Here is a 72089-nt window from a genome sequence, read left to right on the forward strand (position 1 = left end):
TGAGATCAACACAAGCTTGTAATTTTTCTATGAATTCTGTCCCAGGATTTGGGTGTCCTTGAGTAAATCTGAAAATATCGAGCCCATTAACATAAGTGTCAGTTTGAGTTATATGAAATTTGCAAGGTTTCAGTTAGGTGATCGGTGTAAAGAACTTTTAATCTCTTAACTTGTCATAATCTCATATCGAACAAAATAAACAAATAACTTGAGGATGCATTTTCATGCATAAAACCTTTAAATCATTTTATTTAAAAGAAATGATTATTAATTTGGACACCATGACAGCAACTATTTATAACAAATTTAATAATTTGGACACCAATCAAATGAAAAGATTACTATTAACACAATATAATTATTGCAATCATATTAGACACAACTTTGTTTCTACCTATAGCAGAAAAAATACCTTTTTAACTAATATAATTAATCATATTAGACAAAACTTTGTTTCTATATAGCAGAATAATACCTTTTAACCAATATAATTAATCATATTAGACACAACTTTGTTTCTACCTATAGCAAAAACGGACGCACGCACTGTTAAAATAGCAAAAACATAGCCATATAGAAAATCGGTCAAACATGTAGAAAGTCACCTAAAGTGTATCCAAACGTTTACAGCCTCGTGCATCGTTTTATTTGAATTTTTTTTTTAATTATTTTAACACTATATTTTTGTATTAAGACTTAAAATATATGATTATGCAGGAAGTGTACCTGAATAAAGCTCTTATCTTTTGCTCCAGAAACAAGGGCAAAAGTGTCATAATCAGTATCAAGCACATCATACGGTTCTTTAGGAATGAAGGGCAATGTTGGAAACCTGAGGTAACACTTTTCTTTAATCATCTCTTTTCTTTCTAAATCAGTTTCAGTTTTATCTGTTTTCTTCCTCTGATAGGCACTGAACTCTACCCCTTATGCCTGTAATATACCCGTCAGGCCCGCCATGAACACAAAATGTATCCACCTGTATTGCTGGTGTTGCCGTATCAACTGTATACACTCCCTGCAATAACAATCTATACACTCGTAAAACACATAAAACTCTTTGGTTTCCAAAATTGCCCTCAGAATCTACCTGTGTGCAGTGGCAATCTTCTTGACCTTGACCAGCAAATCCACGTTTAAGCGAAGCAACTTCATACCATCTTCCTGAATATCTTACAGGATCAAAGTTTCTCGCTGTCATGCCTTGCATCGTCATCAAATTTGAATCCTCATCAAGAATAAGAGATGGAATATTGTTGGCGGTGTTTGCAATTTGGCATACATTATTATATTTATGTGATAATTCTGTTGCCAAAACCTACGAAAGAGGAAATGTTATTCTATTAAACTCAGAGAGAGATAATATTATATTACAGCTAGCATATACTTTAAAGTCTGAAGTAAGTAATCTACCAACCTGGTCTGATGGGGACAAAAGTATGAAGCACGCAGCAAGCCCAGAAACCACATGCTTAGCTGCATCCTTGGTTGAAATTAATAATGATGACTCGATAGAACATTTGAAGCTTATATTTGTTGGCAGTTTTCTGAACATGAAAACAAAAATTTTAAACTTTAACAGCAATTGTAACCGGTGTCGATGTGTGATGGCTTACATTCATAGTTAAGATGACCAGTTTGTTTTATCGAAGCTTATAACGGATGCACTTTAGATTCCAATTTTCTATGTTTTAACAAAAATATTAATTGCATCTCCTACTATTTTCCATATGTAAATGCTATAAAATCAGACACCGATATGAATTGCATCTCCTAAAACCCAAAGCTTCGATTTTAGTGGGATCGGGTTTGCTATTCAAAAGGAGATTGCACATTTGGCAATTTCAGTAACATGACATTGAATTTATGAAAACAATAACCTAATGTCCCCAATTGAAGTACTACAAACCCTAAAATGAAAAAAGATATGCGGATACCTAGAATTAATTGGGGGAGAATTAGATGGAATGAGCAAAATCGGAGATTTTCCGGTGGCGATAGTAGAGTGGTGGTACGCCATTTTACTCCGACAAGTGTCCACCGCCGTTGACACTGACTGTACAACTGTTGCGAGTGTGACAGATAACCCGTCATATTTTGCGCCAAATAATAATATTTACCCACTTCTCGACGGTTGGTACAACCACTGATGCGTAAGGTACAGTTGGTGTTTCACTCGCAAAATGCACACCACGACTCCAATAGTCCAATCATGATCGAGACGACTACTTATCAAGTTAATATCAAATTTATTATGGACAATGACATGACATCTTTTATAATCTAGTTAAGGTTAAGACTATAGTAAATGAGTTTGTACGTATGTTTTGAGATGGGTACTCTGGTCATGGATAAAAGTTCGTTTAGTTAAAACATTTACTAACAGTTTTTTCATAAATATGTGAGTGTTTTCTTTATATTTTATGAAGTATTTGTGAGTGAACGAGAAAGAAAAAATTACTATTCATGTGTAATTTTGAATAAACCTTGTTTTTATAATTTTTTAATACTTTTTAAAAATGATTGTGAGTGACGAAGAAATACAAATATAATGATAAATGAGATAAACTATAAAAGCTCGTTTAGTTAATGAACCCAAGCTTGAGTCTTGTGCGTTTTTAATTTTCATCTCTTTTGGACATTTAAGTATTAAGTTAAGATTTCACATGTGAGCTTGAGCCGAGTTTGGCTCTTTTAAGGTACCAAACAAGCTCGAGTCAAACTTAGACTCGTTTAAGGTTTTTTTTTCATAATATATAAAAATAACTAGGTTAGGTACCAGTGTAGAACACAGATTAAATTAAAATATATAAATTTATTTAAATTATAATACAAATTGAAATATAAAAAATATGTTTAAAAGATATAATATATGCTAGAATAAATTACACATTACACATTATGGAAATAAAAAGTGGTTGAAAATTCGTAAGTCTCTAAATAATATTTTCTTGTATACAATATTTGTAATTTTATTTATAATTTTAAACTATATATCAAAATTAGTAGTTTCACTTTGTTTATTATTTCAACTTTAGATAATGAAACACGTAACTTGCCATGCGTTAAAACAGGTTGTCTAAAAAACAAATCAACCATCTATAGTGATTGACTTTAGCTTTTATTAACATTCATTGCAAAACAAATATAAGGTGAAAATTTCATTCTTTGAAATTAGAAATTAACTATTTTTTAAATCAACGTGAAAATTCATTGCTTATAAAAGCTTAATATTTATAACTAATAAAATATATTTATATAAAAGAAAATAATATATTTATGTTGGGATTAAATTTTTTAATCCGGCACATAATTATTAAAAAGAGAAAGTTATAGATTAAAAAGAATAAAATATAAAACTATTAATAAGAAAAAGAAATATATACTTAATATGAAAGAGAGGTGGGAAAATTTAGTAAGAATGTATCATGTGTGATGCCATATAAACTTTTATTTATTATATAGTACTCACCCCGTTCCATTATAAGTTTCCACATTTCCTTTTTTGTTTGTCCCACTACAAGTGTCCACTTTCAAAATTTATTAGCTAATATTCAAGTTTACCCTTAAACACACAACTAACATTAATAAATAATATTGATTGACCCACTTTTCAAGGGTATTATTGTCATTTGGTAAGAAAAAAAAAAGTAATCATTCAATCCCCCTTAAACTTTTTATTTTTCAAACCTGAACACTTATAATGGGACGGAATGAGTATAAATTTAAAAAACTATATGCAAATCAACTAATAAAATAATAACCGAACTTGAAAAAAACAACTCACTAGGCATGCTCTAGCTTTTAAAAAAAGAGCCCGAAACGAACCAAACCCGAACTTAATGGGTGTTTGGGATTCCTTATTTTTACCTCCTTGTAGCTTATAAGGATAAATCATAAGTTACAAATGCGTAACTTATCAATATCTTCTCTCATATAATAAGGAAACCCACACATTTTTTTTAACTTATCATAAGTTATAAGTGACAAGGAGGTAAAAATAAGAAATCCCAAACACCCCATTAGCCTTAAAATAAAAAAGCTTGAAATGAGACGAGCCAAGCTCAAGCGCTTGTAAGTAAAAATGAGCCGAGTGGGACTCGGTTCGTTTAGAACCAAAACTTTCCCACCACAATTTTCACCCACGCCCGCCAATCTCACCATAACTCTGTACCACGTCAAAAACGGTTTCACTTGAATATTCCATATATTTTTTACACCAACTGCTGCGGTGATCTCTTCCATTGTCTCGGCTTCTTTGAACCGCTGCCAAGTCCGATCAGCTTCTAGAGGTGACTATAATTTCAAAAGCTTAGAACCTAGGGTTTCTTCTATTGAGTAATTGTTAAATCCCACCACTTATAATCTTACTTAATCCAGGGTATGAATTTATATCACAATATTGAATAGGTTTGACCAGTTAATTTTTATTTCTTCAAAGTATTCACGATTGTTTGACCAATTCTGATTGGTCAACTCAAAGACAGCTGCTGATGCATTCAAATATGTTTTTACAATCCACCTATAGCTGATTAGCAGTAGATTCAGGGGGGTTTTCGTCATTTTCTCAACTATAATGTGACAATGCTATAAAATTGGGGGCATTTTTGTCGTTTTACGAAGCGTCGCCGCGTCGGCTTGTTTTGATCCGTGCAAAAGTATATGTTTTGACCTGTTACTTAGCTCACTCAATTTGCATATTTAGCCACTTTTATGTATTTGTAATGTGCTTCAGAAGGTGAGGATTCTGAATCACCAATGTTAGGCAAGAGAAAACCCGAGGTCCCACTAAGTAGTAATGAACCCGAGAAAGCAGTTAGAATCATGGAAAAGAAAGCACCGGCTTTACGCGATAAAGAATTAAACCATAAGTTAGCGGTTGTCCCTCGTAGATTTGTAAAGTCATCAAATGAGACAGATGTCGGGTCAAAGTCAAAAGAGGGCTTCCAGATGGTGGATAGAGGAACCGGTGGATCTTCTATAAGGCGGGAGTTTGCAGATATTAACGATGGAAGTCAAAGAGAGATTGTTAGGGGTAATAAAGGAAATTTATTGACTATTCAAAGGCAGTTATTACAGTTAGAGAGACAACAAGCTCAACTCATGAACATGTTGCAGGTATGTCGGAAATGTTGTGTATATACAATTTATATCGTTTAGTTGTGACGGGTCAATTTGGGTTATATTTTATCTTGAACATGTATAATTAGGCCAAACATACTGGCCGAATAAATGGGGCGATTTCGGGCGATATGGGGCGCAAACACCGCCCCCCCTGGCGATTTGTGGGGCGATAGGGGGGGGGGGGGGGGGGTTGTCGCCTGATTGTTTGGGATTTATTATTATTATTATAATATGGTGTGTGTGTGATATATATTTGTGTATATATATAGGGCTACAACACCATTACACCCCAAAAACAAAATCCAATCATTTGCTGACTGGGCGTCACATGACGCAAATCGCCCCATTTTGTAGCCCCTCCACTACACATAGCCTTAGAGGTGGCAAGATGAGTGGGTCAAAATGGGTCATTTAATAGTATAGATTGAAATCCCACAAACACTTGTCCATTTCTTTGTTTCTTTATAAGTTATAACATTTGATGCATTTAGTTTGATTACAAAAACTCTAGTGCTTTTTTATAAGTAAAACTAATAACCAATTGATGCATTTTATAAGAGGTTGACCCAACAAACCTCTCATTTACATGTTTTATTGTTAAAAGGTTTCTTGATATTACAGGATTTCATGGATGGATCTCATGATGGCATGATAACTCTAGAGAAACGAGTGTGTGGCGTTGAACGGGCTTTTGAAGACATGGCCCGTGATCTCTCAATATTGGCTAACAATAAAAGAGGCGGTAATAACATGTTGGAATCCAGTGGACCATTAGGGAACGACAATTCTATTAAAAACGATGACCCAATGACGGGCAGGGAAGACAATGGGCCTGCCCGAGCGGCGGTAACAGAAGAGGAGGATGAGGAGCCGGGTTGGATGAAATGGGGTAATGCGCTGGATGCACTTCACGCGGATGATGTTGATATGGCTTTTGCTATAGTTTTGGCGGCTGAGGATGATGTGATGCTTGCGGAATTAATGGACCGAATGGGCCCGGTTATTTATCGACTGTCAAGTGATATTGGGGCTGAAGTTTTGGAGGCTGTTGGTTGACTTGTTGTAGATGAAAAGGTGTTTGATATCTGCTTGCCTTGGCTTCAAGAGGTATGTTGATTTTTATTATTCTTATTATTCTTAAAAGACACTAATCTTATTAACTGGTACTAAATTCATAAGGATTACGTGATTCATCGTAATGAATATAAGATATTTGAATAATATATTGTAACAATAACAAAAGGTGTTCTCTTGAAAAAAAAATTGTGAGCGGCTTGGTTCGATTTCGGCTCTGTTTGGTTTTGTATACGAGCCGTGCACGAGTAAAGGAAGGCTCACTCGTTTATTTTAACACTGGTTATATTTATATGTGTATAATTAAAGTTACAATTTTTATATTAATAGTGATAATATTAATAAGAATAAGAAAATAGTGGTTAAATTGTATTTATTAAAAGAGTAAAAAATAGTAAGGGTCAATAGTACTCTAATCTGGCCTAAGGACCATTTAGGCCAAGTATAGTGGGCGAGGAATAGGGGCGAAATGGAGCGGGAACACCGCCTCCCCAGGCGATGTTTGGGGCGAGAAGGAGGAGGGGGAGGGGGGGGGGGCGAGGAATATTACCCGCCTATTTGTGTGTGTGTGTGTGTGTTTATTAATATTATATGTGTGTGTGATATATATATATATATATATATATATATATATGGCTACAACACTATTACACCCCAAAAACAAAAACTCACCATTTGCTGACTGGGCGCCACATGACGCAAATCGCCCCATTTTGTAGCCCCTCCACTACACATAGCCTTATGAAAGCAAACTAGGTTGTTGACTTGTTGGGACTAAATCTGTAACTTTTAAAACTTCAAGGATGAAATATAAATTTTGGAACAAACCACACTGACCATCCGTGTAATTTAATCTTTTAAAAATTAGTGATGTTGTTGTGTGTTTTACATATAGTTGGTGGAAACGGTTAAGGGTGGAATAGAGCATGTGGAAATGTCAATGGAAGTGAAAAGGGAGATTTTGGTTAATCTTTCAAGTATTGAGCCCTCTAAAGTAGGACGGAGTGGTCACGGGGAGGGCTCCGGAAGGGCTCGGCCCCGCCGGAAACGCCACCTTGGGTGGGAAAGTATGGTGCCAGTGTTGAAAGCAGCTTGGGATATTGATCTGCAAGAGCTACAAAAATAAAAAAAATTAACTCAAATTTTGATTGATTGAAGGTGGGTATTTGCTTTAACATTAGGAGATGACGCTGGCTTATGATGTTTTCTTTTTTCTTTTTTCTTTTTCAGTAACATATAAAACATTATATTATGGTTTCAGTAGCTAGAATCTTTGAGTTCTTGATTCACTGTTAATGATTATCAGAGCTGAATTTTTTCTACTGCTGAAGAAAGTCATAGATATTTAATTTGTTTTGAATATAAGAAGATAAAAAATATATAACTAAAACAAATAAAGATAAATATACCATAAATTCATGTTGCAACTGTCTATAACCGATGTCCTTATGGTCTTTTACACGGCGGTATTTTGCTACAGAACAAATCACCATTACAACTCCGTACATTTAATGACACTGGGCAGATTAACAAAGATAATTTATGAAGCATCACTAACCATCCGAAGCAAAATTTGAAATTCACCTTGACAACGGACTTCAAGTATTCAATCTACTTATGCTATTAAAGCAAAATTATTTTTTCACGTGTCATTTAACTAGAGTAGCCAACTAGGATGTCAAGTAATACTATTACTATTTATAGAATTACTAACAAAGTTACAAGTATAATTTTTCATGTTGTACTAAATTAGATATTTATGAATTATAAAATTTTATTTATCATCATTTATATCTTATGAACCCGTAAGTATTTTATTACGTATATTATTATATTTAATTTTGTTGTTGTACTTTTTTAACCACCCGTGTATTACACGGGCTATATCCTAGTACACAAATATTTTAATGATTCTATGATTTTATTAAGGGTCATGACATATTTCCTATTCAAACCTCTTTAATTGTATATTTAACCAGTTTGTAATTTCAATGACATGATGGAACAATTTGCAACTTATGTGCAAATTCAATTTTTGAATTGTAAATTGACTATAATTTATGAGAGTGATTCATCCGATGGTTCATTTGTTGGCTGCAAAGTTATCGATGCTATGCTCATGCAAGAATTAATTGCTCCCCACTGACCATGGGATGATAGTTTCCTAGGCTACTGCTATTCAGCTATTGTTACAAATGCACTTCTGGATGGAAGTTCCAACTTCCAACCAACCAAGAGTTACGACTTTTCCAAGATTAAAAAAATAGATGAATAAAAATCACTAATAAATTCATATATAGATCGGTAAGGGCATCTATAGTTGATATAGCAATAACAACTAGCTTGTTCTAGTGGTAAATGAGTTTGTATGTCTACAAATCAAAAAGATTGTGAGCTCTAATCTGATTTGAGACATGTTTTTAGAGGTGAATAGGGATAGATGGTATTCTTTTTTAATTAATTGTTTTATTTTAAGGTGTGCTGGTAATCAGGTGTTATAGTTATCTATGGTCTAGCTTCTTACTAGTTACTAGTATAGACTTATTATTATTTTTAATAAAATCTGTCATTCAAAAAAAGTTCATACATGACAAAATAAAGAAATTTGTAATTTTATTTTATGACTACTCATGTTTGATGTGAAATGATTATTGTTTTGCTATTAACTATATTCTACATTATGCTTAGACCACCCGTAGTGGCAAGTTTTGGGAGGCGTTATGGCCTAAAACGCCGGGGGCACCCCCCCACTCTCCCCCCGGCATTATAGCTTTTTTTGGGCGTTTTATACACAACGCGGCTGTAAGGCAAAAAAATAATAATAAAATAATGGAGTTTGAGGCATTATGGAGGCTTTATGACTACACTCTATTTTTGTATAAAACCATAACTCTGACTAGACGCCACATGTCGCATAATGCCTGGAGGTGAGGCTTTATGACTACTCATGATCTTACTACGATAATTTGCTCCGGTAAATTACTTTTCTACACTCATAATATTGCATTATCAACCTTTCTAACTAATTCAAGTATTATCATAATAAAAATTTCCGTTCGATAAATGTTTTAAAATATTCCTCGTTTTTCTTTTTATAACAGAAGATGTGGTTTTCAAAAAATCAACTTTTTAGAAAAGAGGATGTTTTAAAACCATAATACTTTGCTTAGGGTGTTATATTGAAGATTAAGGTTTGCTCCATGGTGTATAAATATTTAGTCGTTAAAAAAACCATAATTCCTTAACTATTTATCGCATTAGTGATTAAACCATAATCTCTAAGGCTATGTGTAGTGGAGGGACTACAAAATTGGACGAGTTGCGTCATGTGGCGCCCAGTATGTATATATATATATATATATATATATATATATATTACACACACAGCCTATTATAATAATATTATAGCAACAACAACAACAATAACAACAGGCGACACAAACTAGTCCCCCTCCTCCCAAAAAAATAAAAATCGCCCGAATATTACTAGGGGATGGTGGTCCACCTTTTTGTCGCCCATTCTCGCACCCATTACACATACCCTAACAGAGCGCCCGTGAGGGCAAAAGTGGAGGAGAGGCGTTCGTGAGACACTTTTAATACTGTCTTATTAGTGGTCAACTTGTGTAAGCTTTTTATCGGTTGTGATGTTAAAGTAAATTAGACAATTTTCAGAATAGAAAATATTCCCACTAGATACCTTATACCATGGAATCCTTTTCATGCATCAAAGATATCATCATACCACCAATCATACCTTCTAATTCTAGGCACAAACACGGAACAACAGAACACAACACAAACGATTCACAATCACATAAAAACACAATGTCTCTCAACAACAAACTAACAACGAAAGGACATCGATTTTTTCATTTATTCAAACCCGAACTTCATCCTAAATATTTACTCCATTTAGGCGTCCACGGTCTCACCCGAATCCGCAGCTGCAAGGATCAGCTCAGGGTGAAGACTTCCCACACTCGTCCCGTCCAATGCGTTCGGGAGTCCAAGTGCCTTCAATGCCAAATGAGCCGCTTTTTGTCCCGATATCATCATAGCCCCAAATGTTGGCCCCTGTAAATATCAATTGTTACCAATTTACTATCGATTTCACTAATTTAATAGTCTATACCTAATAAAAAGTAACTGTTGCTTCATGTATAAGATTTTTTTTAGACTTTAACTTATTTCACTTTTTTGTATTTAATATATTAAACTAAATATAATAGCTTATATTGTGAGATGTTTGACTTCAAATATATTAAATGGCTAGTTAGTATTTATACGTAATTTCAATACAATTATTCATAAATTTTCATTACTAGATATTTAATGTTTTCTTTTACTCAACCCGTGTAATACTCGGGTTTCTAATCTTAAATAACAGATGATTGAAAACGTACCATTCTGGGAGATCCATCGATCTCTGCAACTTCCATCCCAGTAACGATCATACCAGGAACAATCTCTCTCGTGAGCTTAACAATCGCGTCTTCAGCAGTGTTCATGTCAAGAGCTTTCATTCCAGGAACACTTTCAATCATCCCAACACTCCTGAGCCTCTTGACACCAGTGGCACCCATGGGACCATCATGACCACAAGAGCTCACAACCACCTTAGCCTCCATAACATTAGGGTCCATGCACGACTGTGTGTCGTGGTTCATGGACACCAAAGCCCAGTTGGTCACAACACCGCCTACTCTCCCTTCTTTAATGATCAAATCCTCCGCTGCAACCGCGTTGAAGAGCTTCACGTTTGGTCTCGCCAAAAGCTTGCTCATGATAGTTGATGTGAATAGAGCTGCGTGCTTGATGACGACGTAGTCTTCTTGCTCGTCGTACTCGATCTCTAGCTCGTCCAGGAAGTGGTGCGCAGGCTTGCGGACAACCATGGCGGAAAATAGTTGTCCGCCGAGCCACGCACCACCTCCAGGGCTCACCGATTGCTCGATGATGGCGACCTATAATAATTTAATCATAGATTAATAATAATTACTCTAGTTCAGTTTAATTTATTTTAGCAACTAACTAAAAGTTAGTACTACTATGCTACAGTTTTAAAGTTGCATAATAATAATAATAATAAGTTATGTTTAATTTATTTTAGCTACTAACTAATAGCTAGTATTATTACGCTACAGTTTTAAAGTAGCTTAATAATAATAATTACTCTAGTTCATTTTGTTGTGACCAGTAAATACCTGAATATTAGGGTTTTTGCTAAGCTCGTAAGCGCAGTAAAGTCCTGCGGATCCGGCACCGACTATAACAACGTCGGTGTCGGCATAGGTGATCATGTCGGTCATGTACCTCCGGGTCATTTCACGCGACACGATCGCTTCCTTGATCGGTTGAAACGTGAAGGACCCGAGATCGTACGGTGCGACCGACATGGTGATCAGCGAGCTCTTGTTCCGGTTCGAGTTAACCGATTGGACACGGACCGGAGACGAGATAGGGACACCATGGAAGGATGATTGGTCCAAGAAACATGTCTTGGTCTTGTTAGAAAGAGATGAAGCAAAGGTTGTAGTCATGGAAGCCATTGAAGTAGTTGAAAGTTAATTTAAGATGGTTTATGTTTTTGTGTTGTGTTGTGTTGTGTTGTGTTGTGTTGTTTTGAGTGAGTAGTGAGTAAATTGTTGTGTGTTATATAGCGGTGGAATAGGTGTAAATATCATCGTGTAGTGGAGGGTTAGGGTGTGGAGGGTGTACGATAAACCAATGGTGGGGTGTCTTTTCTTGCATTGTTTTACAAGTCGGACCACAACTTTAAATTTTTAGCACTAAAGATGTCCATAATTTCTATTGGGCCAATTTTTGTTGTATCATTTTCACATACTTATTTGGGAGATGTGATGTTATAATTAATTGAAAATATCTAAACAACATTATTGTAATTGTTAATTATGTTATTGACCCAACTTCAAATGTTATGATTATGGGCAACAATTAAGATTTTTATTTGATTATAATTCAGAGATAAGTTGAAATTGAAGGTGTCTATAAAGTTGATTACTCTTTGTGCATAGAAGTTACGTCTATAAGTTTGATCATTCATCTAATACGTGGGCATAAAAATGTTTACGATTAGTGCACGAAGATATGCGCTATATCTAGAGTCTAGGAAGATATACCGGGGGTTATCAAATACACTTATAGGGGAGGTTTATAGGAAGCAATAGTTATGTTACTACACATACTTATACAACATGTAATGGGGTGTTTTGGAAGGTGAAAGTGCTCCATAGCGTCTGAAACACCGCCTTTGGGCTTCAAAAATGTCCCCGGGCGTTTTCTGCAAAGTGCCAGGTTGGAGAAGAAGGTGGAGACACTATGGGGAACCACCACTACATATAACCTTAAAAACTTCATGAAACATTCACTTATGTAGCAAAGTTTGTTGAGTATTTAAGCATCTCTATGTGCTTCAAGATCCTTTTGATACCTTTTTTTTCTTCTCTTCTACTACCAGTATGTACTTTAATTAAGAATATGTATCTTAACTATAAAGGGGCATGTTGAGTGAAGATCTCACTAGGAGTAATCTCTCTATCTCATAAAAAGATATACGATTTATCCTTATCTCGTCAATTCAGTTCCTTGTCTGTAGGTGAGATATTATTGAGTAGGTTTGTTTCTTGTACAAAGTTTAACTCTTTCCTCTTTAGTCCTTAAGCCTTATAATCTCTTGAATGTCAAAAAAAAGAAAATGTAATGAACATACCCACACATATATGATAAAACCATATTGTATTGATTGCATTTAATCTATAGCAACTTAAAAATGTGTTTAACATATTAAGTTTGCTCATTTTGTAATCTCAACTTCGTTACATGCATATGTTGTCAAATTCATTTTGATATACTTAATTATTTTTTATCAGTTGTTATATTTACATTATTTTACTCACAACATTCTACTAAAACAAGGATTGCAATCTACTGTAATGCTTAGGATTTCCTATAATTGTATTATACTATTATTTGATGATATACCGGAGTGAAATGAGGTTGTCTAAGACCCCTAGCTGGGACCACGTCTGTTTGGTGTGGGTAGTTAGTGCGTATCTGATTCAACTTTATTTGGATTTAGTTGGTTAAAAAGCTTCACATTATTGTCGTTTTATAACCACTACTAGTGACTAGGACTGTACTTCGAAATAAATATCTTTTATTTCTATTTTAATAATATATAACTATTTAGGCCATGATGTATAGATAAAGATTAAAATGGCATTTTTGATGCTATCAATATTTTTTTTTATGTTAAATAATTTTAAAAAAGTTAACCAAGAGGCTGTATACCATGGTCAAGTAACCTCATTGTTTTTCGATTTTGTAGATCGAGTACCATACAAACTTAAATTGACCAAATTTCTTTACGAAAATTAACCTTATATAAATTATAGTTCATTCTATTTAAAAATAAAATTAAGCTTAAATAATATTTTTATTTCAACCAATAAGATTTTTACTTCAACCGGATAAAAGCTAAAACCAAACTAATCTTGGCCCAATTACTCCTGATGCCTAAATAAGCCCAATTATTCCATCTAACTTTATGTTTGGCAAAACTAGCTGCTAGCTGGAAGACGAGGGCTTGAAGCTGAAAGCTGATAGCTGTAGCTTTTTAAATATATTTAGATGATTGGCAGAGTATTTGGAGCTTTTAATAAAATGTATAAAATAACTAAAATAGGCATAACTAAAATCAATAATAGTAAATGTATTTATTTTGAAATGTTATTTAAGTAAATTAAAATATTAAAAGTTTGTAGCTCTTTCTAAACGCTACCGGTAGAAATATGAGTTTTTTCTTAAAATCTTTAAGCATAAAGCTCCTAAAACCTTCCTGCCAAACAAACTCTTACGCCATATTCTTGAGTTTTTTTAAAGGAGTGAAAGGAAAAGAAAACTAAGGATAGTTAATAATTGGTGTTCTTGAGTTTTTTTTTAGAATGGAAAGGAAAGGAGTAGGAGCCAGGAGGAGTTAGGAGAGATTAAATTAATGTATTTTCCCAATAAGTTAACCTCCCAAAAATAGGATGATTACTATGGATAACTATTTTTAACATAGTTATCCTTTTCTTTCCTCTAATTTCCTTCCAACTCAAGAACACACTTAATTAAAAAAAAATTCTTCCCTTCCCTTCCCTTTCTTATCCTTCCCTCTCCTTTTCTTTTCTTTCTTTGGTTAAAAAACTCAAGAACAAGGCGTTAGGGTATGTTTGGCAAAACTAGCTGGTAGCTGTAGCTGGAAATTGTTGGCTGGTAGCTAGAAGGTGTAGCTTTTTATATAAATTTAGATGTTTGGCAGAGTAGCTGGAGCTTCTAATGAAACCTATAAAATTACTAAAATGGACATAATTAAAAACAATAATGGTAAATGCATTTATTTTGGAAGGTTATTTAAGTAAATTAACATAATAAAAGCTTGTAGTTTTTTCTAAACGCTACTATTAGAAGCTTTAAGCTTTTTCTCCTAACCTAAAAGCTTCAAGCTCCTTGAACCAAACATAACTTTTAATTGAGTAGGAGCTTTTTCTTAAAAGCTTGAAGCTCCTAAAAGCTTCTTGTCAAACATACCCTTTACCTATTTATACAATGGGTATGTTTGGCATGAAGCTTTTAGGAGCTACAAGCCTCAAGCTTTTAAGAAAAAGCTCCTACTCATTTAAAAGCCTTGTTTGGTTCAAGGAGCTTGAAGCTTTTAGGTCAGGAGAAAAAGCTTAAAGCTTAAAGCTTCTACTAGTATCGTTTAGAAAGAGCTACAAGCTTTTAGTATATTAATTTACTGAAATAACCTTTCAAAATAAATACATTTACTATTTTTGTTTATAGTTATGCCCATTTAGTAATTTTATACATTTTATTAAAAGCTCCAGCTACTGTGCCAAACATCTAAATATATCTAAAAAGCTACAGCTACCAGCTACAGCTTCCAGCCATCAGCTTCCAGCCACCAGCTAGCAGCCACCAGCTACAGCTACCAGCTAGTTTTGCCAAACATACCCAATATCCCTCTAATTGTAACCACTGAAATATGCCAAGTCGAGAACCAATTAATTATTAACCATCATCACCATACAAGACCTATAAGACTAGATGACCAGACTCAACTCTCTTTACCCGTCCCTTGGCTAATAATGACCAGAACCGCACAACATGATTCTGCTTTCAATTTTCGCACTTGATTACTTCAATAATAAGGTTGAGCTTGAAAGTTGAAACTATATATATTACACTAGTTTGAGGCCCGTGTATTACACGGATAATAGTTAAAAATTTTAAACTTTGACCATTAGGTGAAATACAGTCAACAAATTGATCATATATTGTTAATACAATTACATTTAAATTAAAATTACATAAATTACATAACTAAGATTACACAAATATGTTACAAGTAGGTAAAAACTTCCTTTTACACTACATTTGTGATTGTATTACCAGGTATACATTGTTTATAAAAAATCAAAATTTTTAGTCCATGTCTGCTTGTAACTCTTAATAAATAAACATATAGGCATGCTTATAACTCTTGATATAGCTATATATAGTTGTCCGTGTCACAAAAAAAGTTCTCCAAGTACATACCAACTCTAGATAAATGATAATATATATCCATGATACTAATATAAAAATATTCATACACATAAAATATCATAGATTTTAATCAATTAATATAATGTCATATGAGAACATCTTCTCATGTTTATAAAAAAAAACATGATTATCCCAAGAACCATATACCTAAACTTTGATGATATGATTATCCTTAGAATCTTTACAATTCGAAATTGATTGATCATGATAAATTTGTTGTCATTACTATTCTATGTATGACAAATTTTTAATTGACTTTATATTTTACAATTAAAAATTGTATAATCAAACAACATAAAAACCGAAAATTTAGATATAACAAAATGATTTGTTTATTTCATATGAATGTGATTGCCAGGAATACGCCCTGCTTGCGGTGCGCGCATATAATGTATATATGTGTGAACCCTAGGGTGGGCAAAAGTAAAATTGCACTAATTTTGACATTATTTTACTAATCTCGTGAAAATAACGTTAAAAGTGGCGGAAGGTTAATCAGGCATCATGTGGTGGCGTTGATAGCCGAAAGACAAGGGCACATGCACCAATCAGCCGGTGTCCCGATGATTGAGTGCTATGTGCCTTATGTCCCAGGCTTGATGCAAAACTACTATCGAGTCAGGGGTCTCACCGGAAGCAGCCTCTCTATCCCTATGGGATAGAGGTAAGGCTGTCTACATCTTACCCTCCTCAGACCCTACCATAGCATTGCTATTGGTGGGATATACTGAGTACGATGATGATGATGATGATGATGATGATGAATGTAATTGCCAGGAAATTGAAAAGTACATACTAACATTAAAACCATGTTCAAATCATAGTGATTATTTTGAGTTAAAAGAATATTAGAAGATTTAAAGTTGCATAAAATGAATGTAGTGATTCTTATTTATAATCGTTGCAAGTAGGGCTGCCACTTTTACCCGTAACATGAAACCCAACCCAAGAAAACCCGTACCTGAACCCAAACTAACCTGACCCAGAAACTCGAACCCAAGAAAATACTAGCCCGAACCTGAACCGAAGTAATTCGGGTTGGTTCTTGGGTCCGAATTCTAGGTTTCGGGACAACCTAAAAAGTTTTAGTTTTAAAATCATATGTATTTTTAGGTATTAAAGGCTAAGCTTTAGCCGCTGACGTTATCAGAATTTAGTCCAAGTCGATTGTTCTCATTCCACATATTATGAATCGAATGTTTATTGTTTATTATTTTGAATATAAACCATAATAAACACTTTAATTAACACTTCAAAATTCACTAATCGTCTCGTCAATTCATATGGAGAATACTTATTATATGTAATAATGGATTTAGTTGAAATAAACCTATAATTTTAATGCCATATATTGAAATGACTTAAAAGATAAGGATCATATATGAAAATTGGTTGAAAAAAGGAGAGGAGAGCTATGGTATTGACAAGTGACAAAAATAGTAGGCTTTTATTAGACTAGATAGATTTGATACTGAGTAAAACTTGAGCTGTTTATATAAACTTGATTAAAATCCTTCTTAAAACTTGAAATTTTATTAAAAGTTGATTCTTCAATGAAATTGGATTTAGTACGTGATTTTAGGTGTTATTGGCCAATACTTTAGTTATTTTAGTTGGTCTTGAATTCGGCTCTGAAAACCGTTGAGAACTCCATTCAAACATAACCCAACACTCAGTCCATAAAAAACATGTGAACTAAGATCCGATTTGGTACATTTATACATCAATCACACAACTTATAAAAAATCAAAACTATCCCCTAACACAACCAATTGATTAAATGATCTATTGACGGGTCAAGTTTAATCGGTACCAGCTTGGGCAACACATAAACTAAAGCAAAATCCAATGTCACAAATATCAAATACAGCATAAAGAGAAGACATAGATGTTCAGTGATTATTGTATATGTTTATTGCTGTTCACAATTCATAATCCTGCCATTACTAAACTGGTACTAGTACTAATAGAAGTTTCAAACAAACCTTAATCACAAACCAACATAACCAGCAGATTTGCACATCTTGCGTGCCAGCACCTCAGAAACCATGAATCTTGATATGATCCTTCTTCACAATACCCGCCTGCAGAATATTACCAAACCAAATAACTCAACTATAACTAATACTTTGAGATCATAAAGCAATTCATAGAATTAGAAACCACATACTAGTAACCCCAAACACATTTAGAATCAAACATTTATTTACAAAAGAGTTAAATGTTGCAAGTGTCCTATAATCATTTTTTATTAACTAATTACTCATTAAAACCTTTAAATCTTAAAACAAAAAGTGTATCGGATCGTCCTGCCCATTTTGAATCCACATAATCCCAAATCAATAAAACAATACATACTCTGTAATCATTTTTACACTAATTATTCTATTAAAAATTAAAATAACAGAAAAATATTGAACAAAAACAGTTCCAGATCAACCCAACACCAGCTGTTTCAACAAATTAGAAAGCAATAGGTTTTGAACAGAAACCGTTAAAAAACAAATAGTTTTGAAGTTTTGACACGTTAATTTATGTTTGTTGGCTAAAACAAAGTATCAAAATAATAACCTGAGTAAGAAAGGTAGAGACGTTCTTTCTCTGATCACCTTGAAGCTGAATGACCTTTAAACCAGCATTAAAAATCAAACATGTTAATAACAAATTTAGATCTAACAACAATCATGCAAGATTAATAATAACCTGGCCTAGTTCAGAGTCCTGAACAACAGTGCCATTACAGCAGAACTCCTTTTTGAGATCCTTCAAAATCTTATTGTAACTGAAATCTTTTTTTAAACCCTGCACAGTTGTCAAGCTTTTCCTACCATTACGTTGCTGAATGCGAATATGAACGTATTCTTTTGACCCAGCACCAGAATCCTCAGCATTAGCTTCAGCAAACGGGTCTATAAAAACAAATACAGTTAATAAAAAACCAGTTTGAGAATAAATTTTTAAAAATAAATTACAGCAGAAAGTGCCTACCAAAAGCAGAGGGAATCTGGAGGTCGAGTTCAGACATGAAAATTAGCTGGTAAAGTGAAACTGTGACCGAAACTTTTCTTGACAAATATCTTGCTCGGATCTGACAAAAAACATAATACCAAAATAAATAAGTAAGCGCTAACACTAACTTCAAAATCTTCATAAACATAAGTATTAAAAAGGTTTAAGATGTAGATTCCATAACATATTTGCATTGTATGCAAGAAATGCATATAACACCAACTTTACACTACCATTAGTAACCTTCTATAGCATGTTAAATGGTACCACATCACCATTTTACCAGCTTACAAAAAAAACTTAAAACTGATACAAGAAAAATATTAGAAGTACGTAACATACAAGACTCAAAAAGTGAAGGCAAGTTACATTTTAATGCAAAAACTTACTAAAAAATATACACTTTTCCTCAGGTGAAGTGAAGTATAATGAAAAACAAAATCCACATAACAATTGACGCTATCATTCTCAAAGACACCAACACATATGATTACATGCCATATAACCACAACTGTCAACTGTATTCCATGATATCTATATAACAGCATTTTTTATTATAATACTCAAATAACTCTATATGCAAGCTTTTAATTGCAAGTATCATAGAAAACATGATCAAATAATACTTAAAGAGCTTCGATTGCGAGATCAAAAGAACACAGGCATATCAATAATATTATTCTATTATAAACATCTTTAATAATTTCAATTTGCCTAATTAATATCCCATTTCTGCTTCATGTAATTAAAAAAACAATGAATTAATGATAATCACAGAAAGCCCTAAATTAGTATCCAATAATGAGCATAATCAGTAATAGCAGTCGATACATCAAACAATAACCACAAATTAAAGAGATCAGCCATCAAATTAGAAGAATATGAAAACAAAAACCTAATTCATAAGCTAATCAAACACACAATCATAAGCTAGACGAAAGATAATAAATAGAAAGATGTTGAATTAGATCCCAAATAGTACCGGACCGACGATTAGGGTTTTGAACGAAGGACGCACGAGTGAGTAAGATGGATAGAGCAAACCCTAAAAAGAACGGACGATTCCAAGCAGACGTCGGTTTGATCACAAACAAGTGAACAAAGCCAAAAGAGGCGACTTTATCTTTATAGCATAATAAAAGCCCCTGGGCTATCTTCTTATGTTCAATTTTAACCATCTCGTTTTAAAATTTGTCATATTTTGCACAATAACAAAGGACGTGAAAGTTGATTAATTAACCATAAAGTTCAACATAGGACTTCATCATCCATTTGGTAAGTGTTTAAATTTGATAAATTTAGTTATATGTTTAGATTTTTCAAAACTCGTATCGTTAAAAGTTTTCTAATTACATGCTTACCTATTGAAGAAACACTAAGTGACCCCGGGCAGATTACGGATAATCTGGGGGTTAAGTAGATGTTTCCCACGAGGGTTAGGTCCGGCAAAGATGGTTATTCTTCTGATGACCTGCAAAACAGACACCGTGAGCTCGTCACTGAGAAGGAAGGGGGGGGGTTCCTCCTTGTGACCACCCTCCGGCGTGAGAATCAGACTAGATTGCTCTAAATATAAGTGTATATTAAGAGAAATAGCTAGAGAAGATAATGTGATGATACCATTCCAAGGTGTTGGAGTATTTATAGCCGAAGGTAGGTTTCCAAGAAGGTACAGTCAGCTGTATAATATTCCTTTTCTACCAACTGTGGCTACGCACGTGACATGCTGGTGGCTGGTGGATAGGCAGCGGCTGATAGTGACATGGCCGGCTGTGTACTATTCCTTTTCCGCCGGCTACGTACTATTCCTTTTCCGCCGGCTGTGTACTATTCCTTTTCCACCAACTGCAAGCTATGTACGTGCCACGACAAGGGTTGGTGAGTAGGCAGCGGCTGATAGTGACATTTTGTACTAGAGCGTGCTCCTCCTCGTACTGTTGTCGGTGAGCTGCCACCCTGTGATTGGTTCATGGGCTGCTTTGGTCAGATCTTGTCTATTCTGTCCATACCTTGGCAGGTATAGTACAAAAGATCTTCCAGAAGCGTACGGACTGGCTCATTTGGGCGGGAGTATTCCCGCCTTGCTCATTCCTTCAGGTGACTACTGAATTATTTAGTGCCTTGTGCGTGTAGCCTTGCTATTAGTGCGGGTAGCCTTCCCTGATGGCTTGTATCTGAAACTGCGGGAACAGGCGGGGTACTTCACCATTGGGAGGCTTTTCCTGCGGGAACAGCTGGCGTACTGCGCGTAAGGTCTTCTCTGACCATGGTTGGTCCTGCGGAACCAGTTGGTCCTTGCGCAGACGTCCCTCTTCAAGGTGAGTCTTGCGGGTCCAACTAGGCTCTGCTGGGAGGAATGATAACTGATACAAAGGCAACGGACGAAAGCCCGTTGACATCAGCATCCACATGGTTTATAGTAACATCAGAGGAAGAAAAAGACGAACGACAGAACCATGCGCGTGGAAGGAAGCTGAGGTGCGCTTCCCGCGAGTGCCAGGATGACCCAGCAAAGAAGGCCCTATCGTCATCAAAAGCCAGCTCGGGCACTACATCACCTCCCGCACTCTTGCTGACAATGGCGCCTCGTCAACGGTTATGTACAGGCAGTTCTTCGACAAGCTAGACGACGAAGACAAGGAACGCCTGGAAACGGTCTACGCCTCGATGGAAGGGTTTGACGGCAGCACAAACACCCCCCTGGGTATCCTCTCTTTCCCCGTCATTCTCACGGACGGGAAACACTCCCGCACAGAAGACGTGGACTTTGTCGTGATGAGGAAGCCACACCACACATACGACATTCTCTTCGGGAGAGACGGGATGGCAAGATTCAATGCCGTGGTATCTTCAGTCCACGGCATGATGGGATGGCCAACAGCTGAGGGTGTAGCGATGATCACCGGTATTCCTCAGGTATGCATCGCATCTGTCTCATCTAAACCCAATCCAAAGATGGCTAAACCAACCATCACCGAACCAGAAAAATGGGCCCTCAATGGCAAATACCCCGACCAGGCTGTTACCATTGGCCCAACAATCACTGATCCTACGCGCACCTTACTCAAACGCTTACTACAGAAAAACGCTGACATCTTCGCGTGGACACCTGCTGACATGACTGGTGTACCTCGAAGTAAGGCAGAGCATAAGCTCAAGTGTGACCCGGCTTTTACGCCAGTCATACAAAAGCGCAGAGTAATGGGGGCGGAACAAGCTAACGCGTGTAGAACCCAAGTCAAGGAACTCCTTGACGCGGGCATCGTACGCGTTAGCAGATATCAAACATGGGTTGCAAATCCCGTCATGGTACCGAAATCTAACAAACAATGGCGCATGTACATAGATTTCAAAGATTTAAACAAAGCATGCCCCAAAGATTGTTACCCGTTACCCGAAATTGACCTCAAAGTGGATTCATTAGCACCGTTTCGCCTTAAATGCTTCCTTGACGCATATAAGGGGTACCATCAAATCCACATGGCCGTTGACGATCAGGACAAAACCGCATTTCGGACGCCCGATGGCACATTTTGTTATCAAATGATGCCATTCGGACTTAAGAATGCCGGGTCCACATACCAACGCTTGATGGACAAAGAGTTTCATGCCCAAATTGGGAGGAACTTGGAAGTCTACATGGATGACTTGGTCATCAAAAGCCCTGAGCCAGAAGCGATGTTGAAAGACATCGAAGAAACTTTCAACACGCTCAGAAAGATAAACATGAAGCTCAACCCGAACAAGTGTTCCTTTGGGATGGAAGAAGGGAAGTTCTTAGGAGTCATTGTTACTAAAGATGGCTTCAGAGCGAACCCTAAAAAGGTCGAAGCCATTATCAAAATGGAATCACCTACTACCATCAAGCAAGCTCAGACACTGAATGGACGCCTAGTCGCACTTAACCGCTTTTTGTCAAACCATGCGGATAGGTCGTTCCCATTCGTGTCAACATTGAGAAACTGTTTAAAGAAAACGCACTTCCGCTGGACACCAGAAGCGAAAACAGCTTTTCAGGAAATTCGGTCACGCTTGATCGAACTCCCAACGCTCACAGCACCAGAAGCGGGGGAGGAATTAATCCTATACCTTTCCGCCACAGATAGAGCAACCGGGGCAGTCCTGCTAGTAGAGCGAAAAGGCATCCAGATGCCTATTTACTATGTTAGCCGTGTCCTAACAGACGTAGAAACCCGGTACTCTACCCTGGAAAAATTAGTCTTAGCACTTGTACAGGCTTCACGCAGGCTAAGACGATATTTCCAAGGTCACCCAATCACCGTTCTCACCAACTTCAAACTTGCACACGTTCTAGGCAAACCCGAGTTGTCGGGACGCCTAGCCAAATGGGCAACAGAATTTGGAGAATACGCGATAAAGTACAAGCCGAGACCAGCCATAAAAGGCCAGGTCTTGGCCGACTTTATTGCAGAAGTCCCCGCTTCGCGGGAGAAAGAGTGCCAGGAGGAGGCTCAACCCTCCCTAGCACAGGACATCAATGATGTCTGGCGACTCTACACTGATGGAGCAGCCAGCAACGAGGGTTCAGGCGCAGGGTTGAAACTAACCAACCCAGCAGGCCAAGAATACACTTACGCTATTCGACTGGATTTTCCAAGTACGAATAACGAAGCGGAGTATGAAGCATTCTTGGCCGGGCTGAGAATTGCGCGTAAGATGGGAGTGAAGAACTTGGAAGCCCACGTGGATTCCATGTTAGTAGCCAACCAAATAAACGGGACGTACACGGCCGTGAACGACACAATGGCCCTGTACCTCGCACAAGCAAAAACCCTTATGCGCGATTTTAACGATTGTAGAGTCATACACGTCAAGCGTAGCGAAAACAAATCTGCGGATGCGTTAAGCAAGCTTGCATCGTTAGCCTTCACCCCCTTGGGAAAGGATATCCGCATTGAACTCCTTGGAGCACCATCAGTCCCGCACAAGGAAATCTGTGTCATCCAAACCGGCACAGAAACGTGGATGACACCAATAATAAATTACCTTGCAGCGGGTATACTACCAGAGTCAAAAACACAGGCAAGAAAAATACGCTGTAAAGCACTGAACTATCAACTCATCGATGACATCCTTTACAGACGTAACTTTCTTGGCCCACTCCTAAGATGCGTGGACAACTAAGATGCTGGCTACCTCCTAAGGGAAGTAAACGAGGGCATCTGTGGAGTACACGTAGGTCCACACGCTGTTGTAGCTAAGCTAAACAACGCGGGATACTTTTGGCCGGGGATGCATACGGATGCGCTGGCATACATCAGAAAGTGTAGATCTTGCCAGCTCTACGCACCTAACACGCATCGCCCGAAGAATGAACTTGTTCCAGTCACCTCTTCATGGCCATTTCAGAAGTGGGCCATCGATGTGACAGGCCCATTTCCCACAGCAGCAGGGAACGTTTAGTTTCTAGTGGTAGCCATCGACTACTTCACCAAGTGGATAGAAGCAAAACCCTTAGCCCAAACAACCGCAAAACATATCAAAAAAATTATTTGGGAATTTATTATTTGTCGTTTTGGACTTCCACAGACTTTGGTGAGCGATAACGGCACCAACTTTGCTGACAAGAAGCTACAAAAGTGGCTGGAAGAACTTCAAATCACCCACACATTTACCTCAGTGGCACACCCGCAGGGTAACAGTGAGGTGGAAAGAGCAAATAAAAGCATCGTCGACGGCATAAAGAAAAGACTCCTGGAACACAGATCCGGCTGGGTGGACGAAGTTCCACACGTCATTTGGGCAAACAGAACGTTGAAAAAGGCAAGTACGGGAGAAACCCCATTCAGCCTCACTTATGGCACTGAAGCCATGGTCCCGGTCGAAATTGGTTTACCCTCACCAAGAGTCTTGATTCAGCCAGAAGACAATGATGAGGAAAGACGGTTAGACCTTATGTTAACCGAGGAACGCAGAGACTTAGCCGCAGCGCGTGAAGAAAACTACAAGCGACAAATGCAAAAGTACTACAACACGCGGGTAAAACTCTGCAACTTCAATGTCGGAGACTACATACTGCGTAACAACGAGGCTTCGAACCAAAAACGCCCAGGAAAGCTGGCCCCGGTCTGGGAAGGACCATACATTATCAAAGAAGTTTTGGGAAAGGGCGCATACCGGCTCGAAAGGCTCGATGGCACCCTCATCCCAAGAACATGGAATGGATCTCAAATACACAAATGTTACATGTAGATCAATTCCAAACTTGTAAAGGCCTAGAGCCACTTCTAATGGAAATGATTCTCCTTTCACATTGTGTTGATAGCCTTACCTTTATACTTATGAACTTCCCACACTGATATGCCGGTATTCACCGCATAAATATGGGAAGAAGTAAGTCGTTGCGTGTGGAAGGCGGCAAAACCCGCATAAACACAAAAAACGGAAAAATTTTCTACGGAAAAGATGAGGAAAACCTTCACGCAGGTCAGTTATAGGTGAAGTTTGGTCATCCCACTAAATGAAAGTGACGGTCTTACCCGCACAATCATGATAGAGGAAACTGAACATTAACCTATTGACAACCGCGCGTCGAAAGGTTAACTCATTCAAAACACTTAGAAAATTTCTAAGGAAAAGATGAGGAAACCTCCACGCAGGTCAGATATGGGTAAAGTTTAGCCATCCTACTAAGTGAAAGTGACGGTCTTACCAGCACAATCACGAAAGAGGAAGCAAAACTTTAACCTATCGTCTGCCACGTTGAAAGGTTAACTTATCCAAAGTACTTGGGAAATTGCTAAGTTAAACTAGAATATGGATGAGCAAAACATATAAGGTTTACAAGGCAAGGCATTAACAAAAGATTTATATTCCATAAAAATACAAGTATTACAAGAATTGCTGGGCATATACCCGCATACAAAAATATAAATCTATTCTAACAGTGGGAAGGGATCTAAAGGGTCAAGCTTCATGACCACTCCCACTTGAACCCGCACCATCAGTAGAGTGTGGTGGTTCAAGGAAAGCCTTGAGAATGGCTAGCCCATCATCATCAGCAGCAGTAATCTCGTTCACCTTCTCCACCACCGGATGCGGGAAGGCAGTATACTGGTTCACTGCTTGGTCATAAGCAGCTTCAGTATCCACGTCATATAAAGGGAAGTTGGAAGGCGGGATGCCCTTCTCAACAAACCCTAGACCAAGCAGGAAGCCAGCCTTTTCCCCATCCTCATGAGAAGCGTTGAGGGCTGCGCTCATGGCATCGTCATAAGATGTGTTCGTAAGAACCCGGTGCACAACCTAGAAAACAGAAATATATCAAAAACTCATCTAAGGAAAAGCGTAAAGAAATTGTGAAACTGCGCATACCTGAGACAACGCTTCTCGAAGAAGCCATTCCTTGGTAACCAGAGCCTCCTGGAGGGCAGCTTGAGCTTCATCACGGGCGCGTTCGGCTTCGTTTTTAGTAAGGTTGGCAAGCAACACATCTTTAGCTGCAGCCTCTTCGACGCCCTTCAGCTTACGCTCAGTGTGGTCAAGCATGCCCCTCTGGTCCAAGATCTCTTGGAGCTTCTTCGCGTCTTCCATGGTGAAGGCATCATGAGCCTGTTGGAGCCTCTCTAATTTGGCTTTAAGCTCCTCATTCTCGGTGCGTAGAGGCTCAGCAACAGCTTCAGCCTTGGTGGCCCTCTCAGTTGCATTCCGTGCAGTTTCCTTAGCCAACTGAAGCTGTTCGTTAACAGCTTGGGTAGCCTTGGAACGGGCCTCGAGCCGGGCCTGAACTTCAACCTCGAGGGCCTTGAAGGCCTTCTCCTTTTCTGCAGCAACGGCGGCAAGCCTCTTATTCTCCTCCCGGATAGCCCGCGCCTGAGCCACTTCCAGGCTACGCGCCGTCTTTAACTTGTCGTTTTCACGACAAAGCAACTCGACGCGCGGCTGCATCCGGGCAAGGAGAATTCTAAGCTCATTGGTTAGCCTACCCTCCTGGTAGCTAGCCATTGCCTCCCCCAACGCACCGCTTGGGGCGGCGTGGCGCGCCCATTCAACGCAATCCGCAGCAGTCCGGAGGGTTGTTCCCCGGCGGATACTCCACCGAGGAGCGTACACCTCGTTGGAATCACGAACTGCAATAAAACAAAAAACAGTTAGAAAAAAATAGGGGGATAAAAAGGATATAAGGCCAAGATAACCCCACGCACCTGTAGGGTCGACAACAGGCCGATAGCCACCAAACCCATCACCTGAACCTAAGGGATATCCATCCAAAAGGTCAAGGAGACGGGAAGGAGGCAAAGATTGGCTAGACGCCCCAACCCTGAACATACCTGAAGGACCGGCCGTAGTCGCCGGCGCCGGAGGAGGCATGGTGGAGGCCGCCGCGGTAGAAACCAACGGAGGTGAACTCACCGGAGGTGAACTCACAACCGTGGCCGTCGCTGCGGAAGAACCCGCAGGAGAAACCACCGCCGGCTCAGTGAAGGATTCCGTGAAGATGGCACTGACAGCCGGCGGGGATGATGTTACAGTTGGAACAGTTGCCTCAACGGGATGAGCAACTGAACCAATACTGCAAACAGGCGTAGCCGCCTGGGTCATCGCCTCAGGTAGGTTGACTAAACCTACAGTCATGGGTCCAGAGCTGCTCCTTCCCGTTCCACTCTGGAATGCGGTTGTATCCATGCCTGCATGAAGACAACATATTTAAATATAATGGCAGAAAGATATGAAGTTAAAGTAAATGAAGTTTATACTTACGAGTCCTCTTGAGCTTGAAGGTGCGAACAGGCGGGGACGAACCCGATGGAGCCGGCCTCTTCATACCGGTCACCGTCGTCGTCCTGGGCTGCTCGGAGGTGACAGCTATCTCAATCTCCGGAACAGTGGTCTCACCACCACCAGGGTTCCCCGCCGCCTCGTCACTTTCGGTCTCCGAGTCAAACCGGTTGCCCTGATCGGCAGTGGAGGCAACCTTAGCCTTGCCCTTCCCGCCAGCAGCCTTCTTCTTCCTCGCGAAGAAAGGACCATCTGCGGATTCCTCATCAGAAGATGACAAAATTAGAGGAATTCCAGCAGAGGTTTGAGCATTGAGAGGGCGAGGGTTAAATAATCCCTTACCTGGCCGCGTGGCGCTCAGAATTTCGTGGCCTGGCGGGTAGGCCTCCACAAACCGATCCGCCGTTTGCTCAAGGATGGGCAACTCGTTCTCAAGAGCACGAGTACCCAACCGAGCGGGACCACCACTCTCCCGCGGCTGCAGAAGAGACTGCAAGTTGTTTCCCTCTGAAAATAAAAAGAAAGAGATGGTTAGAACAAAAACCCTAAATTAGCAAATAATATGAAGCATACCGTAAGGGATAGAGTTCAAACCGTATTCGAGGACGATGGGAATTTGTGGCGCCTCCGCCCCAGCATCTTTCCACACCCGGCTCATACCGAGCATCACCATCCCAGACTCCGCAAAGCGGTAAACCGGAGTCTAGATCCGGGAGATCTTGGCAAACCATTCCGCCTCCTGGTAGTTGGAAGCGTGAAGGTTGGGGAGTGCTCTCCCGTTCTTGAATGTCATCGCGATAGGGACGACACGGGCAGAGATGTAGAAGAACTCCCGCTTCCAAGACCGAAGACTGCGCTCGGTAGCACAGATCTTCAAACCCTTGATCCGGGTGACCAAGGTGTACCAGCCTTGGATGCACCTCCAGGAGTAGAAGGTCATCAGGCGGTCGACATGGGGCTCCACACCCAGAATGAGGCACACCCATTCAAAATGGCGGATCTTGGCGATCGCCATTGGGTGTACCTCCGTCAGGTGCACACCGTGTCTCTCCAAAACACGGTATACAAACTTCGTCAATGGGAACCTGAGATTCCCATAGACGAAGAATGCAGCATATACCCCTATTTTGCCCTTGGGGGCATCGTACACCGTCTGGTGAGGCTCAGGAAACTCAGGCTCGAACGGCTCGAGCATGAACTTCCTGACGATGTACTGATAAAGGTCGATGGGAAGAGCACACTGGCATTCGTCAGCAGTGCTCTTATCGTCCTTATCAGACGTGGACGTTGGGATCTAGACGTACACATCAGACTCCTCGGCGGTAGCCTCAAGATCATGAGTAGAAGACATGTTTTAGATGTAAAGAAGGAACGATTTCAGGAGAATGCTCGACGGAAAAGTTAGAGTATTTGCCGGAAATCGTTTAGAAGAAGAGAGAAGTGAAAGTGTGGATTAAGATGCACCCTCTCCCCCTTTATATACTCATCGCAATGAATGCGATGAATTTAATGTGGGGGAGAGAGAAAAGCGCAGGTGCAATGAAACTATGACACGTGGAAAGAGCAAGCTGGCAACAGCTGTCGACAGGACGCGTGCCGTAAATCTCGCGCCCACGCGCCCGAAAACTCGCGCCCACGCGCCTGAAAAAGCGTCTGGAATGACCATATACTGTCACGTCGCCATAACTTCCTGCACGTCCTGAAACTGTCAGAAGAAACCGTCGGACGACACTAACGTCCCTTCAACAGTTTGGACTGTTCTTATCCTTTCACCAACTCTTCGAATTTCAAAAAGATTCAAAGATTCAAAAATAAGAGGGAATATACTCCCTTACCTTGGTACCCAAGAAACCGTAAGACAAGTGCGGGTACAGTGTCAAGGCGAAACCCTTCACATACGTAGCACTTGCAGGGAATTGAAACCAAGAAGGATCTTCTGGACCGTGCTTGCGGAAAGAGAAATAGCACCTCCACATAGCGGGAACGTTAAGAACTAGCCTGTTTGAAACTTCAAGGCGGAATTGGTGGTTTAACATAACTGATCACTATGTCCGAAACTACCAAAACCTCGTGAAGAATCTATACAAGTGAAACTCAACGCTCCCGATGTGCGAAGGGGTTAAACACCTACCCGCATCACAACCAAAGATCAGGCAGAAAAGTCAGGAATTTCTGCGAGTGACATTAGGAAAACCGCGGGAAGAATCCCCACGGAAAACCTTTAAAACTAAAAAGCCTTTCCAAAACCCCTTGCTTAAGTCCAAAAGTTCACCTCATTTATTAACAATTCATGAGAAGAACATTGGACTGGGGGGACTTCCCAGCAGAGCCCAGTTGGACCCGCAAGACTCACCTTGAAGAGGGACGTCTGCGCAAGGACCAACTGGTTCCGCAGGACCAACCATGCTCAGAGAAGACCTTACGCGCAGTACGCCAGCTGTTCCCGCAGGAAAAGCCTCCCAATGGTGAAGTACCCCGCCTGTTCCCGCAGTTGCGGATACAAGCCATCAGAGAAGGCTACCTGCACTAATAGCAAGGCTACACGCACAAGGCACTAAATAATTCAGTAGTCACCTGAAGGAATGAGCAAGGCGGGAATACTCCCGCCCAAATGAGCCAGTCCGTACGCTTCTGGAAGATCTTTTGTACTATACCTGCCAAGGTATGGACAAAATAGACAAGATCTGACCAAAGCAGCCCATGAACCAATCACAGGGTGACGCTCACCGACAACAGTACGAGGAGGAGCACGCTCTAGTACAAAATGTCACTATCAGCCGCTGCCTACTCACCAACCCTTGTCGTGGCACGTACATAGCCTGCAGTTGGTGGAAAAGGAATAGTACACAGCCGGCGAAAAAGGAATAGTACGTAGCCGGCGGAAAAGGAATAGTACACAGCCGGCCATGTCACTATCAGCCGCTGCCTACCCTCCAGCCACCAGCATGGCACGTGCGTAGCCACAGTTGGTAGAAAAGGAATATTATACAGCTGACTGTACCTGCTTGGAAACCTACCTTCGGCTATAAATACTCCAACACCTTGGAATGGTATCATCACATTATCTTCTCTAGCTATTTCTCTTAATATACACTTATATTCAGAGCAATCTAGTCTGATTCTCACGCCGGAGGGTGGTCACAAGGAGGAACCCCCCCTTCTCAGTGACGAGCTCACGGTGTCTGTTTTGCAGGTCATCAGAAGAATAACCATCTTTGCCGGACCTAACCCTCGTGGGAAACATCTACTTAACCCCCAGATTATCCGTAATCTGCCCGGGGTCACTTAGTGTTTCTTCACCTATCATGTCACAACAATTGAACAACAGAACATTTTGATGTGTCCACTAGCTCATTGAACTACTCATAAATAACATGAATTCACATAAAGAGAAACAAGCAAAGTTAATAGTTTTGGTGTCAACATATGACTTTTATTCAAGTCTGTTGTGAGTTCAATACTCAGGATCTACCATGGCTTCAATACGATGAGAGGGCCAAGCCTTGGCGGGTCTAATCAGTGACCTTGGCAAGGTCAAGTGGCTGACCCCCTTGTGAGGTATAAGGGGTAACGTCGTGTCTAAAGCCATGTTGCAAGGTTAAAAAAGTTGCATTGAAAAGATCTACTAAAGTTAATGAAACAAATAACCAATTGCTATCGTTTGATATAAACTTGGTTACTAAATGTTAGTAGTTATTGAAGATTGATAGTGGAGGTGTACAAACCGACTTAAAACTCAAAACCGGCTTTGGTTGAAACCAGTTTGGTCAACAAAAGTCAAAACAGGTTTATGATCGATTTCGATTCGGGTTGAAACCAGTTTCTTGACCAGGTTACGATTAATTTCAATTCGGGTTTTGTTTTGGGTTTGGGCCGGCTTTTGCCCAATTTTGGTTGGTTTCAGTTCGGGTTGAAATCGGTTTTCTGATCAGGTTACAATCAATTTCGGTTCGGGTTTTGACTGGTTTTTGATTTGTTTCGGTTCGGTTTCGGTTCCATTTTCAGGTCGATTCGGTTAACCAGTTTATTTGTCCACCTCTAGTCGGTAGCGACTTTGAATTTTTGAAAATATCCTAAACTAAATATCAGTAACATCTTTTACTTAGCTAAGGAGTAGCAACTTTGTCTATTGTTAACAAATGAACTTATGTAGCAACAAAGATGGTCAAAGAACTTTGGCAGCCATTGAGTGCTCTACCGAAAACATGATATTGATGTAACTGCATCGATTACACTTCAATCGTCATAACAAGCATTGCAACATTTCACCTCAATCAGTGGGTTGGCATCTCTGCTAGGTTTACTTTATTCTCTACTTCTCATTCAAAATTTGAAACCCATATCACACTACCACCAGCCGTCGGTTCCTAGGGCAGAAACGCCGCTGTTGTACCACTAAATCACCGGAAACCCGTCCCTGGCTGCCAACATCCTCCTGCTCTCGAGACAACCAGAGCTCTCTCCTTCACCCACCTAACCGCCGGCCAGCACACAACCACCACCGTTAACGGCTCTTTCCACTTTAGGTTCTAATTTCTTCACCATGTTATTTTTCTGTTCTTGGTTTTGATTATTTTTTCCATTTCAGGTTCCAATTCCACCATTTTGCTAATTAATGACCCATCTAAATCATCATCATATCCATGAATCGGGTGAATACACTTTCGTTTTTCTATTAGGGTTCAGCTTTGCAATTTTTTGGTTAATTGATTAAATTGATATGAATTTAATTCAGGGGCATTTTGGTACACATGGGGTAATTCTCATATAGATAAAATTTGAGTAATGGTGAACTGATGGTTTTGATCATGTTTATATTCGTAGAATGTTTATCTTCATGCTGCTGTTGCTTTTACAAACCTTCTAAATTTTATTTAGTTATGTTTAAGTGAGAAAGGAGTTGTCATTTGATGTATAATATACTTTTATATATATATATATATAATATTTTGTTTCTATGATAATAGAGGTGGAAAAAATTGGGTGATTTGGACCACATCAGTGTGCTCGAATCACTTTTAAGTTTTATTTGGATTTAAAAGATCTTTTGTGAATTATAATGGCATTCATGTTCGTGTTTGGTCATTTAACTTTAACCAAACATGGACATATAATCTGATGTATGTTTGTTCGTTAATGTTTTGAAGCAAAATGTTTCTTCTATGGCAGGCGATGCACACGAAAGAGATATTGTTGCTGGGAGGATAGTTAAAGTACGCCAATGTGAAGCAAGAGGATAGGAAAAAAAATTAGTATAAATACACATTTAAGGTTTGTTAACTGTTATGGTTACATGGAGTGCCATAAAACGTTTTTAATTTGTAACCTTTTTAGTAGTTACCTTACATATGTGGGTGTTATTTTAGTTTCTTTAAGGGTTGTTGATTTCGATCTTCGTATGATTGTTGCATTGAAAGAGGCACGCTTCGCACTAGGTAAATAGCATCCTGAACATCTTAAATTTTCTAATTATGTTGGTTTATTATAATGTCTGGTAGGTAGGTCTTCTATTTCGTGTTAACTGCTCTATTTTGGTCGGCTCAAAACGAGTCATTCTTTATTAAAACTGTTTTTTTTTTGTAGAAAATATCAATTTGGGTTTGGTATAGGGGTTGTTTACTTAGATCTGAATTTGAATGAGCTTTGGAATATCTATTAGTATAAGGATTTATCTTTAGCATGTGATGGTTCAGTTGTATGTATTTTACATCATAGAAGCAATTTTTGCAATATAATGGATATTTTGCTATAGTAATTGCTTTTGTAGGAGTATCATTGATAATGGAAATTCAATGATAATTCTAGGCTTTTTGTAACTGATGATTCCTTTATGTATATTGCTTTATTTTGTGTTTTGATTGTGCTAAAATGTAAATCTGATTCACTTATAATATTGTGATTCACGTGTCATACTTAAAAGTTTCTTTGATAAAGTTCTCTAGAGAACTCTTTTTTTTAACTGGTTTCATTTTTTTTTGGTTTAGTTTTGGGCTTTTAAAATGTTAACTTATAAGTGTATGATATAAATAATGATATTAGATATGGAAGGAAAGCATGTGGACTTAGATTTCACTAACCAAATGTTCAACTCATGGAAGACATGGATTAAATGTACTTCATTAACCTTTTATTTCATCAAATTTAACCTTTGGTGATTTTGCATATGTTCTAAATTCTAGGATGACTTTGCATTTGTTTCATTTATTTTGTAGGAGTTCACAACAACCAAATTCAGATCTCATGGAAGACATGTGCAAAGCTCTCGGCTATACTCATCATTGGTTCTCATGGTCTCCTAAAAGGTAAAAATGTTTATTTAACAATTAAAAATACTTATTTTCAATATGTATCATGTCTAGAATACATTGTTTTATACTAAATTGCTAATTTGTTCATTTTTAATGTTAAATATATTCATTGTATTATAAACTTTTTTTAATTCAAAATACTTTGACATTTAAAACCAGTTGTAAAAGACTACAAAGTCAAATCCAATTTTTTTCTACTTCATAATTCCAGCTTCAAAGTTAAAGAAAGTGTTTTCCAACACTTTTCACCAAATAGATATAAAATCCTATACCCGATACATGAAACCATTTTTACCTTTTCAGCCTTACTAAAACAAATTTCAAACTTTTTTTAACCAATAAGTCACCTACAAGACAAATGATGAGTCTAAAATAGTATTATTAAATGTCTTATATATTATGTATATACTTTTGCTTTAAGATTTGGATATGGTGGCATTATTTTCAAATCAACTTTGAATTTTTAAATGTTAGTTTATAAGCATTTATGTATCATTTTAAATCAATTCTAGCATGTTTACTAATTAGAGTTAAAATACTTAAAATGCACAATTATGTTGAATTTTAACATGCAACAATTAGCTTCTACCTACCTCAGGCAAACGAGTCGCATACCATTGAAGTGATTAATATGGTTCAGACACAATTTTTTGTGTATTTTATTGCAATGGTCATGACTCATGAGTATGAGAAAAACTTTTGTTATGCTTAATTATATTGCTGCTCACACTCAGTTTTTCATTCTTATTTTTAATTAAAAAAAATAATTTAATTTACAAAATTTTATAGTTGAGGGCTTTGTCTTTTGGGATAAGTGGTATGTGTTGAAGAGTAACCAAATGGAGGCTAAGGGAAATTGGAAAACTTAGCAAATGAATATAAGTGGCAATTTGGATTTTCATGTAGAAAAACTGTTATATGCTTTTTATTTGCAAACTCATGTATATGTAAATTATTTAAGTATATTAATTATTGTTTTGTAAAATGTTTTACAGATTATTTTTTCGACTTGTGTGTCACATGACGAAACTACTATATAATAACTAAAATGTTTCAAATTTATTTATCTTTGTACAAATTATAAAATGGATAAGCAACTTTTAACCTGTATATCATTTTCAAGTCAAATTTTGTATATTTCAAAACTTTGCATCAAAGTGGTATCAAAGTCTTTATTCAAAAGACTTCACATTTTATTTTCTTTTCAGTCTTACTTAAAATAACTTCTTTGATTTATATATAAATGACAGAAAATACGTAAGAATCTCTCTTTTTTACTTTTTTAACTTTTTAAAATTTGAGTTAATGGTCAACTATTAAGACAAATACATATTTTCAAACTTTTTCATCAAACAACTATGCAACACTCTTACCAAGACAGATACTTTTTCATCAATGTAGTGTTTTCCTTCATTCACATTAAATGTATAATAATTATTAATTAGTAATACTATTATTTTAGAAACATCAATATAAATAGGTTAATGGTGGAAGTGAGGGTTGTTCGATAGGATCTTATGAGCTTGCAAAAGGTGTTGAAGAATCAGGAGCTGAAGAATATTGATTGAAAAGTTACTCTACTGCTTCAAATTATTGAATACACGATGGTCTTATCTTGATAGGGATTGTGATATTTCAAATACAACATCAAATTTTGTATAATGTAATAGGTTTTTTAAGTATTTTTTTCATCTTTCATCTTTTATGTCATATTTAACTTACTAGGCTATATATTATTTATTTGATTTATAAAATTTCATTGATTATATTTATTGGGGAAAATTAACGTACAAATGAACTTAACGTGCTAAACGTGAGAATCAAGTAGGGTTATTATATATATACAAGTAGAGTAATTATAATAGAGTAATTACTACTTGATTATCATATTTAGCACGTTATTTTAATTTGTATTCGATCTAAACCCTATATTTATTAATATGGTTTAAAAAAAAATTTCAACATGTATACTTAGGTTTGTAAAATGGGAGACTCTAATTTATGTTTGATGAACATGATGGTAAACTGAATTCGGTGTTAACATAATTGCGAATGGAAACTAGAAGCGACACGTGTCTAAACCCGTTCATTTAAGTTACTTGGTTAAATGTTATTTTGATTTTTTAATTAAATTTATTAATATGCTTGAAATTTTATTTTTTCAACCCATATGTAATACGGGAATATAAGTTAGTAGTACCTGTATAGACAAATCAATTGGTCAACTTTGTAATTTTATAGATGGGTACTTCTCGCTCTTTGAAACTTATGTATTATCCTGTCATTGATTTCATTATACATGAAATACTTTAATTTAATAAGAAGGTGAATTGTATACACGATTCAAAAAAAAATTCAGACTCATCACATGTAGTTGAAAGTTGAACCTTGTCTAATAAGACAAGAATATATACGCAACACGACTCTCCCCATGTTATCAACACCACCAACATAGTCACATCTCATTATGCTAGTCAAACAATACTGCTCTATTTATGGAATCACCAAAAATATCAATTCCGATAAGTACAACAAAAGATGGATCATGTAGTCATGTGAAGCCTCAACAGTGCTATAAATACCATTGCCATGCACACAATAATAGCCATCATTTTCTGTCTACAATGGCAGCAACACAAGCAATCTTTGCAATCATCCTTGTTGCATGTATAGTGACTTTTGTGGAGGCTGAAACAGATCAAGTGAAGTGTCCTGACCAGTTCAAGGGGGGGATAATGCAATATTGTCATATGTTCTTGTCAAGATACGAGGAACCCGCTGTCACGAAACAACAAGACTCGCTTTTGCAACGTTGTTGTCAACAACTTGGGAAGCAAGATGAGAGATGTAGATGCAAGGAAATACGTGAGTTTGTCAAAGTACAACAACGAGGAGGAGGATGGGATGCTCGACGAACGAAACGGTTGTTGCAAGAAGCCCCGAATCTGCCAAAGACGTGCAAGTTAGGCCCCGGGGTGTGCCCGCGTTGATTAGCCACTTGGATATATTTCAGCAAAAATAAAGTCTAATGTTTTAAATAACTTTTTAGATCAAGGAATAACAAAACAGTATGTAAGCTTATGTATGATGTATCTTGTTGGTATCCGAAGACTTTTCTATCTGGTATATTATACAAAATCTAATCTCACACTCATTACCATTTCTGGGTAACTAAGAACTGGCACCAACTTATTTCCCACTTGGATGATAATAAAATAGAGAAGGTACGATGATGTTTATCGAATGAACTGATAATATTACTGAATAAACAAAGGGCCTTATATAGGCAAAGTATATAACGGAAACAAAGACTTAATCAATCAAATAACGTTAACAGAGTTCTTGAATCAGCTCCAATATCCTCCCTTGATTCAAGCCTTCGAACTCCCAACCGTTCACGCAGATAACAAAATCTGCGTGAACGGTTGGGAGTTCAAAGGCTTGAATCAAGGGAGGATATTGGAGCTGATTCAAGAACTGTGTTAACGTTATTTGATTGATTAAGTCTTTGTTTCGGTTATATACTTTGCCTATATAAGGCCCTTTGCTTATTCAGTAATATTATCAGTTCATTCGATAAACATCATCATACCTTCTCTATTTTATTATCATCTTTGTGTCAACACATAAGCAGCCGGAATTGCAGGCGGAGGAGCCATGAATGTCGCTTGCGGGCCCATTAAGTTTACTTGTTGCTCAAGTTTCTCTTTCTTAATCTTTAACCTTTGTTTCTCATCGCGAAGGTCGTTTTTCTCAGCCTACACAAGTAAATAATCAAAACAACATGAAAACAGGTTACACGAATTCTTCATATTTCAAAATTGAAGATGGACGTCAAAATTTTGGTGTTGTTCGAATGAACTTAAGACCGAAGAATAATTACCTCTTCTTGGGTCAATCCGTAGTTGTAGAGCCAATTGGTTTTGTTCATGGCCGAATACGTATCCGATTAAGAAATCAAGTGAGAATTGTTGTAATAAAAAACATTATGGTATGTTTTGAATTGCACAATCGTTTGAATAATTTGTTGCTTTAGAAAGTAGAGAAACCTACACCACTATATATACAAATTTTGGAGTAAATAATGGAAGCCACAATCAAGGCAAGGAATTAGGAAATTTTAGGGAAAGTAATTGAAGAAACACTAAATGACCCCGGCAGATTAAGGATAATCTTAGGGTTAAGTAGATGTTTCCCACGAGGGTTAGGTCCGGCAAAGATGGTTATTCTTCTCAACCTGCAAAACAGACACCGTAAGCTCGTCACTGAGAAGGGGGGGGGGTTCCTCTATGTGACCACCCTCCGGCGTGAGAATCAGACTAGTGCTCTGAATATAAGTGTATATTGAGAGAAATAGCTAGAGAGAAGATGATGATACCGTTCCAAGGTGTTGGAGTATTTATAGCCGAAGGTAGGTTTCCAAGCAGGTACGGCCAACTGTATATAATATTCCTTTTCCACCAACTATGGGCTACGTTCGTGCCACGATGGGAGTTGGTGGGTAGGCAGCGGCTGATAGCGACATTTTGTACTGGAGCGTGCTCCTCCTCGTACTATTGTCGGTGAGCTGTCACCCTGTGATTGGTTCATGGGTCGCTTTTATCAGATCTTGTCTATTTGTCCATACCTTGGTAGGTATAGTACAAAAGATCTTCTGGAAGCGTACGGACTGGCTCTTTTGGGCGGAAATATTCCCGCCCTGCTCATTCCTTCTTCAGGTGACGTTACTGAAGTATTAAGAGTTAGTGTCTTATGCGTGTAGCCTTACTATTAGTGTGGGTAGCCTTCCTTCTTGGCTTGTACCCACAGCTGCGGGGACAGGCAGGGTACTGTACCAAGGGAGGCTTTCCTGCGGGAACAGCTGGCTTACTGCGTGTAAGGTCTTCATCTCTCTGAGCATGGTGGGTCATGCGGATCCATTTGGTCTTTGCGCAAACGTACCTCTTCAAGGTGAGTCTTGCGGGTCCAACTGGGCTTTGCGGGGACCTACCTCTTCAAGTCCCCCCTGTCCATTGTTCTTCTCATGAATTGTTAATAAGTGAGGTGAACTTTTGGACTTTAAGCAAGGGGTTTTAAAGGGGTTTTCGTTTTTTAAGGTTCTCCGTGGGGATTCTTCCCGCAGTTTTCCTAATGTCACTTGCAGAAAATTCCCGACTTTTTCTGCCTGATCTTTGGGTATGATGCGGGTAGGTGCGTAACCTCTCCGCAAGTCGGGAGCGTCGAGTTTCACTTGTGTAGATTCTCCACGGGGTATTGGTAGTTTTAGATATAGTGATCAGTTATGTTAAACAACCAATTCCACCTTGAAGCTTCAAACAATCTAGTTCTCAACGCCGCCATGCGGGGGTGTTATTTCCCTTTCCGCAAGCATGACCCATAAGATCCATCTTGGGTTCAATTCCCTGCAAGTGCTGAGTATGTGAAGGGTTTCGCCTTGACACTGTACCCGCACTTGTCTTATGGTTTCTTGTTTTCCAAGGTATCTTCTTGGCTTCAATTCCCTACAAGTGCTAAGTATGTGAAGGGTTTCGCTTTGACACTGTACCCGCACTTGTCTTACGGTTTCTTGCTTTCCAAGGTAAGGGGGTATATTCCCTCTTATTTTTGAACCTTTTTGGAATTCGGAGAGTTGGTGAAAGGATAAGGACAGTCCAAACGGTTGAAGGGATGTTGGCGTCTTCTGACGGTTTCAGGACGTACAGGAAGTTATGACGACGTGACAGCATGTGATCAATCAGGACGCTTTTTCAGGCGCGTGGGCGCGAGTTTTATGGAACGCGCCCTTTAGACACCTGTTGCCAGCTTGCTTTATCCACACATGTCGCCGTGTCATCGCTCCTGCGCCTTCTTTCTCATCCGCATTAAATTCATTGCATTCATTGCGATGAGTATATAAGGGGGAGAGGGTGTATTTCATCCATCATCTTCACTTCACTCTCCTTTTCCTTTTAAGCGATTTCCGGCGAATACTCATCTTTTTCGGCGAGCAGTCTCCTGAAACCGCTTTTTTAACACTAAAAATGTCTTCTTCTACTCATGACCCAGAGGTTAACGTCGAGGAGTCCGACGTTTACCTCGAGAACCCGACGTCCACGTCCGATAAGGACGATAAGAGTACTGCTGGCGAGTGTCAGTGTACTCTTTCTGTCGATGTATACCATTACATCGTCAAGAAGTTTATGCTGGAGCCCTATGAGCCAGGGTTCCCGGAGGCCCATCAGACGGTGTACGATGCCCCTAAGGGCAAGATAGGGGTTTACGCTTCGTTCTTCTTATATGGGAATCTAAGATTCCCATTAACGAAGTTCGTTTACCGTGTTTTGGAGAAACACGGTGTTCATTTGACGGAGGTGCACCCAATGGCAGTTGCTAAAGTTCGCCATTTTGAATGGGTGTGCCGTATTTTGGGTATCGAGCCTCTAGTCGACCGCCTGATGACCTTCTACACTTGGAGGTGCGTCCAGGGTTGGTATACCCTTGTCACTCGGATCAAGGGTTTGAAGATCTGTGCTATTGAGCCTAGCCTTCGCTCTTGGAAGCGTGAGTTCTTCTACATCTCCGCTCGCGTCGTTCTCCTCACGATGACGTTCAAGAATGGGAGGGCATTTCCTAACCTTCCGGCCTCCAACTACCAGGAGACGGAATGGTTCACCAAGATTTCCCAGATTCAGACTCCGGTTTATCGCTTCGCGGAGTCTGGGATGGTCATGCTTGGGATGAGCCGCGTGTGGAAGGATGCCGGGTCTGGGACGCCGCAAATACCCATCGTTCTCGAATACGATTTGAACTATCATCCATTTGGTACGCCCCATCTTTTGTGTTGGTTTAGGGTTTTCCTTCTAACATTTTTATCGCTTTATTTCAGAGGGGAACGACTTACAGTCGCTCTTGCACCCGCGGGAGACTGGTGGTCCCGCGCGGTTGGGTACTCGTGATCTTGATGAGAACGAGTTGCCCATTTTGGAGCAGACTGCGGATAGATTCGTGGAAGTCTACCCGCCAGGCCACGCGATTTTAAGCGCCACTCGGCCAGGTAAGGAGTTCTTTAACCCTCGTCCTTTTCACGCTCAAACTTCTGCTGGAATTCCTCTGATCTTGTCATCTTCTGATGAGGGATCCGCAGATGGGCCTTTTATTGTGAAGAAGAAGAAGGCAGCTGGCGTGAAGGGCAAAACGAAGGTTGCTACCTTCGTTGACCTGGGGAATCACTCTGATTCCGAGACTGAAAGTGAGGAGGCGGCGGGGAACCTTGGTGGTGACGAGACCATTGTCTCAGAGGTTGAGACAACGGCTGTCACTTCCGAGCCGCCAAGCGTTGCGAAGATAACTGGCGTGAAGAGGCCAGTTTCTTCGGGTCCATCTCCGCCTGTCAGGGCTTTCAAGATCAAGAAAACCAGTAAGTATACTTTTTGTGTACCTTTTCCGCATTTCCTTCCGTCTTTGTTTTTTATATCTTTGGTTTTTCTTCATGCATGAGTGGACTTATCTGCTTTCGATAGCGGTGTGGGAGGAAGCGGTTCAAGACCCACGACGATAGGTTTGGTCAACCTATCCGGGGCGATGACCCAGGCGGCTGCGCCTGTTTCTGGTACTGGTTCAGTTGCTCATACTGTTGAAGCAACTGTTCCGGTTGTGACGTCATCTGTCATGGCTGCTGTGCCGACGATGGCGTCCAGTTTCGTTGCTGCGTTGAGCAGTTCAATTTCTCCGTCGGCCGTCAGTGCCATCTTTACTACATCATTCACCGGACCGGCGGTGATTTTTTCTGCGAGCTCATCTGCGGCGGCTACCACGGTTATAAGTTCATCTCAAATGAATTCATCTCCGATGGTCTCTACCTCAGTGGCTTCTACAGCGTCACTTTCGGCGTCAACGACTACCTCGTCTTTGGCCGGTTCTTCAGGTATGTTTAGAGTTGGGACCTCTAGACTTACCTCTGTTGATGAGGGAGTCCAATCTTTGCCTCCTTCCCATCTCCTTGACCTTTTGGATGGATATCCTTTATCTTCAGGTGATGAGTTTAGCGGCTATCGGCATGTTATCGACCCTACAGGTGCGTGGGGTTACTTTGGCCTGTTATCCCTCCTTAGTCATTTTTTCTTAACTGTTTTTTGTTGTTGCAGTTTCAGATTCCAATGAGGTCTATGCCCCAAGGTGGAATATCCGCCGAGGCACGACTCTTAGAACGGCTGCAGACTGCGTCGACTGGGCGCGCCATGCCGCTCCAAGTGGTGCGTTGGGGGAGGCCATGGTTAGTTACCAGGAAGGCCGGTTGTCCACCGAGCTCCGAATCCTTCTCGCCCGGATGCAGTCGCGTGTCGAGTTACTTTGCCGTGAAAACGACAAGTTAAAGACTGCGCGTAGCTTGGAGGGGGCTCAGGTGCGATCGCTGCGGGAGGAAAACAAGAAGCTTGCCGCCACCCGCTGCTGAGAAGGAAAAGGCCTTCAAGGATCTTGAGGCCGAAATCCAAGCCAGGCATGAGGCTCATTCCAAGGCTACTCAAGTTGTTAATGAACAACTTAGGTTGGCTAAGGAAACGGCGCGTAATGCCACTGAAAGGGCCACAAAAGCTGAAGCCGTTGCTGAGCCTCTACGCGCTGAAAATGAGGAACTGAAAGCCAAACTGGAGAAGCTTCAGCAGGCTCATGAGGCTTTGGCTTTGGAGTACGCCAAGAAGCTACAGGAGCTCTTGGATCAGAAGGGTGTGCTTGATCGCATTGAGCGTAAACTTAAAGGCGTTGAGGAGGCTGCTGCCAAAGAAGTGTTGCTTGCCAACCTTAATAAGAATGAAGCCGAACGCGCACGCGATCAAGCTCAAGCTACCCTTCAAGAGTCCTTGTCCCATAACGATTGGCTTCTACGAGAAGCGTTGCCGCATGTATGCATAGCTCACTGATTCTTTGCTTTTTGCTTTTTTCTTTATACTTAGAAAAGTTTTTTTTTTTTTGTAGGTTGTGCATCGGATTTTCGCAAACACATCCTATGATGATGCCATGAGTGCAGCCCTCAACGCTTCTCATGAGGATGGAGAGAAAGCTGGTTTCTTGCTTGGTCTAGGATTTGCAGAGAAAGGCATCCCGCCTTCCAAATTTCCTCTACACGATGTTGACACTTAAGCTGCCTACGACCAAGCTGTGAACTAGTATGCTGCTTTTTCTCATCCGGTTGTGGAGAAGGTGAACGAAGTTGCTGCTGCTGATGACGGGATAGCTCTTCTCAAATCTTTCCTTGAACAGCCGCAGCCAACTGATGGTGCGGGTTCAAGTGGGTTTGGAGGGAGTGGTCCCGAAGCCTGAATCTTGAGATTCCTCCCAGCCGTTAGGATAGATTTGTACTTTTTGTAGGCGGGTAGATACCTTAGCCATTTTGTAATGTTTGAACAGCTTTTATCGTGAATATAAATGTTTTGTTAATGCCTTGCCTTGTAAACATTATATGATTTGCTCATGCATATTTTAGTTTAACTTAGCAATTTTCTAAGTGTTTTGAATAAGTTAACCTTTCGACGCGTGTCAGATAATAGGTTAATATTCTGTTTCCTCTATCATAATTGTGCGGGTAGGACCGTCACTTTCACTTAGTAGGATGACCAAACTTCCATCTATATCTGACCTGCGTGAAAGTTTTCCTCATCTTTTCCTTAGAAATTTTCTAAGTGTTTTGAATAAGTTAACCTTTCGACGCGTGTCAGATAACAGGTTAATGTTCTGTTTCCTCTATCATGATTGTGCGGGTAGGACCGTCACTTTCACTTAGTAGGATGACCAAACTTATCTATATCTGACCTGCGTGAAGGTTTTCCTCATCTTCCCCTTAGAAATTTTTACTGTTTTTGTGTTTATGCGGGTTGTGCCGCTTTCCAAACGCAACGACTTACTTCCTCCCTCACTTATTTATGCGGTGAATACCGGCATATCAGTGTGGTCAGTTCATAAGTATAAAGGTAAGGCTATCAACATCAATGTGATAAGGAGAATCATTTCCATTAGAAGTGGCTCTGGGCATTTTCTTTACAAGTTTGGAATTGATCTACATGTAGCATCTGCGTAATTGAGCTCCATTCCATGTTCTTGGGATGGGGGTGCCATCGAGCCTTTCGAGCCGGTATGCGCCCTTTCCCAGAACTTCTTTAATAATGTATGGCCCCTCCCATATCGGGGCCAGCTTTCCTGGGCGCTCTTGGTTCGAAGCCTCTTTGTTACGCAGTATGTAGTCTCCGACATTGAAGTTGCAGAGTTTTACCCACGTGTTGTAGTTGTTTCCCCAACTGGGGTTCTACACGCGTTAGCCTGCTCAGCACCCATTACGCCATGAGGTGTGTGAGTTTCCCATCTCTGACGAATGTTTCGACGACATCCTTCAAGGATATGCATTCCTCCGTGGTGTGGCATTTTGTCCCGTGGAAGTCACAGGATTTGCTCTGATCAGCGTTTTGACGCTGTCGGATTATTGGAGCCTTTGGCCATGGGAGCCTCTCGGTGGCAAATATCTCGGTGACGCTTTTGGTGAGTGGCGTCCATCTGGGATTTCGGTTCGACGACTGCATGTTGTCCTTTCCGCCTAAGAGAGGGCGAGAGTTGGATGAGGTGTCAAAGTTTACCCTTGACTGCCAAATACCAAGCTTCCTCTTTATGTTTTGTCGGGCGGTATGGACGTTATTTTCTCTTGTTTTCTGGGTGTAGAGGTTTGTGCTCTGGGGAAGATTTCCACCCAGTTGCTTCTCCGTTTCGGCAAAGCGTTTAGCTGTCGTCATGATGGCATCCCACGTGGGTGGCATGCCGTCTTTACCTGTCAAGGTGCGGATGAGCTCTGGGTACTCAGCGCCCTGGATGAAAGCGGCGCGAACAAGATCTTCGCTAATAGTGCCCAGATTTAGCTTCTTTGAGTTGAAGCGAGTGATGAAGTCTAGCAAAGATTCGTCTTCTTCCCGGATGCAGTTGAGTATCGTCCATTGCTCTTCAGTATATTTTCTTTGTTGACTGAAGTGCTGGCTGAATTTGTGCTGGAAGTCTGCCCAATCATAGATGTGGTGGACCGGTAGACGATCAAACCACGCTCTGGCTGCTCCGATGAGCGTCATCTGGAACATGTAACACCATGTGGGTTCCGTCCAATTACTGACGGTTTCCCCCGCTATAAATCTGTTCAAATGATCGTCCGGGTCAGATACGCCATCGTAAGTGCCTATGTTGGACATCTGTTTGGCACTCTTTGGAGCGATTGCTTCCGCAATGTCCCTTGCAAATTTGGACGTTCCCGCATTCGCAACAGTTGGTCTGAAAGTTTTGGAGAAGTCACGTGGGTTTCCCCCCGTGTTCTTTGGTTTGAAGGTTCCCTCGAAATTCCTTCTCGAGTGGAAGTCTGCTTCTTTACGCTTCCCTTTCACCTTATGACGAGGGTTTGCGTCACTGTCAGATTCTTCCCAATCTTCATCATCCGCATACTCGCAATCATTGCTCATGTTGAGCTGTTGTCGAGTACTTCCGAATTCGTCATTGGCCTGTTGGAGTGAACGTAAACGTTCGTCCAACTCGGCTTGGAATTCTTTCTGACGTGCTTCCGCCCAAGCTTTAACTTGATCTAGTGTTTGTCGGGGAAGCCTCGTCTGTTGTTTCTCCAACTGGGTATCAATGAATCCCAGGGGAGGATTGTTTACTGCATTTGCCCCGGCTTGGGTAACCGGGGTAGTGTTCGTAAAAATCGTGTATTCACCGGTGTTCCCCCCAGTAGCTGGGGTTGTGGTTACCGGAGTTTCTTGGTCACTCGGTGGCCTTGGCATCGGAGTAACCTTAACCATCTTTCCAGAAGTTTGAAAAAACTGAGAAAAAGAATTAGTTCTAGCTTAATGAACGGATGGCGCCAATGAAGAAACACTAAATGACCCCGCCAGATTAAGGATAATCTTAGGGTTAAGTAGATGTTTCCCACGAGGGTTAGGTCCGGCAAAGATGGTTATTCTTCTCAACCTGCAAAACAGACACCGTAAGCTCGTCACTGAGAAGGGGGGGTTCCTCCTTGTGACCACCCTCCGGCGTGAGAATCAGACTAGATTGCTCCGAATATAAGTGTATATTGAGAGAAATAGCTAGAGAGAAGATGATGATACCGTTCCTAAATGTTGGAGTATTTATAGCCGAAGGTAGGTTTCCAAGCAGGTACGGCCAGCTGTATATAATATTCCTTTTCCACCAACTATGGGCTACGTTCGTGCCACGATGGGAGTTGGTGGGTAGGCAGCGGCTGATAGCGACATTTTGTACTGGAGCGTGCTCCTCCTCGTACTATTGTCGGTGAGCTGTCACCCTGTGATTGGTTCATGGGTCGCTTTTATCAGATCTTGTCTATTTGTCCATACCTTGGTAGGTATAGTACAAAAGATCTTCTGGAAGCGTACGGACTGGCTCTTCTGGGCGGGAATATTCCCGCCCTGCTCATTCCTTCTTCAGGTGACGTTACTGAAGTATTAAGAGTTAGTGCCTTATGCGTGTAGCCTTACTGTTAGTGCGGGTAGCCTTCCTTCTTGGCTTGTACCCACAGCTGCGGGGACAGGCAGGGTACTGTACCAAGGGAGGCTTTCCTGCGGGAACAGCTGGCTTACTGCGTGTAAGGTCTTCATTTTTCTGAGCATGGTGGGTCCTGCGGATCCAGTTGGTCTTTGCGCAGACGTACCTCTTCAAGTTGAGTCTTGCGGGTCCAACTGGGCTTTGCAGGGACCTACCTCTTCAGTAATAATATGGGAAAATCCCTATGATCACGGTAACAATAATCAAGGAGGGAAATAATCATTTCCATTATGTTGTTAATTATTATTATTATTATTATAAAAATTCACATGATTTAATAAATAACTATTAGTTAACCGTGCGATGCTATGTAGACGATAGTTTGAACAAAATCAAAATTTATATTTTATATCGAAACGTTAATAAAAATAAGCATGTCATAACGATAAGTTTTGTTTTTTTTAATATAATATATTTAAACATATGGAATGAAACAAAAGAAAAAAAAAATTGACAATTATATGGGTGGATACAGGATCAAAGTTGAAACTAATTCATATATCTATAAAAGTTATATATTTATAAAAGTTGAGTAAACTTAAGAGGGCAAAACTATAATTATATTTAAATTAGAAGGGTGTAAATTTAAGTTAAAACTTTTATGCTTTAAATACTTATAAATTGATGCAACTATGACTTGTACTTTATAATCAACACATCGGGTTTGAATAAAGTTTATATCAAAACGTAGATAAAAATAAGAACTTTGCAACCGTATGTTTGAATTTTCTTTAAAATACAATATCATCAAGGATATACAAGAAATAGTAAAATAAATAGATTTGAGGAATATGTGAAGAAAGATAATGGGGTTGAAATCTAAATATTGGTTTAAGTTAAAAAAAATGCAAAGATAAAGGGGAAGGAGTGTAATTATATAATACCAGATGTGTCGACAAAAAGACACTTTTAGCCATTAAAATTCAAAAATGAATGTTTCAATACGTGTACTTGTTGCAATGAGTATACCTTTATATACGTTTTTCAAATATTTTGGTTTGTGACTTTCTCTCTTTCACAACCAAAATATTTGCACCCCTATGTTGCTGCTCATATGCAATTACACCAGTATAACTAGGTGCTCAACATACAATTGATCTTAGCATGTAACAACCGTTTTCTCCACCTTCCACATAAACCTTTCGACAATCACATTCTAACAACACTTCACTACGTATCCATTACTACGATAAGAGTTGTTGCATAAAACTCACAAGAATCACCAAACAAGAGTACGAAATACAAATAACTAACTATTCATTCTTCACTGTTGCAAACCATGTAGCTTTCCTTCTACTATACACATTACACGCAACATGTTAGAACTTACAACAAGCTTCCAGCTCTACGTTAATAGTCACTAATCGCGTGTCGACCCCAAATCCAGTGGTTCACCTAGCCATAGCTCAACCGCGGCTCCAAATACCTCAAGCTTTGACGTCTTGGGATACTGATCTCACACGCGTTCACCCTTGCAGCAAACCGAAGAGAACAAAGTGACTCGTTGACTGAAGATGGCTCAGGAGAAATGTTGACCACCATTAGCGTCTTTGAATCGCCGCCTAAGCAAGGCTGGTTTTGACCATGGAAGATAATTAGCATTCAGCACATTACTTGTGTCACAAGTTATTATTTAATAAAAGATACCTGAAGAAGATATGTGAGCTTTGAGTTTCTAAAAGGTATATGTTCTTCCTTCTTTCCTAACGCAAATATAACATCACTTAATGATGATAAACTCTTGTTAATCGCCTGACATTTTAATCACAATAAGAGTTAGTAAAACCCTTGTTTTAACTTATTTGAAACAACTGATAAATATAAATAATATTAAAAGTTGTTGCAACATACTTGAGTTTCTTTAAGCCGATCCCCGGTGGACCCACTTTTGGAAAGACGTTCACTACCAGCAAGATCTATAAGGTTGAGAACACCATGTACGCGTTGTTCCATACTCTAAAAGGCCAAACCAAGAAGTCAACATCAGCAATCAGATTTAATAAACCGCTCAGCGGGAAGTTCGTTTATTTAATAAACAAACGAACAGGAACAAGTTTTCTTGTTCACTTTGTTAAATGAACGAAGACGGGACATTTTTTGTTTGTTGGTGAACATTCGTTTATGTTCGTTTATTTATGTTCGTTCATTAACATTTAACACAATTGTATACTTAATGTATTACTGCACTAGAATTAATAGTTCGATTGTTGTTCATTTATGTTTATGAAATGTATGTTTGCAATGTTAACAAACGAGCATAAATGAACACGAGCATTTTCATTTTCTTAACGAACAAACATGAACAAGAACATCCGTGCGTTTAATTGTTGGCTTTCGTGTTCAGTTTAAGGTATATGAAAATACACGAACACGCCCCTGTTTGTGCTCATTTGATTCGTTTACAGGCCTATACCAGTTGGCTAATTGGGTCAAATCAAACACTAGCTAATCGGTCAATTACAAAAATCATATTAATCCAATAATAATCTAGTTTTAGAATAAAATGATTCCGCATTTACCTCATTAACACCCGATATCCGCAAAGTGAATACAAAGTGACTTCTTGAAGACTGCTCGTTCATTTGAGTCTTACCGACAGACCTATATTCAAAAAATAAAATTATAAACATTTTATCATCGATATTCTCTAACAATTTCACATTTTATCTAATGAACGAAGTGGTCAAACCTGCTTTGACCCGCACGGTTTAACAAAAACGAGACTTCTTTACTGCTACGAACATCAACAATGATCAAATCTGAAACATGCGTGTTGCCATTTGAATCATGTTTGATTGCATATTGTTGCTTATTGCCACTTTCTGTACCACAAGATTTGTTTGGTGACAACAAATCGCGTATTGTTTCATTATATATTTCCAACATTGAAACCTGCATATCAAATTGTAAAATCATAGCTCAAAAACTTGTTCTATTTGACTTGAAAAAGAACATGTCATAATATATGAAAATTTCAATTTGCAAACCTGCATTTCATATTTCCAGCCTTGATCTTTAAGCTTTTGTCGGGCCTCAAATATCTGTTCTAAAGAACGTGGTATGAGTCCTTTATCATCATAGCTTCCGGGTGTACCCATCATTGTATGTGTTTTACCAGATCCTGTTTGACCATATGCAAAGATGCAAACCTACAAAAGTAATTAAGTTTGACTTTTAAGTTCAAAGATGCTACTTTCCAACTTTAGAATAAAATACAGTAGAATAGGTCGTTTTATAGTTTTTGAAAATTTGAAAAAACCGAAACATAACTGGCAGTTCAATTTTTACGAGAACTTAAAGCCAAACCGTCGGTTTTTGTTTTGAGTTCAGTTATTTGTTTCTTTTGAGATAAATTCATATTAGTTCGGATTTGTTTGATAGTGAGTAAAATAGTAAAAAGGTAGCCAACAATGAAACAGGTTAAAAAAAGTCTTCTATGGTGTATATAAATTCTTACAGTGTCATATCTCTCTTTTATTGGATAGAATATTACTAATTTATTTAATTTATCCTTTTTAATCATATTCAGCACATTAATTATTCAAAAAATTCAAGAGATGGACAATAACTATAAGTGTTAATTATCAAAAATAAAATTACTAAGAAACCAAAAATTAAATTCAAAGGGGTACCTAATAACCAAAATTTTTGGAATGCAATCATGAAGCAAAAAATCAATGAGAAAAATATAAAAATCACCTTATAACCATCGAGCGCACTCTGTACAAGTTGTGATATCTCAACAAACACCTCTTCTTGTGATGATTGAGGTGTAAACACCTTGTCAAACATAAAAGGGTGACTTTGACCTGGTCAACACAGTAGTCATAATAAGAGTCAAACTACACATCAACTTAAACGTCAACTTCAAAACTTTAACCAAGAGAAATATACCATGTTGCACCAGTTCAATGCCTCGACCAATAGCTTCGGTTGTTGTGGGAAAGGAAATCGTCTTTGTTTCATTTTCCACTCCATCATCTAACAAAAGGGGTCGCACCCTGCAGAAAACTCGAATATTTCCTTTTAATTCCTGTCACAAAAATTTATCATTCGTATGAGATATCAAACATGAAATAATAATCGTATCATATGTTTATAAAGCAGAAAACTAGAGATGCCAATTTGGACCCGTTTTATTATTTTATAAAAGAAGAATAAAATCATGAAATTATAAACAAATTCCAATATTGTTACAATAAAGTCACTGATACTTTTTTGAGTTTTTTAAACTATAAAAACCACTCAAAGTTTCACTGCTGTTCTATTACTGTGCAATTCTTTAATAAATGTTAGAAAAATTGAAGTTTACTTTTATGGAAAATATATGAAACTTGGTGAATATATTTTTTTCAAGTTGACTTAAATGAAACAATTATGAAACTTGATTATTATTTAATGATCTTTTTTCCTTCACTATTACCTCCTGCTTTAGGTTAATTTTTTTTTTTAAAGTAATAATAATCACTACATAGTAACCAAGACTCATATATGTTACATTTAGGTCAATTAATTCCAAAACAATTTGACAATAATTAAACTTTTAGTAAAAAAAAATATGAGCAACTCTAGTGTAATACTGAAGAAACTTGGTTACTCTCAGGAAAAATATTTCAAAATAATAATAATAATAATAATAATAATAAAACAAGTCAAATAAGTACCAATATTGTATTATGCATCTTTTTCCTTAAAGCTTCTCCTTTAATAACTTTGGATTCAGCCTCTGCCAAACGCATTTGTAACTCCGAATTAACCTTTTTCTGTTCTTCATATCCTGTTCTTGTCTCAACTGATGATAGATCCGATACCTACAACAGCAAATATCAAATATTAAACTAGATTCAGATAAAAAAAATGTAAGTAAGTTCCAATTGCTTATACCTCCAATTGCTTCTCTGCAATAGCAAGTTCCTCCTCCAATCTTTTTATTGTGTCGATTTGTAAAGCACATGTTGCCTAATAAAAGAATAATGAATTTGATCCATTCATTTGTAAATGTGAGTAAAATAAAGAAAAAATACATTACTAATATACACATAAATAGCATAGCAATTATTTATGAAAAAATGAAAATAGGTGTATATTTAGCGCATAAAACCCGATAAGTTACTAATTGTTCATGAAAACATGAAAATAAAGTGTATATTTATTAAAGCATAAAGCTGCATAAATTACTAATTGAAATAATATCACTTATATAAAAACATAAAACATAATAACCATTTGTGAAAACTTGAAAAAAAATGTTCATATAACGCATAAAACATCATAAATTACGACTAAAATTATATAGCCTAAACAAACATATTAATAGTTATAAAAACTTTAAAAAATGTGTTTTGGTGACTACCCAATCCAACCCGGTTTGACCCGTGACCTGACCCATTTTTCAACCTCTAGATACACAAAAGAAATAAGCGAGTGTCTATTAACCTCGAGCTCAATTGATCTTGTTTTTAGGCTGCTCAATTCAGCTGCAGATTTTCCTGTACATTCTTTATATTCCACCACTTCGGTTGTTAACTCTTGAACGAGTGATAGCTGTCGATCACGATCTTCTCTCACTTGATGCAAATCTCCTCTCAAGCATCCAACTTCATTCGCTAAAGCATCTTTTATCTTTAACGATTCTTCTAAACTTGCCTGCATTAACTCAAATTTAAGTAAATAATCATTAAAGTAACAAAATTCGAACGCGGACTTGAATAACTAACCTTGGTAGAAACCAGCTGATCCTGTTGAGACTCATGGTACCCGCGCAAGTCGCTTAAATTCTCCATTAACGCGGCTTTTTCACGCTCGACTTTATTAAGGGTCTCACTCGTTTGATTAAGCTCGGATTGAAGCTTACTGTTGTATTGTTGTAAGCTCGCGTTGTATTCTTGTAATCTCTTGTACATATCATTGAGTGATATCACCTGGGAAATTAAGAAAATATTACATTTTGTCAACTTTATAAAAAATAAATAATAAACCAGATATCAAAATGATAACCTTCTGATTTGAGGTTTCATTTTCTCTTAGGGTTTTTTCAAGGTCTTCTTTGAGGGATGCTTGTGATCTTTCGGCTATCACTCTAGCATCCTTTTCTACCATTAATGATTCAATTGCAGCCTGAAATCAATATCAAACTATCAATAACCAATAATCAGTTATCAGACACTTGATTATTGTGAATTCCGATCCAGATTCAAATCGTACCAGTTTTTCAGCTTCTTCTTGTGTAAACTTCTCTTGTAAAGCCGAGTAATTTGTTCGTAATTCTTCGATTATCGAGTTCAGTTTTTCTTCCTTTGCATTCATTAGTTTTTCTACAAATCAGCAATTCAAATTAACACACAAAGCAAATTATTAAATTATTATTATTATTAACTTATTAAATCCAAACATACCCATTTCATTGGATTTCTTTTCAGCAGCTTCAAACAGCTTCTTAAGCTTCTCATGTTCAAAAGTAATCTCTCCTTCAAATTCTTGAAACCACTTAACACACATTCTAAGCTTTTTAATATAATCCATCATTATTTCGGATTTTTCCTAAAAACCCACAAAACAATATCATCATTATTCATCATACATACTTGAAAAAAAAAAAAAAAAACCAACCTTGAGATTGAATTTATCTTTGGTACGGATCTTGGTATTCAAGAGGGCATCAACTTCTTCCCTGGTAAACTCCATGGGTGCTCCACAATCCGACCCGGCAATGCTACCGGGTTCGGAGCGTAAACTGGGATCTTGACCGCCATTAACGACCCGGAAAGCTTGGCGCGGTGTAATCGGTGTTCTGCTGCTGCCGTTAGCTGTTCCCACCATCCTTTTCAGATCTTTAACATCAAAAACCCACAAAATATTAATAGATCTTCTTTCTTGAAATTGAAATGATTATTGTTATTAATTTGAAAGAGAGGTGTAATATGATGTAGAAATGGGTTTTTGGTTGCTAGTGTTGTTGTCGAGGTGGGTCCGTGAATTGGAATCAAAGCTAGCTATCATCGGTGTGCAATCACAGCCGTTGCTTTTATGTTATTATGTTATATGTTGCAGGAGAGAGTGATGCAGCTGATCAGGGGATGAATTGGCTTTTTTCTCTTTTATTTATTACCAAACAATCTCCTTAGATTACTTCCAAAAAAAATTTAAAATTTTATTAATTTTAATTTGAATTTTAAATTTTAAATCTATTTTGTTTTCAAATTAAAATCAATTGTTTTTTTATATTAGACTAGTTTGAGGCCGGTGTATCATACGGGTAAATTTTAACCATTAAGTGAAATACATTAACAATATGATCAAATATTGTTAATATAATTACAATTTATATTAAAAAATTATGCAGTGCTGCTCGAATTATAGTTTAAAAATAATTTGTAGTTTACTATACGAATCCAACTTTTTTGACAATGATGCACCTTTATTATCTTTAATTTACAAATTATGTGTGACTTTATAATTTTATTGATATTTCCTTATTTATTATTTCACAATTAATGTTAATGAATGAATTGGTTAGGATTTACATTTTATAAAAATATTCAATTCATATATTGAAATGGTTTAAAGATAAGGATCATATATTAAAATGGGTTGAAAAAATGAAAGATAGCTAAGAGATTGACATGTGACAAAAATAAGTATTCTTTTATTATAATAGATAGATTTGTAAATTTATAGTTAAGATTTTAGCATTGCCCATATGTAAGGATGCACTCACAAATTAAGATAGTATGAAAGGTGAAACAAGCAATGTTTTAACATGTTTTTTACTTATATCAGACTGGGCTAAAAAAATGGTACAAGTTAAATCGGGTTATACCGTGAAGATGGTTGAACAGTTTACCTTATAATTTTCTATAAATACAACTTCAACTCCAAAAATAACACAAAAGTAAATGATTTCATAACAAAAAATAATCTAAAAGTTAATCTATATTAAAAAATAATACAAAATCACTCAACTTTTAAAAAAATATTTCCAAAGTTTACACGTTTGAATATTAATTGTTGGGTTAAAAGTAGTTTTGATAAATATGGGCCGCAAAAATCAAATATTTATTGGACTTAACACCGATTTACCGATAAAAACCGGTATTTTAGAAAAAACCACCGGTACAATGTTTTAACAAAACGACCAAAAATGCATTGCTTAGAATATCGGTCTGTTGTGAGAAATCCGGTTTAACCAGTTCAACCGGTCGATTTGAACCAGTTTTTAAAACACTTCAAACGAGTTAGACAAAAGGTAGGTTGGGTTCATAAATTTGATACGTGCCAGCGGATAGTTTTATAAATTTAGGATTTTAAATATTAAATATTAAAAGGAATCACAAAAATATGTAAGTTAAAATATGTAAATTTAGTAAAGTGAAATATTAAAAATTGAATTTTGAACTTTTTGTTGTGTAATGGGGGTGCTATGAGTGTTTTAGGTGTGATGGTATGACTGTTTCCTAGCTTGAAAAGTAGCAAGGTAAATTGAGTGATGAGCTTTTTGACTTTTTGTGGTTCTTTTGAGTAGTTTAACTTCTCTCTTTCCAATCAATTAACAATCAAACAAAGGTTTTTTTTAAAAAAAAATATTTTTTATTACATATTTAAGTTTTAGATTTTTCCTGATAGCTAATCACGAAGGTGAACATTTTAAAATTTTTATGTGATGTGTAACTAAATTTGCTTGGCATAAAATCAAGTTCATGCATTTCATTTTTATATCCAGTTTTGTTTTTCGTCTTTCTCATAAACGTATGTATTCATCAAGAACCATTTCATTTGTGTAATAAATAATGATACTCATATAACTTCTTGTTTGCTTTTTAGTTTTTACTTTATAAAAATACTTTTATTATAAAACCAACAAAGATATTAAAGACATTTCGAAAGTTTTTAAAGTGGTTTAGGAAATGAAAAATGTATAAAAAGTTTTCTTATTTGAAGTTTTAGTTTTTATTAGAAAGGGAAGGGAAAGGGGGAAATTTTTAAAATTGAAAAACAATAATTTAATTGACAACTACTAATAAGAAAAAGTAAACCAATTATAAAGGAACATTTGAATTTTTGTTGTATCAATTAACACATGAATTGATAGCGGTAACATGATACTTTGATACCATATTACCATATTACCATAATGGCATAATACATGATACATTGATTGTGATTACAATTTAACAACAAATCACCCATGTATATAAAGTAATTACGTTTAAACTATAAAACACGTATTTTAAAGTAAATAAAAAATTCAAATGTTTTTATTTTCAAAGGCTGATTAAGGTGTTAAGATCATGTGATGTAAATTATTATAATGTGATGTTAAATTATTCAAATATTAATTTTCTAGAATTTGGGTCGTTTTTGAAATATTTTGAAGAAGAATCTGGCGGTACTAGATTATTTAGGAGTAGATAATCACTGACAAGCACACACCCATATGAATTAAGAAACTACAAAATAGGCCCCTTACCTTTACGGTTGGCCCAAAACCTGACTTCTCAGTTTGCGCACTATCTAATTTAGGACCAATTGTCGGCTACTACTTTATTATTTTGTTTCTTTTAATGTGGCCAAACACATTGCCAATGGCACACTGCACATGTCTAATACGAGTATCTAATTTGGTTCTTTTTATCAACAAACAAAAATCTAGTACTCTACCTGTCTGCCATCATTCGTGATGGGATCTTCATCGATGTCCATGGACTTAGGGGTTGTTTGGTTCATTCATATCTGAATGAGCATCTGTCACATTCAACAACAACAGTAAGTCTGAATGATTCAGACATAATTTTAACTATTCAGATGTTTTTCTTTTTGAAACCAAACAGTTTAAACTCTGAATGAATCAGATGTTTATATCTGAATGGTTCCATTCAGATGTAAACAAACAGCCCCTTAGTTAGCACTATGTCGACCCCCATAGGGGAAAGACGAAGCAAAACACTAGTTTTCATGGCACAAGTCAAAGGACGGATGTACATGTTGTTGGGTTCCAGTGGTGATCAGTCAACGGTTTAACAATTAAAGCCGGTTTTATTGGTTTCATAATTATTAATCAAATTAATAATAAATAAGAAAAACGCAGCGGAATATTAAATCGAATAATCACCAAAAACGGAACCGTACAGGATCCGGTTACATACGATACGACTAAGAGTCAAAAACAACCAAAGTAAATAATAACATACATGACATTATTTAACTTTTACCTCGGTTAATCAATAACCGGTTGAGACACCGAGGTTCAACGAACGATGCTATATGACGAACCGAACGAGCGGGACGGCGGCGGTGCACTACGGCAGCGGCGTAGGCAGGGGTTATTGGCTTCCGATGTTGCAGCAGCGGAAAGCCGATGTCGGAGATGGACGGAAGATCGAGCGGAACGTGACGGCCGTGAGTTTGGTTTGGTTGACTTCCAATTCTTGGTTTCCAAGAATTCACGTACGTAGGGTTATATTCACCCATAATAATATGTATTTATATATAGATAATTTTATAGTTATCTCAAATAAATATTAACCGGGCCTCAAAGTCCATCTCGATCCAACTCTCGTCCAAAGCCCGAACCAGTTTACTTAATCAGCAAACAAACGTTATTAATTTATTATTTATATTTAGTATAAATAATAAATTCCGTTAGTTGTTCGTCATTAACGGTTAAGCGAGTTAAGCGAGTTTATTGTCCGTTGCCCAAGGTGTAACTCTTACGGGTCAAAACCCTGTCGGCCGCGTTGACTTAAGTGGACCGTTCCATAATTCCAACAGTCTCCAATCATCAAACGAGTCCGGTCCTGTGGATTCAATAATCCCTTCGGATTGGAGTCTTTTAACTCTTGCCTTGCTTATGTGGCCAAGTCGGCAATGCCATAGAAAAGTATCATTGATGCTAGTCTTGATACGTTTTGAAAGATGATATACGTTATTATCTGGTTGAAAATCAATCTCATAAATACCATTTTGAGGTTTAGCCTCAAAATAAAAGATATCGTTTAAGTAAGCAGAAATAGCCATGCCATTAAAAACTTAATTAAAACCTTGTTCAAGCAACAATGAAAATGAAATGATGTTTCTGGTCAAACCATGAGCATACAAACAATTATTCAAAGGAAAAACTAGGCCAGATGGACAAGTAAAATGAAAAACTCCAGTTGCCAGAACTGGTACTCTCTTCCCATCTCCAACGATGAGTTCCATGCTGCCTTTATTCAGTTTCTTCCACTTCTCAGGCTCCTGCAAGACATTAACAATGTGAAAACCACATCCGGTATCAAATACCCATGTGTTGCTAGAGACAGTGAAAAGTTCAATAACGTATATAGAAATACTTCGAGAAGTGCCTTCACCATTGGCCTTCTTATTTGCTATCTCAGCTAGATGCTCGGGGCAGTTACGCATCTAGTGCCCCATCTTGTTGCACTTGTAGCACTGGCGCTCCTCAGGAGGCGGCGGTGATGCCTTTACAACTTTCTTGTTAGTGTTGGTGGCAGATTTGGCAGCAACAGTAACTTTCTTCTTGCCTTTTCCCTTATAACCCTGATTCTTGGGTTTAGGCTTCTTTACACCAGCAGATCGGATCATCAGAACTTGATTGGTCCTAGAAGGAATGTTTATCTCAGCCGTTTTGAGCATGTTGTGCAGCTCCGGCACTGTCTTTACCCAGCCGTTCATGTTGAAATTCATTACGAACTGGTTGTAAGAGCTGGGGAGAGAGTTGAGGATGAAATCCGCTGCCATTTCATCGGGCAAGGGATAATCAAGTTTCTTAAGCTGATCGATGTGCCCCTTCATCTTAAGAACATGCGCACTGACGGGAGACCCTTCTGCCATCTTGCAACTAATGAGTTGTTTCATGGTATCGAACCGTTCTTGACGGGCTTGTTTCTGGAACATGCCCTTGAGTTGTTCCAGCATCTCATAGGCACCAAAGTCTTAAAAGCCCTTAGCGAGCTCAGAAGTCATGGTGGCTAGCATAATACAGGAGACATCAGCCGAGTCATCCCTATGCTTCTCAAGAATTTTTCGAGCAGCGGCTGTGTTGTTTTCAGGCTCGGCTGGAACAGGTCCATCGAGAACATACATGCGCTTTGCCATGGTGAGAACAAGTCTCAAGTTGTGGTGCCATTCGATGAAGTTGGTACCATTCAATTTATCTTTCTCAAGGATAGGCTTAAGGGCGTAGGGTGAGTTTTCGTTTGATGACATCTGATTAAAAAGCAAAAGTAAATTAAATTGGTATTTTCGATGTTATTGTCATATTATTAATGACCCAGTTAACATTAATAAAATAGGGATTTGAGAATCTGGCTTCCAGTTAGTAATGGCAGCTGTAGCACACAACATTAGTAAGTGGTTAGGCAGACTGACAACGATTGCCAATTGTGAATAAAGCACAACTCTCGGTTATGAGGCCTATTAAGACAACAATTGCCTAAGTAGATACGTTTAGCCTCATCCATGCCCACTTTAGTCTTCAGACAGCTGTAGCACGTAACAGAAGAGTAAAGTAATAGTCGCCATAATACAGTCACGTGTGAAAGGGCCGGATGTGTCAACGAAACCCTTTCACCTTGAAGGGATAGGCTAGAAAACAAGTGCGGTGCTGTAGCTCCAAATACTTTAAATTTTGCAGTATACATCAAGTGTGGCTTATAGTAGGATGGCATAAACTATTGATTTTAAAATTGGGATTAATTTTAGAATTTACCAAATAGAGTAAAAGTCCAGTTTTACTGTATTAATCGGGACAACTTGATGAACCCTTTCATCTCTCAGGACACTTAGTTTTAAATAACCTATTAAAACTAAGTTTTTCGCGATATGGCTAACCAATTTTAAGTTAATAGTTAAACTATTAAATTTATAAGGTTTTTGGAAAATCAAATTTAGTTTAATTTTGCAAAAACTTAATCGGTTAATAAAAATTTATTTTAATATATTTGGTATTAGGTTGGTGGTATTATAACCTATTATTATCAAGCAAGCAACCACAATAGCAAACAAGAATATGTAAATCTTAAATGGCCAAAAAGGTGATTGGTCTTGCTAGAGCCTATTAGCAAGACCAATCGGGTCAAAGGGGTCACAACACAAAAACAACCACATGGATGGACTCTTGGTGCATCCCGTCATCTTTGCTAACTCCCACTGACTTCAAGAACTCCGTGAGCTCGTCCTCGGTTTTCCTTCGGGTCTTCTTCAATACAATATTAGAAATACATATAATGAAAAACCAATCCCTATCTATTACAATTTTGAACCATCAAAGTGGCCAAAAACAATAAAATAAAACCGAAAAATAAAATACAACTTTGAACCATCCAAATGGCCAAAATCAAATAACCAAACACACAAGGTCGGGCCAGATTTACATATTCAACAAAAATAAAATTGAGCAATATTTTGGTCGAATAAAATAAATAAAACCAAGATTGCTTAAAAACATATCTAGATCAAAAACTTCAACTAGCTTGAAGTTTATGATGTAAATCTGGTGAAAAGACCAGATTCGACTCGTATGTTGTAACCAAGGCTCTGATACCACTGTTTGGTTCCAGTGGTGATCAGTCAACGGTTTAACAATTAAACCCGGTTTTATTGGTTTCATAATTATTAATCAAATTAATAATAAATAAGAAAAACGCCGCGGAATATTAAATCGAATAATCACCAAAAACGGAACCGTACAGGATCCGGTTACATACTATACGAGTAAGAGTCAAAAACAACCAAAGTAAATAATAACATACATGACATTATTTAACTTTTACCTCGGTTAATCAATAACCGGTTGAGACACTGAGGTTCAACGAACGATGCTAGGTGACAAACCGAACAAGCGGGACGACGGCGGTGCACTACGGCAGCGGCGCAGGCAGGGGCTGTTGGCTTCCGATGTTGCAGCAGCGGAAAACCGATGTCGGAGATGGACGGAAGATCGAGCGGAACGTGACGGCCGTGAGTTTGGTTTGGTTGACTTCCAATTCTTGGTTTCCAAGAATTCACGTACGTAGGGTTATATTCACCCATAATAATATGTATTTATATATATAGATAATATTATAGTTATCTCAAATAAATATTAACCGGGCCTCAAAGTCCATCTCGATCCAACTCTCGTCCAAAGCACGAACCAGTTTACTTAATCAGTAAACAAACGTTATTAATTTATTACTTATATTTACTATAAATAATAAATTCCGTTAGTTGTTCGCCATTACCGGTTAAGCGAGTTAAGCGGGTTTATTGTCCGTTGCCCAAGGTGTAACTCTTGCGGGTCAAAACCCTGTCGGCCGCGTTGACTTAAACGGACCGGTCCATAATTCCAACACATGTATCTCAAAAGGAAAACGTCCCAACTCAAGTTTCACTTTTCATTTATTTATATATGAAAAAACTGAAAAATGTCACTTTTATGATTTAGTATGAAAGATAACAGTAAAGAAAATAAAATAATTATTACTTTATATTAATACCTTTTATTTTCACGTTGTATAGAGTTTATTTTCTTACACTTTTATAGAGTACTAAAAAACAAATAGTTGCATAAAAGATCGTTTGCTTAGATTTGCTACGACCACATTTTTGCTAAGGTGTACCTATTAACATTTTGCGAAAAAATTCGTGGCAAAATTGTTAAATTAAATATTTAACTCATTTTCAATAAATCTGTAGCATGTTCAAATAAAAATATTTTAAAAGTAATAAAAAATAGTTAATAAAAATTGTAGCAAAATCAAGATTAATAACAACTATTATCAAATTGTCACTAAGTTTTTCTCTTATAGTAGTTTCTGACTGGAGATAGCATGCTAAATACCAATTCTAAGTACAACCGACTTAAAATAGAATTTAACAATACAATGGTTTTATGCTTTTAAACATATATATTAAATCTTTATATGTAATTACGATATCCAAAATAATCATTGACACATAGCATGTTCCATGTTGGGTCAGTTGTCGTCTTTGAAGTTTGAACATATGACATGGATTGTTGATTCAATAAGAACGACAAGATTTGGACCAAAATATGCAACTTTTAGTATTTAAGTTATTTTAAAAGTATGATTTAAATTGAACATTGACCAAAACAAGTCCAAATTATATGTAACTTGATTTTTCATAGCCATGATAATATGTTACCTCAAAAACGGACCTTTTAATACATTCTTATCACATTTTATGTTGGATGCATGGCTTTGAATTAGTTATGATAAGAAATGATGAAAATAAAAAATCAAACATTAGACCTCCAAAATCGGATAATTAAGTGTTTACAACTATGTCAACATTTAAAAGTTCACTCTTTTATGCAAATTACCTTTAGTTAGACCATGTATTATACATTATACTCCTCATTCACCATTCACAATTATCGATAATTAAATATTGGAAAATAAGTAATTAATGTTCTCTTTTTGCAAATACATTGTGTATTTTTTTTTCAATGATTGACGAATAAAGCCTCTCTACCCGGAATAACCCAATGGCAAAAAACGACATCATATGCCAGCGATTGCAAATAACGTTGGGTTGTCCAAGCTCGCCATCTTATGTTCCGGGAAAATACCCGTCATCCAAAGGCCTACTGCGGTAAAATTTAACTAGGATCGAATTTAAACTTAAAACCTTGCAGTTTTCATCTCAAACCTTCACTTTCTCTCTGACGCTAATTGAGCTAAAACTAATTGTTGATACATTATGTATTTAATTTATCCTAGCTGGACTTTGTTGGCGTAAAGATGACCCAATGAATAAGACATGGCTTTGTTGACAAGCATTCTCAAATGATATTTCATATCCTACAACTGTAGTCTATACTAGCATAAAGATCCTCACCACTCACCCACTAACTATTTCTAGAATCATCTCCATGTATCATCTATAAATCATAGTTTTTATGATTTACTTAAAAAGATATTCGCTTAATCTCTCTTTAGTATGCTCTTCAAAGTTAAATCATTTTAGATATTATTAAAAAACTGGTGATGACTTTAATATATAAAAAATTAAATAAAGATGATTGCATGTAGGTTGAGATGTGATTAAGACATGTCACATCTAGATACATGGCTCTCAAGTCTCAACTAACAAATAAACATAGATTGTATATGTGATTTTCAAAAGACCGACTTGAAAGAACAATGAAGTAACAACACACAAACCGGCACCTCTTGCTAGGCAACACCTTGCACCCTTGATGTAACACCCCAACCCGGAGCAGGCTGACGTGTCACTATTACAGATATCATAGACCAAACAAAAACCATTTAAATGAAATGAAAAGAATCCCATGGCAACCAAAAGAGTTAAAAACACTGAAAGAAGTTCTAAGTCAAATTTATTAAATGCTTAAAGAAAATTAAATCAAGTCCTTATTCTTGAGCTTCATTTTACTCTCATCACTGATCTCCCCGATTTCCCGAATTACCTGTTAGCAAATAAGACAGACACAAACAAGAAAATACGGCTGAGCCAAAAATTGCCCAGTAACGGAAAGAACAATAGTATAGGTAAAGGCATACATAAGACAAAACACATACTGAAATAAAACTGAAACTATTGCGGATATAAAGCCACGTTTTAGACCGAACTATAATTAGATGCGAAACAAAATCCGATACACTATCGGGACGTAATCTGAATATACTCAAATTTAACCAAATGCGTATACACATATCAAAACGGACCAGAAATACAGCGAAACAAAATATAATTACTAAAATACACGACGATGATGTTAAAATAAATAGGTCGTGTAATACGGAAGCACCCAGAGCCTAAACAGAGGGGTACACAGCTAGCTAGTCCATGCACCAAGGAGACGGTGTGGGTGGCGTGCACACATTGTTCCATCTCAAACAGAAGTCAGGAGTCAGGAGTCAGGAGTCAGGAGTCGGAGCTAAGATCGATCTATACGCCTCTAAGTGGCCAAGGTACTACATGAGTACTTTCAGAGACGCCGTGAACTTTGATTACGCACTGTCACGATAAGTGCCATGTCAGGAGTCAGGAGTCAGGAGTCGGAGCTAAGATCGATCTATACGCCTCTAAGTGGCCAAGGTACTACATGAGTACTTTCAGAGACGCCGTGAACTTTGATTACGCACTGTCACGATAAGTGCCATGTCGTTGACGCCCCAACGACAAGTCAGAAATGCTCGGGTAACAGAGTACTGAACTAAAGTCGTATAACTAAAATATATTATATAAAATAACTGAACTCAAAATATAACCGACGCGTAACGAAAATCCGTACTACAAAGTAACGGAATAGAGTCAATACTAAAAATAGCAAAAACAGGAAACCGTACAACAAACTAACGGACTATAATTAATACTAAAAATAGCAAAAACAGGAAACCGTACAACAAACTAACGGACTATAATTAATACTAAAAATAGCAAAAACAGGAAACCGTACAACAAACTAACGGACTATAATTAATACTAAAAATAGCAAAAACAGGAAACCGTACCTTAACAAAGGAGCACAAGCAAGTAAAATTCAAGTCGCGTAAAATACCGCAATAGCACCTACGTTTTATCATTGTCCCATTAAACTTTATGAAACTTATCCGTTGGTTGGTTAAATAATTTCCATCGACAGAGAATTTTAAGATTGTTACTTTATTAGACCACTAATGCTATATGCACCTTGTATTAGTGGCCCATTAAAATACATAAAACACAACAAATTTTACTTGCAAAATAAATATAACAAAACCCACTGGTAGTTGTAACAATTATTGTTTAATAATAGAGATCATTAGTTTGGCTTAGTAAAACCGGACATAAACTTTTAATAGCTTATTTAGATTACTATAATAATAATAATAATAATAATCATAATAATAATAAATACTCATAAAGCCTCCATGCAATTGGAATAGTGATTCCAAAATAATAACTCATACGTATTCTTGTAGGCATATTACTAATTTACTTTTGAAAACTAGATTTTGAGTTCACTGATCTCATATATAAAATTGGCACACATGCATAATCTCAAAGGAGAAGTGTGCAGAATCAAAATTTGTAATCTTAGTCGCCGGAAACAAACGAAAGTTATTAAAATTCTTACCTCAGCGGGTTAGCGGAACGATTCGGTGAGACACAAGGACTAACTCAAGAGCGCTCACGGCTTCATCGGTCACCGAAACGAAGCTAAGCACGTGGGTTATGAATCAAAAAGACCTGTAGATCTGGTTAAAGTCAGCTAGTTGGCAGTTTGAGTCGCAAAGGAAACGGGAGGCGGCGGTGGTCGTAATACGATAAGCAGAAACAAGATTAAGGGTTTTTGTGATGTTGATAGAGTTAGGGTGCTTAAAAAGAAACGAATCGATCATCTCAGATATATCCGAAAGTTTGAATTTGAAGAAGCCAACTTGATGATAAATGGAAATTTAAAATAATGCACATGTGGTTAGTCGTGAGTTTGAACCCATCCATTATTCTTAGTATTATTATTATTTATTATTATTATTATTATCATATATATATATATTTATTATCCAATATCAAAGTTCGGGTTATTATACTTGATGTTTTATATGACCTTGTCACATTTATTATCTCCAACACTACAAGTACATGGCGTGGTATGAAATTTGACACGTTAATCATAAAATGATAAAATGACGAATTTCCTCAATGTTCCTTACAAAGGTATCAGTATTTAGATTCTCAATTCTGTTGAAGATGTAATCTCAAAAAGTAAATAAACAAGTCTAAAGATTAAACCCCCATTAAGCTGAATGGGTCTGCAAATCATCAACGGGTTGTAGTGTTGTACAACTCCACTACCTACGAGATGAACCGATTAAAAAAAAACGTCTGCAACACTCTTGTTCGTGGATCATCAACAATAGTATTGCAATAAGATTTAAGACCACATATTTGCGTCTCCTAATGAACAATATATATCACCGTGGCACCCCGGGCCCGCCATACGTGAATAGTCAATTTATCAAATATTCTTTTAAAGTTCTAGAAGTTTGAAAAGGAACAGATCATCTTTCAAACACTATATGCCAACAATCCTGTTTTTGATCTTATTGGTAATTTCTATTTACAAATGGAAGGGTTAAGCACATGTAAATCGAAAGATTACATATATGTAACAGAGTTATGTACATGTAAATTGATAAGTTACATATATGATATATGTAAACATAGATAAAATAAAACTACATATCTCGTTCTTTGTGCTTATTCTGTTTTCCGTAGTCTTTGTGTGTTTATCGTGTTATTCATATTCTTCTGTTAAGTGCACAACCAATATATTTTTTTAAGAACTAGTTGTAGTGATGAGAATTCATGATTTCAAAGTGATTTAAATGAAAATGAATACGTATAACATGGAGCAAATATAATAACTTCTTAAGATACGTAGATGGTGTGAAATATTACATGTATAACCCTACAAACAATGAATACTTCTAGATTAGGTGATTGGTTGATATTGGTTTTATACTTTTATTGGCTTTCACATAACTTTATGGGTTTCTCATAGATTTTTTTCCTACGAGTATACCTATAATTATGTGGATCGGGTCCCGGGACCACAATGTTTTTTCACTGTATCAAGATTGAGGTCGGTGTGATGGTAAATCTCTTTCTAACTAACTGATCACATGTTAAGTCTCATCACACCCTGTTTTTGCTGGGTATTTTTTTTTTCGAATTCCAAATACTAGGGTTTTAAACATATGAATTTGCTACTTGCTTTTTTTGAAACATAAACGTTATGGCTAATTATACAAGGATCATTGAAAAGAAAAAAAGAAAAGGTTTGAGTTATTAATAATGATATTTTATATTTGTATTTTATTATGTTTCTCACCCCGTCCCAACCTAAATTGAGAGTAGCCAAAAATTCTAACATTTGGTTGTGATAAATTTGAACACCTAAAAAACGGACCCTATTGGAGAAAAATCATGGGTCCGCAACCAGCGCTTAATACATAAGTAATCTAAAGTAGAGAACTATAACATAAAATGTATGTGAATATATCATTTTAACTATGAAGATAAGACGAATACGTGACTTAATAATTCTATATTTTCCTTTTAGATTATGCCTATTGCCTTAGACCAACACTAAAACGAGATTATAAGATTTTTATTATTACTCTTAATATTATTTGTGCAGCAACTATATATATATTCTTATTTAGTTAATGGTGTCTCAGTCGACGAACTTTGAATCGCCTGCAAGCTGCAATATTAGCGACGTGCTAACCACTTTTTTGTGCAATATATTTATTTTCTATTAGAATGACGAAATATCATTACTGTCAAAAAACTAAAAGTAGCAATTTTCTATACAGCCAACACGTCACACCATTTTCAAGTCAGCAAAGACATGACAAATTTTATGTCATATACTCATACATATTTGATGTGCTATGGTATTAGGTCACCCGTAGTAGGCGACCTTTATGGGCGAAATTCTGGCGACTTGGGCGAGCACACCGCCCCCCAGCGAAATGTGGGGCGATAAGATGGGGTGGGGGGGTGGGGGGATCTATTTGTCGGGCGATAATGTGTTTGTGTGTAGTGTATATATATATTAAATATTATTATTATATATGTTTGTGTGTAGTGTGTGTATATATATATATATATCAGCCTACAACATCATTACACCCCAAAAACAAATTCATACCCTTTGCTGACTGGGCGCCACGTGTCACAATTCGCCCAATTTATAGCCCCCACTACACATAGCCTTAAAAGTAGTTTACCCCTCAAGTGTGTTCGGTTTTTTTCTTTCTTTTTTTTTCCGAACTATTAAATGTTACACTTTGTATGTATTGAACTATTAACTTCATATTTTACACTATAGCCACCTTATCTTCTCACCTCGTATTCGACCAAAGTTATGCAAAAGGTGGTTGTCTTAAACTCAAATTTATTTGATTTTATGTTTTATTATAAGATACTACTACTATTGCCATTGCCACTGCCACTGCCAATAATAATAAAAGGAGGATCATTCCATTCCTATATGATAACCAAATACGATAATGAAATGGTAATGAGTAATTTTAACCAAATAAAGTTGCACTACTCTTGATAATAATGTCTAGTGTTTTTTTACTGTTATAGATGTTTGTAATCTTATCAAGATACACTATATAAATTTCATACTTTCCAAATGATGTAGACAACTTTCTGAATCATGTGTAATTTATTTCAGATAAAAAAATTGTTTGAATACGAATCGTGATTATATTAAATTATAAAGTTCAATAACAAGAACGTAACTTTTTTGTGAAAAGCGATGTCAACATCGTACATGTAAACCTACCAAAGATTTCTCTATTGTATGTTAAAGTTTATAAAACTATCACAATGTTTAAATTAAAATGATGCAACTTCTCATAAAAAATATGCCAATTAGCGGTTAAAACCGTAGTCGATTACTTAAGTAGGAAATGTCAGGTAAAACTCATCATATAATTTCAAGTAGTGAGTGAAAGAGAAGAAAAATTAACATATAAATAATTTCAATTTTCAAGTAATGAGAAAAAGAAAAAAAAAACTCAATATAATTTTAAATAGTGAGTGGAAGATGGACAGCCCATCACAATGTTTGATCAATCAATATCTATATACAATGTTAGTTTATATATTTAGTTAAGTGGTAATAAGAAAAAAGTTACTTATTTTACATTGGTGACATCTTTAATAGTAACCACTAATACTCTTTATAAAGAAGGTAACGAAATTTGAGATTTCATGAGCCCATAATATTGCACACAACAACCAAACAATAGGCCTGGCCCAAATTACAACTGGTGAAGTAGTGAAAAAATTTGTTGGAGATGCGGGGTATCGATCCCCGTACCTCTCGCATGCTAAGCGAGCGCTCTACCATCTGAGCTACATCCCCTTTAATGACATTCAACGAATGGAAGAACAATTTAAAAAGGAAAGGATTTGAAATGTTTGACTGTTGCGAGCACAATTTAAGAATGTTAAATTGTTCAAAGTTTCGTTTTCTTAAATAATTGTTTCTAGTTCTTACCCCTCCATTGGAACTGTTCAACTATTTCATGGTTAGATATTTGCTGGAAAAGGTTCACTCAAAAACGACTTGGTTGCAAAGAAGCAGAGTTCAAGCTAGCCCTGGCTTGACTCTTTGACTTGGCTTTTTTATATGATTTGTCCAAACACAATCTGACACCGTCTGAAACTTATACAAGCCGTATATAACTAACTATATGGCATGTATAGGTATCAAATAATGACTGAATATTTAGTTCTAGTGTTTGAATATGTAGTCGCATTTAATTAAATCTAAAGTTGTCATGATGGCATTTCATTTGTGACAAATTACAATTGGTTGACAAAGTTAACAATATACTCTTTTTTTTTTCTTTTTTTTTGAGCGGCAAGACAACAATATACTTATTAAGCTAAGAATTATTTCCAGTATACTATACTTATACTCTGTTATAGCATGCAAGTTTTTTAACTCTATTGTTGAATTAGTGAATTATATTTTACTAGAAGGGCGCCGGCACGATGCAGTTGGAACACATACCGTTGTTGTTGATAATGGTTTGGTTTCAATTTTTAACGGTTCTGTTTTGGTTTTCGATGACCAAAAACCGCTACTAATGGTTTAATTTAAAAACCAACAAAATCGGATCGCAAACACCGCTACGTAAATGTTAATTTCTTTTTTTAACTAAAAAAACTAAAGCAATATCATACGCAAATTAAAAATCATAAAATTCTCGTTTTCATGTAGTGTCAAAACTACAAACAAAAATCATTTCCCTTTTTACATTTACACGTTGAATTATTGTCACGTTTCTTCATTTCGTATTCTGTAGCTTTAGTTACATACTTTAACATGTATTGACTTAATTATTATAATAGACATTTTGCGTATGCATATTTCAAAATATTTACTATGATTGTCGAATATTAAGTAGATATGTAAAATTCATTTGTGTATCTCAGGACTACCTCAGTATAACTTAATTTCACATTCTTATTTTGCTTTTGAACAACATTCTTATTAAAATAGAACTCAATAAAAATATTTAATACTGTGACTTTCTATTAAAACTGTGTGTATGTTAATGCCATTAGCAAACCTCCTATCAAACATTAAACATTATATTTTAATGATGCACACAATCAGACAAACCATTCTACACAAAAAAATTTTTTAAAAAAATTATTATAATATCTAGCGTAACCTTTGCACGAGAATTTACATGTTGACTTATATATTTTTTGAATAATTGATAAAGTTAATAAAGCATTTTCTCTGACTATTGTTATAACTATAAATGCTTAATGTAATGATGAATATATCTATAAAGTTTATTCGGAGTTATCATATATCTATATGTCATGTTTTGAATTTTGATGTAAGATTTCGAAATCTTTGAAAATTTGAAGGATTTGAGAGAAATCAACGACCAAACTATTGGGGTTGAATACTGCTCGTAATAATAATAATAATAATAATAATAATAATAATAATAATAAAATAATAATAATAATAATAATTTGAACATTGTGACAAGGTTGGGGTCGTTTATTGCAAAAATCAAGAATAAGATAAGTTGGAGAAAATGGGAGCACGTGCGGTTAACACATGTAAGACAGTAAGAGGTATGCCATATTGCCGAATGCCGATAGATCGAGAAGGTTGACTAGAGTTGACCAAACGCGTTACGCGGTATGCCCAAGTTCCAACTTGAAAATAAAATATTTATTTTCACGCGAAAAAAAAAACAAGAAGATATGACATCGTTTTAACGAAAATAATAAGATTAGGCACATGATTAAATTATTAAAATAGAAATTGATCATACATGACAAATAACATAGCAATGGATCCATATAGGTTTAAAGCGGGCGGGTAGCCGAATATCTAGACACTAGCTTTATTATTCGAATTATTTGAGACCGTTTATAATCAATACAAATAGATTTGGATGACCTGAAATACGTTAATATTGGTTATAGGTTCGGCTTCAACTTATAACTGAAACGACTTATTACCACCCTGTTGAAGAGGATGAGGACATAAGGCAAAAAAATAAAGCATGTTCTTGGATCTTCGCAGCTAGTGGAGAACAATCAATTGTAGCTGAAGATGGATATCTGGTTATAGCCGAATATCTAGACACTAGCTTTATTATTCGAATTATTTGAGACCGTTTATAATCAATACAAATAGATTTGGATGACCTGAAATACGTTAATATTGGTTATAGGTTCGGCTTCAACTTATAACTGAAACGACTTATTACCACCCTGTTGAAGAGGATGAGGACATAAGGCAAAAAAATAAAGCATGTTCTTGGATCTTCGCAGCTAGTGGAGAACAATCAATTGTAGCTGAAGATGGATATCTGGTTATAGCCAGTAGACAAAGTTAGAGCTAGGCAACAATCGATCTCATGTGTCTAACACGGTTTTCAAATTGTTATCTAAATTTTGGGTTATGTCGGGCCTAGGCTACCAACATGCAGACACCACCATTTAACTATACAAATTTTGATTGGAATTAGTTTTAGTTCATTTAAAACATTTTATTTTATTAGAAACATTTTGCATAGCAAATGCTCCTACATTAACAGAGCATTAAGTAAGAAAGGTAGTCGTCTACATAGGCTTTTCAAGTCGAACATAAAATGCTAAATAGTTGGGGACGGTTAAAATTCCATTACAAGTAGATTCAGAAAAAAATGTAAGAAGAGAAGGGCATCACAAAATGCAAATCACTACTAGTCTACTAGATAATGGTTAACTGTAACATATGATTAATAGTTAATACAATTGGCAAATAAGTTGAAAAGAAAAATAATACTCGTTTTATTGGGTAGCGTCCAAAACCAATTTGAATTCCAATAAAACAATTAAGTTTTGTTATAAATGTATCTTAAAAACTGAAAAAATAAAGCATAAAATCACATTGAAATCGTCAAACTAACAATTTTGTCAAATAATAAACACCCATATATATCATTATAATTGACTATCATGATATCTTTCTTTTCATATGACATCAACATCATTTTTTTGTTCTATTTCATAAGCATCATTTATTTACTTGATTTTATTATTATTTGAAAACACAAGTTTCATAATCTTTTATTCTTCGCATTTAATTTAGTCATATTTCTTTTTCACCAATTTTCGTTCTTAAACTATAACTTTAATAAGACTATCAACTACATAAAATAATTGCAGATGGTAAGATGTAATGATGGGATAGTGATGGATTTATAGCTTTCATAGTCGTTTAAAAGGCAAACGTTAACATGAAAAAGGGGAATTTGATTCGAGAAGTCACTTTCAAAGGTGTGAAAACCCCTTTTTTGGGTACAAAAGCAACTTATGTACAAGAATTTTGAAGCTTGACTAACACAACTTCAACTTGTTCACCTTTTCACGTGCCCCACGCCCCCATTCTTGATTATTATTATTATTATTATTATTATTATTATTATTACAAGTCATAATAGTCATAAAAACTTTCATTGGATTGTTTACGGGATTGTAAACCAGATATACCTATTAAAACCGATGACCAAAAAAAGTTTATGTCGATAACCAATTTACTAGGCTAGTTTAAGCTCTAAGGTCAATGCCTGAAACATCAGCATTTAATATTCA

The 72089-nt window shown here is 37.2% G+C and overlaps 4 protein-coding genes, 1 long non-coding RNA gene, 1 other non-coding gene and 1 pseudogene across 7 annotated transcripts; 2 read left to right on the forward strand and 5 right to left on the reverse strand.

Annotated features, from left to right (window-relative positions):
* Window positions 1–10: 10 nt before the first annotated feature.
* Window positions 11–2020, reverse strand: LOC143553051 (chloroplastic lipocalin-like; annotated as a pseudogene). The gene is made up of 5 exons (XR_013138765.1): window positions 1938–2020; window positions 1418–1547; window positions 1091–1318; window positions 727–1018; window positions 11–68 (listed from the first exon to the last, which is right to left on the reverse strand). The product of XR_013138765.1 is annotated as a chloroplastic lipocalin-like (transcript).
* A 2738-nt stretch (window positions 2021–4758) lies between these two features.
* Window positions 4759–7320, forward strand: LOC143553053 (TORTIFOLIA1-like protein 1). The gene is made up of 3 exons (XM_077043116.1): window positions 4759–5118; window positions 5746–6231; window positions 7094–7320. Exons 1-2 carry the CDS (start codon window positions 4759–4761, stop codon window positions 6178–6180), a joined length of 795 nt encoding a protein of 264 aa, XP_076899231.1. The 3' UTR covers window positions 6181–6231; window positions 7094–7320.
* A 2672-nt stretch (window positions 7321–9992) lies between these two features.
* On the reverse strand, window positions 9993–11755 carry LOC143553065 (thiamine thiazole synthase, chloroplastic-like). The gene is made up of 3 exons (XM_077043127.1): window positions 11406–11755; window positions 10605–11165; window positions 9993–10275 (listed from the first exon to the last, which is right to left on the reverse strand). Exons 1-3 carry the CDS (start codon window positions 11748–11750, stop codon window positions 10114–10116), a joined length of 1068 nt encoding a protein of 355 aa, XP_076899242.1. The 5' UTR covers window positions 11751–11755; the 3' UTR covers window positions 9993–10113.
* Window positions 11756–17644: 5889 nt separating this feature from the next.
* Window positions 17645–19957, reverse strand: LOC143553062 (protein translation factor SUI1 homolog 1). The gene is made up of 5 exons (XM_077043123.1): window positions 19805–19957; window positions 18802–18901; window positions 18517–18722; window positions 18385–18438; window positions 17645–17897 (listed from the first exon to the last, which is right to left on the reverse strand). Exons 2-5 carry the CDS (start codon window positions 18836–18838, stop codon window positions 17853–17855), a joined length of 342 nt encoding a protein of 113 aa, XP_076899238.1. The 5' UTR covers window positions 18839–18901; window positions 19805–19957; the 3' UTR covers window positions 17645–17852.
* Window positions 19958–31916: 11959 nt separating this feature from the next.
* LOC143553038 (uncharacterized) lies at window positions 31917–33163 on the forward strand. The gene is made up of 4 exons (XR_013138760.1): window positions 31917–32087; window positions 32150–32213; window positions 32731–32832; window positions 32938–33163. It is a non-coding gene; the product is annotated as an uncharacterized LOC143553038 (long non-coding RNA).
* A 14406-nt stretch (window positions 33164–47569) lies between these two features.
* Window positions 47570–53324, reverse strand: LOC143553063 (kinesin-like protein KIN-14N). The gene is made up of 16 exons (XM_077043125.1): window positions 53043–53324; window positions 52829–52973; window positions 52638–52747; window positions 52431–52550; window positions 52151–52354; window positions 51870–52079; window positions 51318–51392; window positions 51098–51244; window positions 50328–50466; window positions 50133–50242; window positions 49421–49582; window positions 49123–49325; window positions 48953–49034; window positions 48285–48389; window positions 48081–48185; window positions 47570–48005 (listed from the first exon to the last, which is right to left on the reverse strand). Exons 1-16 carry the CDS (start codon window positions 53250–53252, stop codon window positions 47829–47831), a joined length of 2304 nt encoding a protein of 767 aa, XP_076899240.1. The 5' UTR covers window positions 53253–53324; the 3' UTR covers window positions 47570–47828.
* Window positions 53325–68261: 14937 nt separating this feature from the next.
* TRNAA-AGC (transfer RNA alanine (anticodon AGC)) lies at window positions 68262–68334 on the reverse strand. Its single transcript has one exon. It is a non-coding gene; the product is annotated as a tRNA-Ala (tRNA).
* Between the last annotated feature and the right edge of the window lie 3755 nt (window positions 68335–72089).

Source organism: Bidens hawaiensis, unplaced genomic scaffold (assembly GCF_021521415.1).
Source record: "Bidens hawaiensis isolate Kalapana, Puna unplaced genomic scaffold, B.hawaiensis_p1.1 tig00017140_1, whole genome shotgun sequence".
Taxonomy (NCBI): domain Eukaryota; kingdom Viridiplantae; phylum Streptophyta; class Magnoliopsida; order Asterales; family Asteraceae; genus Bidens; species Bidens hawaiensis.

What these genes read in the sequence shown, in the direction of transcription:
- LOC143553053 (XM_077043116.1), top strand. Translation starts at nt 4,759, where the DNA reads ATGTTAGGCAAGAGAAAACCCGAGGTCCCACTAAGTAGTAATGAACCC. An exon ending in AACTCATGAACATGTTGCAG is followed by an intron (nt 5,119 to 5,745) that starts GTATGTCGGAAA and finishes TTGATATTACAG; the next exon opens with GATTTCATGGATGGATCTCA.
- LOC143553065 (XM_077043127.1), bottom strand. Translation starts at nt 11,750, where the DNA reads ATGGCTTCCATGACTACAACCTTTGCTTCATCTCTTTCTAACAAGACC. An exon ending in GCAAAAACCCTAATATTCAG is followed by an intron (nt 11,166 to 11,405) that starts GTATTTACTGGT and finishes AAATTATTATAG; the next exon opens with GTCGCCATCATCGAGCAATC. An exon ending in TCGATGGATCTCCCAGAATG is followed by an intron (nt 10,276 to 10,604) that starts GTACGTTTTCAA and finishes TGATATTTACAG; the next exon opens with GGGCCAACATTTGGGGCTAT.
- LOC143553062 (XM_077043123.1), bottom strand. Translation starts at nt 18,838, where the DNA reads ATGTCTGAACTCGACCTCCAGATTCCCTCTGCTTTTG. An exon ending in AGGACTCTGAACTAGGCCAG is followed by an intron (nt 18,439 to 18,516) that starts GTTATTATTAAT and finishes GCTGGTTTAAAG; the next exon opens with GTCATTCAGCTTCAAGGTGA. An exon ending in TCTCTACCTTTCTTACTCAG is followed by an intron (nt 17,898 to 18,384) that starts GTTATTATTTTG and finishes AATATTCTGCAG; the next exon opens with GCGGGTATTGTGAAGAAGGA.
- LOC143553063 (XM_077043125.1), bottom strand. Translation starts at nt 53,252, where the DNA reads ATGGTGGGAACAGCTAACGGCAGCAGCAGAACACCGATTACACCGCGC. An exon ending in AAGAAGAAGCTGAAAAACTG is followed by an intron (nt 52,551 to 52,637) that starts GTACGATTTGAA and finishes TATTGATTTCAG; the next exon opens with GCTGCAATTGAATCATTAAT. An exon ending in CATTGAACTGGTGCAACATG is followed by an intron (nt 50,243 to 50,327) that starts GTATATTTCTCT and finishes TGTGTTGACCAG; the next exon opens with GTCAAAGTCACCCTTTTATG.